This window comes from Bufo gargarizans, chromosome 11 (genome assembly GCF_014858855.1).
Source record: "Bufo gargarizans isolate SCDJY-AF-19 chromosome 11, ASM1485885v1, whole genome shotgun sequence".
NCBI lineage: Eukaryota > Metazoa > Chordata > Amphibia > Anura > Bufonidae > Bufo > Bufo gargarizans.
The window spans coordinates 34,989,847-35,061,935 of NC_058090.1; the positions used below are offsets into that span (position 1 = coordinate 34,989,847).

General features: G+C 45.6%; 1 protein-coding gene across 2 annotated transcripts; it reads right to left on the reverse strand.

Moving 5' to 3' along the window:
- Positions 1-2,386: 2,386 nt before the first annotated feature.
- Positions 2,387-41,392, reverse strand: PCNX4 (pecanex 4). Of its 2 annotated transcripts, none has more exons than XM_044272222.1 (12): positions 41,279-41,392; positions 38,184-38,239; positions 35,541-36,287; positions 32,239-32,418; positions 31,340-31,833; positions 29,000-29,100; positions 28,581-28,703; positions 26,033-26,396; positions 19,709-19,812; positions 10,918-11,960; positions 7,931-8,117; positions 2,387-2,941 (listed from the first exon to the last, which is right to left on the reverse strand). In XM_044272222.1, the coding sequence occupies exons 3-12, from the start codon at positions 36,227-36,229 to the stop codon at positions 2,690-2,692; spliced, it is 3,537 nt and encodes a 1,178-aa protein (XP_044128157.1). In that variant the 5' UTR covers positions 36,230-36,287; positions 38,184-38,239; positions 41,279-41,392; the 3' UTR covers positions 2,387-2,689. The 2 variants fall into 2 exon arrangements, with proteins under 2 accessions (XP_044128157.1, XP_044128158.1); XM_044272223.1 differs by having other exon boundaries at positions 38,184-38,236; positions 41,279-41,380.
- Positions 41,393-72,089: the final 30,697 nt, after the last annotated feature.

The window sequence follows — 72,089 nt, forward strand, 5'->3', positions numbered from 1 at the left end:
AGTCACAAATGTTGGAGCAGATTAGCTATACTTGATGATGGTGTGAACTTAGACGTACATCAGATTTATCACAGTGCCTCATTGTTGCGCATGGCTAGCCACTTTTGTCTAAATTTATACCAACTATTGCCTAGCTTAGTTAGAAGCAGGAATTTATATCGGAATTGTGGGTTTTGGCGCTCAATGTCCCATATTAAGCCATGCCCCCTCATCGGGCTAGCTGCAGATAATTTCTCTAAAACTCAGCGACAAATTGTGCCACATTTTGGTGCATCTTACACCAGAATCTAGATGTGCAAACATTTAGTAAATGTGGGCCATTGATGTTTGAGTTGGGGCTTATGCAAACTAACGTCGTCTTTGTCCGCATCCGATCCGCCTTTTTTGCAGGTCGGACGTGAACCCATTCACTTCAGTAGGGCTGTAAAAGATGCATACCTATGTCCAATCAACAATATTTTAAGCTGTGGGCACTTAGAAGCCATCACAGCCATGCCTAGTAATGGCATGGCTGTGATTTGGCCGGTGCATCATGTGACTCAGCAAGCTGGATCATGTGTAGCACCGCCCAGCAGCTCTGCGTAGTGCAGGGACAGGAAGCAGGCAGCTGAAGCGAGGGAGAGTGTTAGGAATCATTTTTTTTTTTGTTTTCTGGGTGGCCTAAAAATGAGGGGTAGGGGGTAATCGCAGACGAGCGCAGCTGCCTGTCCACAGCCACAGGACTTGTCCGTACCTTGTGCTGAGCAGGCAAGTATACTGGCTGGACCCAGCCATTGTTATAGTCCAGCGCACTTTCTCTTTGCACTCTTTTCTATTTCCCAATGTTTTGGAGTCTTCCCAAAGTTATAAAAAAAAATAAAACAAAATCAGTGTTTGCTACCTCCTCCTCTTCCACCTACGTGTCCATCGCCGGCTCCACTTTGACCTCCGCCTCCTAGTTCAAGATTATAATTTTTTTCTATGTTATTTTAAGTCCTTTCCCTATACACATTTGTTTGCAGGGCAACTGTCCTGCTCTTACCCCCATTTTGCTTCCTTTTGCAGCCCTCACTACGAGTATTTTACAGCCATTTTAGTGTACCAAAGTTCAGGTCCCCATTGACTTTAATGGGGTTTGGGTCAAGTTCAGGTCCTGAACCCGAACATCTACGGGCCTAGATTTAGTTATAATGACGTTTAAAAAGTCACAAACACAAGGTTTGCGAAATTAGATATATTTTCTATACATCAGAAAACCAGCATGGGGTGGGGGAATTATAAGTATCAGGTTTTAGTAGTATATAGAATAGCAGCATGATTATACTGTGTGTACTCATTACTCTGGGAATGTCACTGCAGTGTTGGCATCATTGCTTCCAGTACTTATGTATTCAGGAATGCTGTCAGTGTTGTTTAATACATGCCAGAACTCTAAGGGTTACATAGCATCATAAATCAATATAATGCTATGCAATCCTTTCAGTGCTACATAGGTCAGGACGGGAGCTCTCGCAGACACGCTGCGAGTTTAGCACATTGAACTCACTTGTGTGAAACCAGCCTTAACCCTTTGACAAAACTGCAGCAAATGTTTAATAATGACAAATTGAAAAAAATTATAATTTTTTTGCCCAAAATGAATTCATAAAATTTCTGTTATATATAATATTTTTTTTACCTGCTACACTGCAGTTTGACCGAGTTGGCCAAGTTCACACTTCAGTTATTTTGAACCAACACCAGGTGCAGGTCTTTCCATACCTGATCTCTGAGAAGGGTTCACTACTGGTTTTGGCTCACAGTAAGGCCCCATGCACACGGCCGTTGTTCACAGCCGTGTGCGGGCCGTGGAACCGGGGCCTGGATCCCTCCTGAGAGCAGGAGCGCACGGCGTCACTGGTTGCTATGACGCCGTGCGCCCCCTGCTGCCGGCACAGTACAGTAATACACTGGTATAGATCGTACCAGTGTATTACTGTACTGTGCCGGCAGCAGGGAGCGCACGGCGTCATAGCAACCAGTGACGCCGTGCGCTCCTGCTCTCAGGAGGGATCCAGGCCGCGGTTCCACGGCCCGCACACGGCTGTGAACAACGGCCGTGTGCATGGGGCCTAACTGATGGAAATAACTGAAGTGTGAACTTGGCCTAACATAGAGGTGGCTGGTACCAATCACCAGAACTCAGGATATGGTAATGGTTTTTGTGGGGGCTTACAGATATGAGCACAAGTGAATTAGTGTAGGACATCTTGATTTAATTTTTTATTTTTTTTTATGCTGGCATTATATTAAATAATAAATGGCTTTAAATTTCCTTGTCCTGTTTTTCAGCATATTTGGGGGGGGGGGGGGTCAATTTGGTGTCATTGAAAGAACAAAGCAATGAAGTAAACAAACTCTAGTTTGCTACAATCAAAATGAACAATTTATAAAAGAAATATCATACATTATACACATTTTGGTCAGACATTGTTTTTTTTAAAGTGTACATGTATTTACAGAGGAGGCAATGATCTATTTCAGGTCACCTGTCAAATCAGACATATAAAAGAAAGTGAATGTAATTGTGGAGGGGACAACATCTGTACGTGCAGTTTACTAAAGATAAAATATGACCAACGCCAAAAAAAAACAGCAGCATCTAGAGTTGTGTTACTAGGTCATACACTAGTGTTTTCCACTGAACATGCAGAAACACAGTACAAATGGATTAATACAAAGGCACATGGAGAGGTACAGAGGAATAAATAGGGTATCCAAGAGGTGGGTCTACTGCCTGCACTGTTAGGTTACGTAGTAGCACGGGGTGGGCTTGTATACTGTAGCGTTCTTCGTCATCGTTGGTGGCGTACAACAATTCCCAGGACAGATTTGCCCACTGCCCTCGAACAGCTTCTGCATTTAGTTTTCCAATCTGCACCAGCTGTTCTTGTAAGGTGAGCACTCTGCCAGTGTATACGCCCTGCAAGAAGCAACAAAAAAAAATTATATATCTCTAGCAGATATTTATATTCTCGGTCCACTTTGGGGGGCGGCGAACACTTTGACTAGGAACGGATGTGTTTTTTTTCTTAGGCTACTTTCAGTGTTTCCCTTTCCGGTATTGAGATCAGTCAAACTGAACAGAATGGAGTGAACCAGAATGCGCTCCCAAAAGCAGCATTTTTGTGTACGTCATGGGATACTGATCAAGACTGATCCGGCGTGAACCACAATGTAAGTCAACAGTGTCGGATCCGTTTTCTCGGACAAGAAAGAAAATGGATCCGGCGCCCATTGATTTACAATGGTTTTAGTGCTGGATTGGTCATGGCCATTTCAGAGATAATACAATGGATCCGTTCAGAACTGATACAGATGGTTGTATTATCCTAACGAAAGCATTTTGCTGATTCTCAGGCCACATGTTCTTGGTTCAGCAGTGCAGATCATGCCCATGCACAAACAGGTGCAGCCTCTTGCCACAGGATTTTAATCATCTGCAATCAGACCATTGTGTAGTTGGTGCTAATGACTGTACTGGATGATACATGTCAGGACTGAAACCTCTATAGTCCAACTACAATTGAATTCATTTAAATCCAGTGTTCCTTTAACCTTTTCAAGCATTTAAAAAATTTACACCAGAATTGGCGTATTCTTGTGAAACATACTAGAGCCCCACTGGAGTCTGTTTGGGTTAGCAAGCGCTGGCATAGCTGTCATGGCTCTGCCCTGTGCATGAGGCCTTCGCTGGGTTCACACCGGTCCTACTCATTTCCGTTGGCTGCTCCGTTACAGCAGCCCGAGCAAAGGAAATAACAGTGCTGGATTGGGCACATACCTCAACCAAACAGACTGCAATGGAATATCATATAATTTTTTGCAGGACTTTTTCACAGAAACCTGTGAAGGAGGCTTTGAATGACCATAACCTTAGTCTACTGGTGTTTTGGCTTTCAGTTTGTGAGATCCGTTCAGGGCTCTCACAAGCGGTCCAAAACTGATCAGTTTGCATTCTAATGCATTCTGAATGGAAAAGGATCCACTCAGAATGTATCAGTTTGGTGTCTATTCCGCTTTGGAGACGGACATCAAAACGCTGCTTGCCTGATGAAACTGAGCTAAACGATCCGTCCTGGCACACAATGTAAGTCAATGGGGACGGATCCGTTTTCACTGACATAATAGAAAATGGATCCGTCCTCCATTGACTTTCAATGATGTTCAAGATGGATCAGTCATGGCTATGTTAACCGCCTCCGGACCGTCTAACGCAGGATCACGGACTGGAGACGGCAGCGCTGCGCACAGTCACGCATATACGCGTCATCTCGCGAGATTTCCTGTGAATGCGCGCACGTTCACAGGATCGGAAGGTAAGCGAGTGGATCTCCAGCCTGCCAGCGACGATCGTTCGCTGGCAGGCTGGAGATGCAATTTTCTTTTAACCCTTAAAAGGTATATTAGACGCTGTTTTGATAACAGCGTCTAATATACCTGCTACCTGGTCCTCTGGTGGTCCCTTTTGTTTGGATCAACCACCAGAGGACACAGGTAGCTGTGTAAAGTAGCACCAAACACTACTACACTAAACCCCCCGGGTCACTTATTAACTCCTGATCACCCCATATAGACTCCCTGATCACCCCCCTGTCATTGATCACCCCCCCCTGTAAGGCTCCATTCAGACGTCCGTATGATTTTTACGGATACATGGATCGGATCCGCAAAACACATACGGACGTCTGAATGGAGCCTTACAGGGGGGGTGAGCAATGACAGGGGGGTGATCAGGGAGTCTATATGGGTGATCACCCCCCTGTCATTGATCACCCCCTGTAAAGGCTCCATTCAGACATTTTTTTTGGCCCAAGTTAGCGGAAATTTTTTATTTATTTTTTCTTACAAAGTCTCATATTCCACTAACTTGTGTCAAAAAATAAAATCTCACATGAACTCACCATACCCCTCACTGAATCCAAATGCGTAACATTTTTTAGACATTTATATTCCAGACTTCTTCTCACGCTTTAGGGCCCCTAAAATGCCAGGGCAGTATAAATACCCCACATGTGACCCCATTTCGGAAAGAAGACACCCCAAGGTATTCCGTGAGGGGCATATTGAGTCCATGAAAGATGGGACAAAAATTTCAAAGTTAGCGGAAAGGGAGACTTTGTGAGAAAATACAAAAAAAAATCAATTTCAGCTAACTTGTGGCAAAAAAAAAATATTTCTATGAACTCGCCATGCCCCTCATTGAATACCTTGGGGTGTCTTCTTTCCAAAATGGGGTCACATGTGGGGTATTTATACTGCCCTGGCATTTTAGGGGCCCGAAAGCGTGAGAAGAAGTCTGGGATCCAAATGTCTAAAAATGCCCTCCTAAAAGGAATTTGGGCCACTTTGCGCATCTAGGCTGCAAGAAAGTGTCACACATGTGGTATCGCTGTACTCAGGAGAAGTTGGGCAATGTGTTTTGGGGTGTCATTTTACATATACCCATGCTGGGTGAAATAAATATCTTGGTCAAATGCCAACTTTGTATAAAAAAATGGGAAAAGTTGTCTTTTGCAAAGATATTTCTCTCACCCAGCATGGGTATATGTAAAATGACACCCCAAAACACATTCCCCAACTTCCCCTGAGTACGGCGATACCAGATGTGTGGCACTTTTTTGCAGCCTAGGTGGGCAAAGGGGCACACATTCCAAAGAGCACCTTTAGGATTTCACAGGTCATTTTTTACACATTTTAAATTTCAAACTACTTTGCACGCATTTGGGCCCCTAAATTGCCAGGGCAGTATAACTACGCCACAAATGACCCCATTTTGGAAAGAAGACACCCCAAGGTATTCTGTGAGGGGCATGGCGAGTCCCTAGAATTTTTTATCACAAGTTAGCGGAAAATGATGATTTTTTTCTTTATTTTTTTTCTTACAAAGTCTCATATTCCACTAACTTGTGACAAAAAATAAAAAATTCTAGGAACTCGCCATGCCCCTCACGGAATACCTTGGGGTGTCTTCTTTCCAAAATGGGGTCACTTTTGGGGTAGTTATACTGCCCTGGCATTCTAGGGGCCCTAATGTGTGCAAAGTAGTTTGAAATCAAAATCTGTAAAAAATGGCCGGTGAAATCCTAAAGGTGCTCTTTGGAATGTGTGCCCCTTTGCCCACCTAGGCTGCAAAAAAGTGTCACACATCTGGTATCGCCGTACTCAGGAGAAGTTGGGCAATGTGTTTTGGGGTGTCATTTTACATATACCCATGCTGAGTGAGATAAATATCCTGGTCAAATGCCAAATTTGTATAAAAAAAAATGGGAAAAGTTGTCTTCTAAAAGCGGAAATTCACATTTTTGTACCATAGTTTGTAAACGCTTTAACTTTTACCCAAACCATTTTCTTTTTTTACCCAAACATTTTTTTTTAATCAAAGACGTGTAGAACAATAAATTTAGCGAAAAATGTATATATGGATGTCGTTTTTTTTGCAAAATTTTACAACTGAAAGTGAAAAATGTCATTTTTTTTTTTGCAAAAAATTAGTTACATTTCGATTAATAACAAAAAAGTAAAAATGTCAGCAGCAATGAAATACCACCAAATGAAAGCTCTATTAGTGAGAAGAAAAGGAGGTAAAATTTATTTGGGTGGTAAGTTGCATGACCGAGCGATAAACGGTGAAAGTAGTGTAGTGCAGAAGTGTAAAAAGTGGCCTGGTCATTAAGGGTGTTTCAGCTAGGGGGGTTGAAGTGGTTAAAGATAATACAAACTGTTCTGAATGGATGCAGAAGGTCGTATTATCTTAACGCAAGTGTGAAAGTAGCCTTAGTTACAAGAGGCAAGACTGGAACATAATAAATGATGTCGCAATCTTGTAGTTACTCATTTTGTAAATGTGTCAACTCAGCAATAACCTCTCTGCTTATCTAGGGCAATAAAAGGAGGCGATAAAATATAAATCTAGTTTGTAACTGGATGAAAGAGCCATTGTGCAATATGGGTCAGAGGCTGTGAATTCTGGAGCATCTCGTATTATAACCCCATTTGAACTGGGATTTATGGTCACTGCCAAGCTGATAGGGGTTTCATCATCAGCACATCTGTAGATAAGCATATTCAATAAAAGATTAAACGGGACATAGACTGCCAGTATTCACCAACACCTTTTTTTTGCAATTCAAGTCTACCTCTCACTTCAGACAAAATGTAGGCAGATCTTATTGTAAGGCCTGAGGCACACGACCGTATCAGTTTTGCGGTTTGCAAACTGCAGATCTACAAGATATGAATACTGCCCATGTGCCTTCTACAGTTTTCTCACTCCCATCAGTGTCCTGCTAAATGGACAAGAATAGGACTTGGGTCTACAATTTGCAAAACTGCCACAGGGATGACATTCATGTGCTGTCTGCATTTTTGTGGACCCACAGAAATCAATGGGTTAAGACATTGCTAGAAGATCCCAATTTTCACAGAACATCCTCTTTGTCAATCCCTGCTCATGACATCAGTGGCATATCCCAGCCATATGCCACAAATGTCCATCTGGAGACATTATCTTTAAGGGTCCATTTACACGTCCGTAGTGGCTTGCGGATCCGCAATACACCCGGCCGGCCCCGTAGAAAGATCGGTGGCGCGCTCCGAAAATGCGGACAGCACACTGTGTGCTATCCGCATCCATTCTGTCCCTATAGAGAATGAATGGGTCCGCACCCGTTCTGCACAATTGCGAAACGGATGCGGATGTGTGAATGGACCCTTAAAGTAAATTACTTCTGTAGTGCCAAAAAAGGAATTCTTTAATGAAGACAAGTTCTGTCCATATGTCTTGTTAGGGCATCTGGACCCCAGTCTGTGAGCAGCTCCTGTTCTGGCAGATTGGACACCATAACGGATGACACTACAGGTTACATTCATATCGATTCTGATTTAGCTAAATACTGCAATGGTATCTTACCATGTTTGGATCATGACCCAAGGAGAAAAGATATGGTTTCTCTTGCAGAACTGCTTGCTGCCACTCTGAGTCTGACACCAGACCAATGTACCAGTCGTTATCATACTCTTCAAGATAATTGAGCAGTTCTTTGAAATCTTCAACAGGTCCCAAACTTGCTTTATCAACCATGAGCTTGAAGGTATATCTACAAGATAAAAGTCAAAGACTGAGCAAAGGTAACAGATTATGAGCACATGCAATCGAATTGGAAAAAATTGGAATCTGTGGAAAGCAACGTTAACAACTAAGGCTACTTTCACACACGCGTTTGGTGCGGATCCGTCCTTTATCTGCACAGATGGATCCGCACCAATAATGCAAACGCTTGTATCTGTTAATAACGGATCCGTTTATATTATTCATAAAAAAAAGTTACGTCCAAACAAATCCGTCTTGACTTACATTGAAAGTCAATGGGGACGGATCCGTTTTCAATTGCACCATTGACTTGCATTGTAAGCCAGGACGGATCCGTTTGGCTCCGCATAGTCAGACGGTCACCAAAAAGCTGCAAGCTACGTTTTAGTGACCGTCTAAAAAATGCAACGGAGACCAAACGCAGCCAAGCGGATCCTTATCCATTCAGAATGCATTGGGGCTGAACTGATCCGTTTTGGGCCGCTTGTGAGAGCCCTGAACAGATCTCACAAGCGGACCCAGAAACGCCAGTGTGAAAGTAGCCCAATATGATATTCACCCAGACTCCTGACTAGCAAATCTACAAATGAAGAATCATTGAATAAGGCATAGGTGCTATTAAAGGAACACCAAATATAGAAAATGGACAAAAATTAAAAAATATCCCAGTATCCTTTTTTTTTTTCCTTAAAGGGCTTTCCCATCTCAACAGTTGTGGACAGGAACAGGATAGGCCACAACTGTCAGATACTCCATTACTTCCAGCAGTCCCATAGAAGTTAATCATGCATGCACATCTGTTCTCTTTTCACTTCTCGGGGGGGGGGGGGGGGGGGGGGAGAGAGACAGGAGCGGGTTCCAGAGGTTGACATTTCGGCCTATCCTAATGATATTCTACGAATGTCAAGATGGGAAAACCCCTTTAATCTTCTCCTTTCCTTTAATCCTGTTTTGCCTCATATTACAATTTAAAACTGAAAAATATATAAAGAAATCTTCTCTGTGTGTCCCAGGAGATCAGCCATGTCTCCTCTCCTCCTCCTCACTGTGCTATGTTTGGCTGTAAGACAACTGGCTGTAGCAGGAGCCACCCTCTCTGCCCTGGCTGCCGTAGGACAAAAAAGAGATTGATAAGCCCCCACCCATCAGCCAGTCTCCAGACAAAAATGGAACAGGTCAGCAGATGATTAACCCATGTTGGTGTCAAATATTGGTCTAAAGTCAACCAACAGGTGGCACAAGGAAGAGAAAAGTGGCTGATATGTCTAGCAGGATGCACCAGATCTATCACACATTTGATGCATCTTAGGCCAGACTGGTCTAGTGTTAAGCCATTTCAATATAAAGGGGTTTGTCCAATAAGACAACTTATCCCCTACTCACTACTGCCCATTCAGCTCTATGGGGCTGCCAGAGATGAGTACAAGCACTCTGCTATCTCCGGAAGCACCACAGAGTTGAATGGAGCAGCTGACATGCATGCGTGTCTCACTCCATTCAAATAAGGAACGCAAACCCCCCATTCCCATGATCGCCAGGGGCTCCAGCAGTGGGATTCCGCTAATCAGACACTTCCCTGTAGACAACCCCTTTAAGATAGTAATAATAGATCAACCCAATTGTATATGGCAGGGGTCAGCATCCTCCAGCTGTTAGGCCCCTTTCACACGAGCGTGATCGATTGGCGCTGTATGCGTTCATTGGAACTCGCACCATTTTGCAAGCAAGTTCTCCGTTTTGTCTGTGATTGCGTTGCATTGCATTGCATGATAAAAAAAACCTGAAGATTTACAAACAACATCTCTTGGCAACCATCAGTGAAAAACGCATTGCATCCACACTTGCTTGCAAATGCGATGCGTTTTTCACTGAAGCCCCATTCCCTTCTATGAGGCCAGGGCTGCGTGAAAAACGCAGCATATAGAACATGCTGCGTTTTTCACGCAACGCAGAACTGATATGTAAAAACAAATGCTCATGTACACAGACCCATTGAAATGAGTGGGTCAGGATTCAGTGTGGGGGCTATGCATTCAAGTCACGCATTGCACCCACGCTGAAAAACTCGCTCGTGTGAAAGGGGCCTTAAACTACAACTCCTCCATTCACTTTTTTGGGAGTTCAGAGAACAGCTGAGCAGGTGTGCATGCTAGGAGTTGTAGTTTCAGAACAGCTTGAGTTTCAGAGGTTGCAGACGTCTGGTCTTTGGCATTATACCTACATATAGGCCAATGAGTGAACAGTACAGAGCTAGACATGTCCTACTAACATCTACAGAGGCAGACTGGCCATGGACCCTACAGAGAAATTTCCCGGTGATTGATACCCAGGGAGCTGGCCAAGCCCTCCTCTCTACTGCTGGACGGGTAAATAATGCTGTGAAAATCAGGTACGCATGGCAGCTATTGATGGCCACCACAGAGGGACAGCTTTTTGGGACAGTATACTGTGCTGCACTGTGGTATTTGGTATTACTAGGATGGTATTTTACACTATGATATTGCTGACCATGCCTACCTGTATTGCCCCCTCTACAACATGGGATTACCAAGTTTTTAGTTTTTTTTCCCCCCAAGGCCCCTTTAAGTTCCCAGTCCACCCCTGAACATCTATGCAAATTTCCTCTCTACCTCTCCTGGGCACTGACAATTTAGAAGCATTTTTTGGTACACTACCAAGGAGAGCAGAGACTGAAATGTTGATGCGAGTACTTCCCGATCACCACTTGAGAATGTACTAGCTGTATAAGGTTTTGTTGTATTTGCCCATAGTTAACCATACAAATAGCATTGTAATGTATCCCTTACCTAAATGCCTTGAGTGCAAGTTGAAACAGTTCTGGATTTCCAGTTAGCCAGTCTAACGAAACTGACCAAGGTATTCCACCCAAATAAGCTCTGAAGAGCCAAGCGGAACTGGGAGAAGAGTTTTCCATACCAAAGAACGCAAAATAAATAGAGGTCAGTCCTTTAATATATTGTTCCTTTAGCGACCGGTCTCTTAGTCCTTCTTCAAGCAAAACGGAAGGTTTTTCACTGACATGGTGGAAATCTAACTGCGTCAAAACAAATTCATACCAGTCTGTTGGAAACATCTGCTTCATCTCGCTCATTTTCACACCCATTAAGGAACCGAAAATCCAGTCCTGAGGTAAGGTGAGAAACTTAGAGTACGAGGAATTAAATTCCACCATTTTGAAACGTTCGACATGAGTCGTGTTTCCTTTGTTAGTGGCGGGAAGACCAAAACCCACCACCGAGTAAAGTTTATCCACTGCTACATCTTGCTCTACGTAGGAGTCAACATGTACTGTCTGCACACTGCCCGGGATGGAGAATCCTTCACCAGTAGCAGCCATTGCTGGGTTATCTCTGGTTTTCTTTGGATGGGGAAGAATTTCAAATATGTCGTCGTCAGACCACTCATCAGCTACATCATCATTATAACTTTCTACATCCTTTGAGGATTCATTATGCTCTGCTGGGCCCAGAGATCCATGGTGTTTTTCGGGCAGGACCGTAACATCAGATTCCTTTTGTTCTGCATCAATGTTTGCTTGTGCTCCGGACTTTTTATAGCAGGTCTGCATCAGCACCCATAGCAGCACTTTAACAAAATCCTCTTTGAATTGTTTCAAGTTGTCATGCGAGTCGATTATCCCGGACAAGACGTTCCTGGCGTCGGAATACACTCTGACCGGAACAACAGTACACGGGGTTAAGACGTTCCCAAAATGATTATTCAGGACCAGTCGACCAGAATTTTCTGCTTGTTCAAATGCCATTTCAAATACTTCATCTACTCTCCGAGCTTCGGCTGTATGGCAGGAGGTCTCCTGTAACTCCAGTCCCTAGGGCAGAAAAATGAATGGAAATATTAATTACTAGAAATGCATGTTTTTAAAATGTTTCCCTTTTGTGTGTGGGGAGTCCAGTTGGCAGGGTGATAATGCATGGGGTTATATGCCTGCCTACTCTTATCTATCCTTAAAGGCTATGAACACATCTGGGGGCAATTTTTATAATTGCATTTTACTCATTTTGGACTGAAAATAATTTTTTCAATTGGTCTTTATTAAAATATTTGCCTAGCTGTGAGCATCTTACTTTTTTCACTTTCAGCCATTATTTGCTGGCTATGTATATCCCTTATCTTTGAACTACTAACAGCTCATAATAAATAATGATTATGTAAGCCATACTTTTCTCAGCAAGATACGAATTCAGCTATAGAGCGTTTATGAGGTCAGGAAATTAGAGATAAGGAGCTGTCAGCTGAGATACCTGATGGGAAACAGTAGAGAATCTCAAGGCTGTACAGAGAAAGGGGCTGAACATTTTTAAAAAGGACCAATTGAACAAATGATTTTCACCTCAAAATGAAATGAAAAGATTATCCCAAAGGTGTCCATAGCCTTTAAATCACATACATCTGGTTTTTAGGATGTTAGCTATCTAAAAAATAGGGCAGTAAAACAAAAATGTAGTATTGATTACCATTGGGGTTTATATAGTGGCAATATCACACCACATAAAGGGGGACTTGGGTTCCCAAAAGTCTCTTTATCCGAGAGTCAATATTCAACCCCTGCCCTATTAGAACAAATGGATATAATACTAGGGGAATGGAGTTAACCTCTTCGCTTGGGACCCACCATCTATAAGCCAAAATGGAGAGCTTCATGAGCGGCTCCTTATCTGGCAGACTTGGGCTATCCATGTATTACAAAGGACAGCCTTTCAATGTTGGCCATGTAATACTAAATAACCAGCAGGCTGCAGCTCACCCAGCCAAAGTAGCTGTTTGCCAGAGGTGCCAAAAGTGTGACCCCGAGCGATCAGCTGATAAATCTTGGGGAGGCAAAATCTGAAAGGGTTTCTTACTGATGAGACAACGCCTTTAAGGGGTTTTGCAGGATCATGGCCTCTTAGGATCAGCAGAACGGTTGAGTGTTAAGGCCTCATTCACACAACAGTAGTTTTGGTCTGTGTCCAATCCACATTTTTTGCAGATCGCACGTAGACCCATTCATTTCTATAGGTCCACAGAAATTGTCATCTTTGTGCCCGTTCTGCAAATTACAGAACATGCCCTATTCTTGTCCGTGTGCAATACAAGCAGGAGGAGCTGAGCATCCCGATTATATACTTTTGTGGGAAAGATTAAGTGAAACCTGTAATTTACAGCAGGGTCCTAACACACATGAATTTGGCACATGTGGTATTTTTTCCATACATTATTTCTTACCACTAGTTTTCTTCAAGATGTTTTTCCCCTATAGAGACAGTGTTGTCAGAACACCTGAAAAAAACGTCAGTGCAATGTAGCAAAAAGACCTTTACCTGCTGTGCTCATGATCACCAGAAACCCAATCTGGAAATTACATGGTAACGAACAGAGTACAGAATTTCAAAGGTTAATAGAAAAAAATAAGAAGCTGTTTTAATCAAATGGGTACATCCATCAAGAAAAATGCTAATGTTTTGGCAGTGTATGGTGCCTTTTTCAAACATACAACATCATCAAGTAAAGTGTGTACATATATACATCCGCAGTGGCATGCCGGTAATCCCACCTCAGTGTACTCTTCCCTGTGTCCTGTCCCATGGGGTCTCCTGGGTTAGTTCCCTCTTTTGGCCGGGGGGTGGGATTCACTTTATTCGGGGGGCCTGGGGACTAGGCCACATATTTTCTGGCCCATCATCGGGTCCCAGGTGCTCCTTTGGCCCCGTTTTTCTACTCCCTTGGGCGTCGCTTCCTCTCAGGAGCTCCCCCCACCAGTTTTTTCTCTCCCAGAGGGCCCCCTGTTTTCCTCCAGATGGCGCACCTTCTTCAGCCGCTTTATTAATCGAATCCCCGGCTTTTATCTTCCCTAGGCTGCATCCTTCCCGACCCCCCTCTTTTGCTTCCTGGGCTTTTTTCTTGGCCCCTCCCTGCTTCTCTTGGCTCTTGGGAGGGATCTTCTCCCCTTCTATCCCAGTCAAGCGCAAGCTTTTGTCCTAGGGGCAGAGTTTACATTTCTTCTGCTTTCGGGCCTCCATCTTGCCAGCACTTGTGGAGATCTCCCTGCTCTCTTCAGGGACACAGCACCTGGGGGCCACTTTTCTATTTTTTTCAGGCTCCAGTCAGCCCTCATGTCCTCCTGAAGTTGCCATGCAGTCAGCCTGACCCTGTTTGTGCGCAGTGCCTTGCCCCCAGGCCCTCTCAGGACGCCCTGTCCACCCCCTCTGTGTCTGTCCCTCTTCCCTGTCCCAAGCCATAAGGAACCTCCTGTCCCAAGCCATAGGGAACCTTACCCGACCCTCCCAATCCATAGTGGAGTTGCTGGACCACTTGCCTGCCCAACTTGCAGCCACCTCGGGCCCCCCTTCCCCCTGGGACCCTCCGTGGAAAGGGCACGCCCACATTCAGACACCAGGTCCCACAAACGGCCTTTGGTTGTCTCAACTATGTCCTGCTCCTCCTCGGGTTACTCCCAGGACAAGTCTGAGGCTGGCGACGAATCCTCCCCTGTCACACCTTCCGCCACCTCGTGGGACACCTCTGACTCAGATTCTGAATCAGAGCAGAGTACAGCCCTGTCTGCGGCCATGCAGGATCTCATCAGGGCTGTTTGGGACACTCTCCACTTGCAGGAAGACCCCTCGTCCTTGGCTTTGGTTTTCTCTAACCATGCGGATCTCGACGCACTCCTGGCCAAGGAGTGGCATCACCTGGATAGGCGTCTTTAGCCTGCCAAGAGTTCGGATGTCTTTTTTCCCTTTCCAGAGGAGTCCATTAATTACTATGTGGTCTGTCTCTCCTCAGGTAGATCTACAGGTGGCCCGTCTTGCTAAGGCCACCACCCTTCTTTTGGCCGACGCAGCTTCCCTGTCTGATCCGCTAGATAAGAAGATAGACTCCTTGTCCAAGTCTGCGTTCATGGCAGCGGGTTCTGCGTCATGGCTGGCAAAGGACTGTGTGGTCTGGGCCAAACAGCTTGTTCGGTTCTTGCCCCCGGATTTTACTCTGGGGGAGCTTCATCTCCTTGCCTCTCATCTACTCCAGGCATCCTGGTATCTTTGTTATGTTTCCCTGGAATCGACACGCTGCGCTAACAGGGCGGCCCCTAACTCTGTGGCCATTCGCCGCCCGGTCTGGCTTCGTTGCTGGAGCTTGTTTCTCTCCCCTTCCTGGGTGGTAGGCTTTTTGGGAAGTGCTTGGAGGAGCTTATTTCTGAGGCCAAGGGTAGGAAAAGTTCTCTCCTGCCCCAGAACCGTCCCCGCCGTCCTATGCCTACCTCATGATCACAGAGTTTTCGCTCCTTTCGGGACTCCTCCTGTTCGTCCTTCCTTCAAGGCCAAGCCCTCCTGGCACACCCTCCCTAAGCCTTTCAAACCCCAGTCTGCAAAGCCATCATCTGCATGACGGTTTTCTCCCGCTCGAGTTGTCTCCTTCAGTGGGCGGTCATTTGCTATCCTTTCAGGATCACTGGAGCGCAAGCGTGGACGACGCATGGGTTCTGGAGGTAGTTTCCTCCGGATACAAAATAGAATTTTCTGCCCTTCCCACAGGCCATATCTTCCAATCGTCGCCGCCCAGGTCCCCCTCCCAGACGGCCGCTTTTTTTCAGGCCATTCATTCCCTTCACGCACATGGAGTGATTGTTCCTGTCCCTACCTTGGAACGTTTTCAGGGGTTTTACTCCAATCTCTTCACTGTTCCCAGGAAGGACGGTTCTCTTTGCCCCATTTTGGATCTGAAGGCGCTCAATTATTTAGTCTGAGTGTGTCACTTTCGCATGGAGTCCCTCAGGTCGGTGATTGCTTCCCTCGAGGTGGGCGAGTTTCTGTCGTCCATCGACATCCGGGATGCTTATCTGCATGTCCCCATAGCTCTGTCTCATCAAAAAGGTACCTTCGCTCGCGGTAGGTTCTCTGCATTTTCAATTTGTGGCATTGCCCTTCGGCCTGGCGTCTGCCCCGAGGGTCTTTACAAAGGTGTTGGCTCCCCTCATCGCACTTCTCCGTGCCAGAGGAGTTGCAGTAATACCCTACATGGACGATCTTCTGGTGAAGGCTTCGTCCTGGGAGAACAACCTATCCAGCCGCCACATCACCCTGTCCATGCTATCCCAGTTCGGCTGGCTGGTGAACCACTCCAAGTCCTCCCTTGTTCCCAGCAAGAGGATGGATTTCCTGGGCATAGTCCTCGACACTCGCCTTGGATGAGTGTTCCTTCCCCAGGACAAGTTAGTGGCTCTCCAGTCATGGGTGGCTCGGCTTCGCGAGCAGTCTCCTCTGTCCATCAAGGCGTGCATGCGCGTTCTGGGACAGATGGTTGCTGCCTTCGTGGCAGTTCCTTATGCCCAATTCTACACCTGGTCCCTTCAGCTCTCAATTCTTGCCCGGTGGAACAAGTCTCCGCTAGGCCTCGATCGCCCGATTCGCCTTTCCCCTCAGGTCCGCCAGAACTTACATTGGTGGCTGAATCCCCGAACCATCTCCCTTGACAGATACTTCCTTCCCCCCTGTTGGCAGGTGATCTCCACCGGGGGGGCTGCCTTCGTGTCTCTCACAGCCCAGGGTCAGTGGGCGATACAAGAGAGCTCCCTGCAGATCAATATTCTGGAGCTCAGGGCCATTTACCTAGCTCTCTTCTGTTGGACTCCCCTCCTCCGCAGTCATCCTGTCCGGATTCAGACTGACAACTCCACTGCGGTGGCTTATTTGAACCACCAGGGGGGCACCAGAAGCGTGCCGGTCCTGAAGGAAGCCTCTTGCATCCTGCGGTGGGCAGAGGGACATGTTCCCGCTCTCTCCACTGCCCACATCCCCGGAGTCGACAATTGGGCAACTGACTTTCTAAGCCGCCAATGCCTCGACCCAGGCGAGTGGTCTCTCCATTCAGAGGTTTTTCAACAGCTCTGTCAGCATTGGGGAATCCCAGGCGTGGAACTTTTCGCCTCCCAACTAAATCACAAACTTCTGCTTTTCGTCGCCAGGTCTCAGGATCCTCAGGCTCTTGTGGTAGACGCCTTGGTGCTCCCGTGGTCCCAATTCAGTCTCCTGTATCTCTTCCCTCCGCTTCCGCTTATTCCTCGGGTACTCAAACGCCTCAAATCGGCTCGGGTCCTGGCCATATTGGTGGCTCCGGACTGGCCCCTTGTCTTCCTGCTTCCCCAACGCTCCTTGGCGGCTACCACTGCGTCCCGACCCCCTTTCGCAAGGTCCGCTGTTCCACCCGAGTTTACCTGGGCTTCATTTAACGGCATGGCTGTTGAAACCGCGGTCCTGAGGTTCCGCGGCCTCTCTGAGTCAGTCATCCAAATTATGCTTCATGCACGTAAACCCCAGTCGGCCAGGATTTACCATCGTACCTGGAAGGCTTATTTTGCCTGGTGTGAATCTGGCGAGGTTCACCCTCTCCTTTTTTCCATCCCTAGGATCCTTGCCTTTCTTCAGGCAGGCCTTGAGAAAGGTCTCCGCCTGTCCTCCCTCAAAGACCAGATCTCGGCCTTGTCTGTTCTTTTCCAAAGGCCCTTGGCTTCTCGTTACCAAGTGAAAACCTTCCATCAGGGGGTGGCTCATTGCGTCCCTCCATTCCGTTCTCCAGTGAAACCATGGGATTTGAATCTGGTCTTAGATGCCCTTCAGTCCTCTCCCTTCAAGCCCTTGATGGAGATCTCCCTTTCTTACGTCTCATTTAAGGTTGCCTTTCTAGTCGCGATTACCTCCATTCGCAGAGTCTTTGAGCTGGCGGCACTCTCTTGCCGGTCTCCCTTTTTGGTTTTGCACCAAGACAAGGTTGTCCTTCGCCCAGTCCCCTCCTTTCTTTCCAAGGTGGTTTCCGCCTTCCATATTTTTGAGAAAATTGTCCTGCCTTCATTCTGTCCCAACCCCTCTCATCCCAGAGAGCGATCTCTCCACCATGTGGATGTGGTTCAGGCGCTCCGTCTGTATCTCCAGTTAATGGAGTCCTTCTGTCGTTCTGACTCTCTCTTTGTCATCCCTGAGGGCTTACGTAAGGGTTTACAAGCCTCCCGTTGGATTCAGTCAGCTGTCAAGGAAGCCCTATGTGGCAAAGGGCCGTGATCCCCCTTTCCGGTTGACCGCTCACTCCACTAGGGCGCTCCGGCATCTGGCCTCTGCCTCCCAGAGCCACCTGGGTCTCAGTTCACACCATCTCCAGGTTTTACCACATCCATTCCTTGGCCTCTGCTGATGCTAGTTTGGATCGCAAGGTTCTGCAAGCGGCTGTGCGCTAGGTTTTTCGCATGACTGTTTCTTCCCACCCTCAGGGACTGCTTATGGGACGTCCCAAAGTGCCATTCACGAGAAAAATGGATTTTTGCACTTACCGTAAAATCCTTTTCTCGTTGGATGCATTGGGGGACACAGATCCCTTGTTTTTTCTCTTTGTTAGGTTTCCCGGGACTTTGCGATATTGGTCCTCTTTCTGGTTTAGGACATGTTGGCTTCACTTATCGCTCTAGATTTTGGTGCTTCTACTGCTTTAGTACCAACTGGTTAGTTTAGTGTCTGTGCAGAGGGTATAGCCCATCTGGGTGGAGCCAACACTTTTCCCTTCTAGTGTCAGCCTCCTAGTGGCAGCTGGGCATATACCCATGGTGCTGTGTCCCCCAATGCATCTAATGAGAAAAGGATTTTATGGCAAGTACAAAAATACATTTTTCACGGAGAACAGAGAATCTTTTCCCACAATGCTAGTCACAGGCACCTGCTAATCTGGGTCAGCCAGTCAAGTATATTCATTGTGACCGACGTCTGTCTTCTATGAGGAAGGAGGGACTTTGTAGCCCTCTTAGACATTAAATTGTCTGGAGCAACTATTACCGCTTTTTTTTTTATCCCCTTCCCGTCATTTTATTCATTACTGCCCGCCTTTCAAATGGGATTTATACTACGGGTCAGTACAATGACATTGATACCAAATTAATGTTAAAAAAAATATAAAAGTTACGGAAAAAAATTACTGAAACTACTTTGTTCCTACTACCTTTTGGCAGGACTCCCCTGAAGCAAACAGAGTGGCCAGTTGGGCGTGCATGCGGCTGCTCCATTCATTTCTATGGGAATTCTGGAGAAAGCTGAGCACTGTACCGGCCTCTCCATTTCAGGGGTTACGGGGCCTTGGTTCTTGTGATCAACGGGGTCCCAGCAGTAGAATCCCCTCCGATCTAATAGTTATCCCCTATCCTGTGGATAGGAGGTAACGTCAAACAACTGGAATACCTCTTTAAGAGGTTACAACCATTATTTTGTAGCGTGATTATGTTGTGCATACGGTGCTGCCACTGACTTTCCAGGACAGAACCATTGTGAAGGTTCTACAACATCTCCTTGCATCTCAGCCAACCCCCGACAGCCCCATAGTCATTGGAGTGGCAGGACGCAAGCTGGACTCACGCTCCACTCAAAACCTTCCTCAGTGCGGAGAAACCAGTACTCCAGTAGTACCCCACCGATCAGACATTTATCATCATCTATCCTGCGGATTGGTGAGAAGTGTCCATTGTGGGACTACCCCTTTAATTGCCATATCCTATGGAATTCCTCTTAAGTCGCACATACCCTTTAAATGCATGAAAAAATTTACCTTTATGTTTATGCAGCAATAACTGTAGCCTCTTTCAAGTATTAGCAGCCATATTAGTCGGTCCTGAAAACGGCAAAGGAAATGTGATCCCGGAGTAACAAGACCTGGAATAGTAAATAAAAAAAATAAAAATAAAAAAAACATGGGTTGAGTGTCACATACAAAGCTTTCCACCTGTTAAAGGGCATCTGTCAGCAGATTTGTACCTATGACACTGGCTGACCTGTTACATGTGCACTTGGCAGCTAAAGGCATCTGTGTTGGTCCCATGTTCATATGTGCCCGCACTGCTGAGAAAAATGAGGTTTTAATATATGCAAATGAGCCTCTAGGAGCAACGGGGGAGTTGCCATTACACCTAGAAGCTCTGCTCTCTCTGCAACTGCCACATCCTCAACAATTCGATTGACAGGGCCAGGCATGATGATGCTTTCACTGCCCGGCCCTGTCAATCAAAACAGAATTTCTAGGTGTAATGGCAACGCCCCCGTTGCTCCTAGAGGCTCATTTGCATATATTAAAACTTTTTTTTTCAGCAGCAATGCGGGCACATATGAACATGGGACCAACAGAGATGCCTCTAGCTGCCAAGTGCACATGTAACCGGTCAGCCAGTGTCATAGGGACAAACCTGCTGACAGATGCCCTTTAAACGGTCCAATCCATAGACCGATTATCAACATTTCCAATTACAGGACAGGACTGCTACTTATGTCCATCTGACAACTCTCTATGTATGCATGCTGGGAGAAAACAAATGAACCTATATTGAAGGGAATCTGTCATACTGAACATGCAGTGCAATCCGCAGGCAGCATATTATACAGCAGGAGGAGCTGAGCATAGGGTATTACTGTATATTTACAGCGAGTACTGCTGAGTCAATAAATGTAGAAACAACTAATAGAGCAAAAGAAACCAAAAAGAACCAGCACAGACATAGTTAAAAACAATTAAAAGGTACACCGCACACCCCCAACAGACATTTGTATAATACAGTACTAATATCCCTGGGTTATGATGATGATTATTATTATTATTATTGTGACACTTATTCCAGGGCTCTGTACATATGAAAAGGGTGTCTATACACAATACGCAAACATCTACACAAATAGGCAACACCGTCTATACAAACAAGGAAAGGTAATGAAGTCGCAAGCAATAAAAGTTACCACAGGTCAAACAAATTTAATGCTGTAACAGAATACTAAGAAAACAAACCAAACGTTTAAACACCTCAGGATAAAAGGTGGGGGATTTGGAACAAACAAAAAGATTCAGTATAAATAGCATTTTTTTTTTTTTTTAGGACCTGTCACCTCTCCTGACACATTTGTCTAAGTAACTACTTGTATTCCCCATCTAATAACCATTCTGGACCCTTTTTTTTTTTTATCTAACTGTGTTGTGGCGATCCTCTACTATTCCTACAAGAAGCTTATGAATAAAGGTACAACTGGGTGCTACAAGTTGGAAAAGGGGGGGGGGGGGGTGCCCCTACACATTCCAACACTATCCAATCAATGATGCCTGTGGTGGACTGTGCAGGGGCACACCCCAAACTGGGAACACCTGATTGTACTTTTATCAATACACTTCTAGTAGGAATGCTAGAGGAACGGCGCAACTTAATGTATGAAAAGATGCTCCAGAATGCTTAATGCTTGGCGAATGAAAGTAGTTATTAAAACAGACATGAGAGGTCCTCTTCAATCTCTGCTCATTCTGGGCTTTGGGGTGCTGTGGGTGGTTTTATCAGCCTCACACACACAACTGCAAATTGCGGATCCACAAAATACCTTTCGTGTTGCATCCGCATTTTTGCAGACCCATTGCAACCAAATAAAATTTGCAGAACGGACGTTTCTGCAAATGGACAGAATATATCCGTAAAGTCAATTGGTCTGCAAAAAAAAAACATAAAAAAAAGCGGACGGGAGAAGGACCACATCTGAATTTTGCGGATCCGCAATTTGTAGACTGCAAAATGGATTCGGCCATGTGCGTGAGGGCTAAGGCTGACAGTCACTTACAGAACCACCTATTGGACTCCTAGGCATAGAAAGGATTAAAATGGATAAATTATACTGCTCAGCTCGTCCTGCTCTATAACATGCTGCCTGCTGATCGGACTTCATGTTCAGCGTGACGGGTTCCCATTAAATAAGCAGTGAGACTTTATGGACAGCGCAGCAGGTCCTCTGTGTAATGTGCAGGTTTGCTATGAAGGTCAGTTCATAGCAACAGACCTAAACTACAAGACGTCTAGAAGAAAATCCACCATCCAGCTTTGTAACGTTGCTCGCTGTGTGAGCGGAGTCCTCTGGGTGTAATACAATCTGTGCGGCTGCCATTCCTAGCATCGAGGACATGACTGGAAACACGAGAGCAGTGTCCCTGCCTGATTGTCATACTTCCCTCGTGTGCTGTGGCAACCCTCCATGGAGACGCCAGTAAACCATTCAGAAAACAAAGGACATAAAAGTCGACCTCTTTCATCAAACGCCAGGGCGTAGGCCGGCGTCCATTTTTATTTTTTGCAACTATAGCTTTAAAAATGTTCAAACGTAATTTGCTATGGATCTTAACTTAACAACATAATGACATGTCGGTGAGTCGTCCAGGGCGTTAGAAAGTCAGTTTTCACATGTATTAGGCTAAACCTGCCTAGCCCCTGACTAAGGACCTCTATTACAGCTCCCACAGAGGTTTTCATCCATTTGCCCTTGTGGAGTCTGGGAAAACAGGAGAACAATCACTATGGGATGGCATCATTAAATCGGCACTCTGCTTTGGCCAGTCCGCTTTTATATGTCCTATTGGAGGGGAGTCCTCCAGTTGGGACCCCGATCTCTTAACTGTAGCGGAGAATTGTTGTAAATGAGAACATCTAGAAGACCTCTGGCCTCCATATATTACACGGACATGCACTGGATAAGGGAGGGCGACCACTGCCCTAGGTATAAGCAGTGATCCCTCGGGGGCTCGAAATTGCTGGCAGAATTACTAAAAGGGAACCTGTCATGTGGATATTTGATTATAATCTAACTAATTATATACAATCGTTAACTACTAAAAAGTGCTTTAGATGTATTCACTTACTGGTGTGACAGATGGTTACCTCATAATATACACACAAAGATGCCGCATGCTAATGAGCCGATTTGAGTCCAGCGTGATGTCATTGAGTCCAGCGTATATTTAATTCAGAGCTATAGCCACTCCCCTGCCCACCTACTGCTGATTCATATGGAAAATAACTTTCAGTCAGCAGCAAGTGGGCGGGGAGTGTCAGGAGCTCATAAATATTCATGACTCATCATTATCAGCTGGAGCTTTTCAATACAAGATGTTGGCAGATTGACTGGGTCAATTAAAGAAAGTGACCCAGCATTTTGCTAAGACAATCAGTCACTTATTTATGTTGCCCTTAGTTAGGACACCATAAAACTGGTGACAGGTTCCCTTTAAAGAGGATCTTTCACTAGAATAAAAAATCTAAACTAAGCATACAGACATGTAGAGCGGTGCCCAGGGATCTCCCTGCACTTACTATTATCCCTGGGCGCCGCTCCGTTCTCCCGGTATAGGCTCCGGTATCTTCATATGTTCGGCTCAACTGGGTGGAGCCTGCCGTGGTCTCCTCCCAGGCTGGAGTGCTGGCCAATCGCAGCGCTCAGCTCATAGCCTGAGAGGTTTTTTTTTCTCACAGGCCATGAACTGAGCGCTGTGATTGGCCAGCACTCCAGCCTGGGAGGAGACCACGGCAGGCTCCACCCAGTTGAGCCGAACATATGAAGATACCGGAGGCTATACCGGGAGAACGGAGCGGCGCCCAGGGATAATAGTAAGTGCAGGGAGATCCCTGGGCGCCGCTCTCCATGTCTGTATGCTTAGTTTAGATTTTTTATTCTAAAGATGCTCTTTAATGAAGAGAGGTAATGAAAGTGAACAAGATTTTCACGGAATACTAAACACAGAAAAGTCAATTCCTTGCTTCATCTTCTCTTTTCGCCCTATTTTCCCCTCACACTACAATTAAAAGGGTTTTCTGAGATTTTAATACTGATGACCTGTCCTCTGGAGAGGTCATCAGAATCTGATAGGTAGGGGTCCGACACCCAGAACCCCCTCTGTTCAGCTGTTTGAGAAGGCACTGGCGCTCACACTAGCAACGCTGCCTTCTCTAAGCTTTTTCTAGGTCAAGTGACATCACTGCACATCAGTCACATGGCCTAGGAGCAGCTCAGCCCCATTGAAGTGAATCGGGGTGAGCTGCGATACCAAGCACAGCCGTTATACAGTGCTTGGTGAGCTGAGAGAAGGCCATGGCGCTTCTGAGCGTGCCATCGTTGTCTCAAACAGCTGATTGGCAGGGGTGCCGGAACCCCACCAATCAGATACTGATGACCTATCCAGAGGAAAACCCCTTTAAAACTGATAACTATATTTAAGAAAATCCCAAGCGATCAGCCATGTCTGCTTCCTCCTCACCGACCTGTGTCTATGACAACTGGCTGCAGCAGGAGCCCCCCCCCCCCTTAACTTATCAAAACTGGTGCAAAGGAAAATTTGCTTAGTTGCCCATAGCAACCAATCAGATTCCACCTTTCATTTTTCAGAGCTCCTTTGGATAACGAAAGGTGGGATCTGATTGGTTGCTATGGGCAACTAAGCCAGTTTTCCTTGACACCAGTTTTTTTTTTTTTTTTTTTTTATATATATTCTTTATTAGCTTTTGTCATTTTTCATTCCAATAACATGACACAACAGTATGACAAACTGACAGGGCTTGACACATGAGATACAGTACATCTGAGATATGTTGAAAAATCTCATACATGCGTAAAGCTGTTTTCCAGCTGTTATTACTTACATAGTATTACATTGACTGATCGCTCGATTTCCTGATCTTCAAAGCTATTCTACTAGCCCCTAACTAACAGAGGTTAACCCCTTACACCCCCCCCCCCCTCCCTCCCAGAACGCTTCCCTCCAGTATACCAGGTCCTAATACTTACTATACTTTAATCAGACAGTAATCTCCCCAGGGTCCCTGCAATTTTACGTTTTAAATACCACTCCGAGGATAGAAAGGGCGCCATTAATTTCTTCAATTCCAGATCTGAGTATACTACTATCATAAAATCCTCCCATCTTTTGAAGAAAATTTCGATACGTTTCCCTCTAAAGGAGTTCGCCTCTACTCTCTCCAAATCAAAGCATTTTTTGACATGCTCCAGTACCTCATTCATTGAAGGTACATGTTGACACCAGTTTTAATAAATTGTCTATGTTTTTTTTTTAAATGTGATAAAATCTAATGTGATGTAAAAAAAAGTTCCAATAAAACCAGCCCATAAAAAACAAGTAGTCACAAAACTCCATCGACAGAAAAATAAAGTGACCAGGAAAATTAGCTTTTTTTAAAAGAAGGTATTTAAAGGGGTTCTCCCATGAGTAATGTAAAAAATGAAGATCAGACATCATATAGTACATGCCAGTCTCAAAGATAGAAGATAGAACCAGCCCCGTACCTCACATGGATCCAGAGATCTCTCCATTCACTGCTCTGCTAGATTTATATCAAGCTGACAGCTCAAGGGGAGTGTCTTTTCTGCTGAAGCTAAGGGGGTGTGTCCGTGCTCTCCCTATCACAGCTCAGGGGGCGTGTCCATGCTCTCCCTATCACAGCTCAGGGGGCGTGTCCATGCTCTTCCTATCACAGCTCAGGAGGCAGTTGAAGGATGAAACTGAGCATGTGCGGCCATCTCAGTGAGGTCAAAGAAATAAGAAAAAAAAAAAAAAGAATAGCAGGTGGCGCTATACAGCTACATGTTATTGAATAACTCAGTGGCTATGCTAAATTTTTTATCACATGCAATTACAAAAGTATTCAAATCCAGGTGCTGGTTTGTAAACTGTAGAATATTTTTTGAGGGACAACCCCTTTAAGTAGTAAAACATAAACTAAAAACTCTAAAATATCGCCTTGATTGTAATGCTACTGATCCTGGGAATAAAAAGAACACATCGTTTTCCTCACAGAGCAAACCCAAAAAAGAAAGGTGGAGATTGAATTTTTCGGGCATTAGACACCACCATTTTTTCTCACGTTTTTCAATACATTATACAGTACATTACATGGTTCCATTAAAGAATACAACCAGCCCCGTTAAAAAAAAAAAAAAAAACGTCCTCATAGTTATGGCTCTTGGAACCCAACAACCTACCCTTTATATTGACCAAAATATTTTTTAGGATATACAAGAACTATTGCAGGTAAATTCCATTGTTTAGCACCCATATGATGATACCTACCGAGACTACCTGAAGCAAACGCAGATTGCAGTGCGGCAGCAAAGCCTGGAACCATTTGCTGGTAATAGACTGTATCGGCACAGACACAAGCTGCAGCGCCTACAGCTCCCGGCCAACTGCGGATAGGTCGAGGGAATCCAACCAGGAAGACGGGCAAAGTGAAAAGTGCCAGTAAAGGTGAGGAGAGCAGAGCAGAGAGGATAATGAAGGTCAGCACCACGGGGAAGAAGATGATGTTCACTGTGATCAGACTGCTCGTCGATTTCCGCCTTTGTTTCTTCTCCGTCCAGGACGTCAGCAGAACGGTCAATGCAAACTGCAGCTTGGAGACGAGCTGACATAGTCGGTCACGTATTATAGCAACCTGAGGAAGATGGCCATAGGTTAAGTTACGACAATTCAGGATAACAATGAAAACTGGAAGTAGTATCAATAATCATCAATCAGTATGGAATAGTATGAGAAAAATATATATACATATTGTAACATGGTGGCTGGCAAAGTACTGGAGGGGGAGTATATCTCACCCAGAATGCTCAGATGGGGGAGGTAAAAGAATTCAGGAAGCTGCTGTTTTGTTTCAGCAAAGTGTAGTTTGCTGAGGCATTTTTGTTTAAAGTATTTCATGTGCCTGGAATTTTATGGAATAGTAGGTAGATTGGTAGAGGGACCTGCAATTTCCTCCCACTCCAGTTCACCATTATGCCCTAGCCTGAAATGAACCCAGGTGCAGTTACTGGGTTCATTACTGTGGACATAAACACAGGGCTGATAGCCTTATTCAGGGTCAGGGTCATTCAGGGTCCCCTTGTGTTTGGATTTTAAAGTACATAGCTCAGGTAACCTTATGTAAAGTTAGTGCCTAGAAGGGCAAAGTGTTTTTATCTGGTGTCTATGTTCCTGTGAACTTGTTCCAAAGTGATTGCATAACTTTGGCTGCTGTTTAGATTGTTTTGGACTAAATAACCCTGTGAGTCTGTCATTGCCGACCCCACCACAAGCACACAGACCCATGACTAATATATATATATATATTTGTAGGAAGGCGCAAGGGTCCGTCATTGACTGAAGGTACGTGTCACCGAGGTTCCTGGCCTCGGCGAGATAAGAACCGGTAATTTTGTGTGTCAGCGGTAGCTAGTCCTCGCTGACACTGTTTTACTTAGTGTGGCTGTAAAGCCGATCTGGGCCGGTTCTTATTGGGAGCAGCCATAGAGCAGGGTGGGTGGCTGTTCCCCACGTCCAGGCCAGGTTTTGGGCTGGGTGTGGTATGTTCCTCCAAGTGAGAGTGGAGCTCTGTGTTTTGGGAGCTGAGGAGTTCTGCCATACTGCAAGGCTGAGAGTCGCATGAGAGCTGCCAGCTGGAAGCCAGGCGCCCTAAAGCCTGCTGTGGACTGCCAGGTGACGTGTTTTTTTAGTTCTGTGGAATTTTGCTGTGTGAATTAACACGAGGATTCCTGCAGTGTGAACACCAGGGACCTGCCAAGTATTGTGTTTCTTTTCTGCCTTTTTGTGTGAATAAAGCCTCTATATATATATATATATATATATATATATATATATTACACACACACACACACATACATACATATACACACTCCAGGTCTGGGTGATCAGCTAGAGCAGTGTTTCCCAACGAGGGTTCTTTGGGCCTGTACCAAAAACACCTCTTTCAGCTAACCTGTAGAGACACGCTATGCAGTACATACCCATCCGTCACTCCACCAATTCTGCGATGGTGTGTGGAATCACGGGACCCCATAACTGGATGTGCTCCTGTGTCTTCCTGTTCAGCTGCATAATGAGATGAACAGGAAGAAAGAGGAGCACATCCGGTTGCACTGTCAGAGGAACCGCCGATGGCTATTAAAGCTGTTATGTGATCCGAGGTGCAATCGGCGCAGAGACAGGAGGGTAAATACTGCTCAAACTGTCTTCTCTCCATAGGTTAGCTGAAAGAGATGTCTTAGGTACAGACCTGGATAATCTCTTTAAGGCTGGGTGCACATACATCAGTTGTGTCCAGTTTTTTTTTTAGACTGGAACTAGAAGCCGGACAGTTGACGTTCATAGCCTGAAAGCGCCAGAGAGAAAAAACACTGCAAGCTAGGTTTTTCTGTCTGGTGCTACAAGACATCTGGCATCTAAAGTGATGCGCTGGATGCCACGAACGTCATGCTTACTCCACCGAGATGGCATGCTGAATATCACCCAGCTGGACCTTCACTGCAAACTGCTAGTAATTTATTTATAGCTTCTAGCAGGAATAATAGCGGTAAGGCACAATATAGAGTCATAAGAATAGATGCCCCAGAATTGTTACTACATGGGAATGTAAGTAAATACCAAAACACACATGTCAGGAGAGGTGACAGGTCCACTTTAAGACCCATGCACAAGACTAATCTGTTTGCCATACAGTTTCCTTGGCACCTGTACCACTCCCGGTTGTATCAGCATACCTCCATGCCCTATGTAGGATCAGACAGGAGAGCGAAGTGTTACAATGTGTTTTACCCCACATACCAGCTGTGGCTTGCAAACTCACCAAAATTAGTCGTATGCCAGTATCCAGCCCCACGTTCCACCACACATTTGTGTTAAACACCAACAGTTGTACAATAGACACAACGACCATCTCAAGCATGGCATTCTCTGTATTCTGCCAGATCTGAAAGAAAGCAGGACGAGGATAACTGTCAGCAGGAGCAACCAGCACCATCTTCTGCACTTACAAAATCCAAAGCCTGCAGCTCAATCCATTCATTCAGGGGCAACAAAAACATCTTTGATGGCCAGATAATTTGCTACAGTGTGTCAGTGCAGGTAAAATGTATCAAGACAGGTCCTCTTTAAAGTGACAATATCATGAGACTTTTAAATGGTCACAGAGCGGCCAGGACCAGGTACTATCAGCAGCTCATCAAACCCACCAGTCAACATGGTTGAATCAAAATGATACATTACCATCCTGTAAGCCCTTGTGAAGCCAATGCAGACTGACACCGAGTGCAGGTTATACAGTGATGTGTCCAAAGACAGGTAAGCTACCATTGCAAAAGGGGAGACTGAAATAAAGTAAAAAAAAAATAATGCAATTAATACATTGGACATAAATTTCAATACAAAGCAATGTTTTAGGAAACTGCTAGACAACAAGAGCGATCATATTCTGCTTTTAACTTAATTAGAAATAATGACGATCTGCACACCCCCAAAGCTTTATTTATGGCAGATTTAGGGTACTTTCACACTAGCGTTATTCTTTTCCGGCACTGAGTTCCGTCCTAGGGGCTCAATACCGGAAAACAACTGATCAGGCATATCCCCATGCATTCTGAATGGAGAGCAATCTGTTCAGGATGTATCAGGATGTCTTCAGTTCAGTCAATCTTACGGGATGCTGCGGTATTTTCTCCGTCCAAAATTCCAGAACACTTGCCGGAATGCCGATTCCGGCACCAAGTGTTTCGGCAAAACAGATCCGGTTTTCCAGTCTGCGCACGCACAGACCTTTAAATATGCAAAAAAAAGATAGATACCGGATCAGTTTTTCCGGATGATACCGGAGAGACGATTCCGGTGTTTCAATGCATTTGTTAGACGGATCCGGATCCGTCTACAAATGCTATCTGTTTGGCTTTGCACACAGATTTCCGGTTAAGGCAGGCAGTTCCAGCAACGAAACTGTCTGCCGGATCTTCACAACGCAAGTGTGAAAGTACCCTTACACTGAAGTAGCATTATCTGTTTGTCATAAGTGGCAAGAAAGTACCCAGCGCATATATCATCTATAGGCCCCTATTCAACAGAGGCCAAAATAGTGGCCTTTTTGTCCCCATTGCTATATCGTTTATTCTGTATAGGACAGAGCAATCCGTTGAGCTATTCCACATAAAAGTATCCAGGGAAAAACCTATGCTGGGCGGCACACATTTTGGGGGTCATATATCAACCAATATACGCCACTTACCTACATTAGGCGCAGATTTTGTTTCAAAGATGTCTAGCAACTTTTCCCTTTTTTTACGCCAGTGCCGAAAAAAGGGGGCGTGATGTGGGTGTGTAAGAGGGCAGGCCAGTCTCATTTATCCTTTTCTATACCAATATTTGGCATAGAAAATGGCTTAAATCAGGGATGCCCAACCTGTGGCCCTCCAGCTGTTGTAAAACCACAACTCCAAGGGGGCTGGCGTACGTTTAAGCATGTTGTACGCTGCCAGAACGTGCGCCTAAGTTATGCAGAGGTTGGTGCCTCTACATAACTTAGGCGCATTCACCGCCAGAGCAGGGGTATTAAGACCAGCGTATGAATCGCCGGTCTTGATAAATAACCCCATTTATTTTTAACATGGCAGCCCAGGGGTGATGGCTGGCACTGTATGCCTATACACTGGTATCCATAGGAGGCATCTCCTATAATTGCCAGTATATCCTGGGACATTTAAACCGGGCCCCCGATACAGCACAACCCTGCCGTCATGACCACCTCAAAAAGCCTAAAAATCACAGCAATTCAATTATGAGGATTCAATTATCGTGGACGCGTGGATTGGGTGTAGGCTTATTTTGGACCTTATTCAGACTGGTGTTAAATGCACATGACCATATCTATTTTACGTACTTGCAAAACACGGATACCAGCTCAGTGGATGCCACCATTTCTTTTTTTTAACTCTTGCAGAAATGTGCTGTCCTTGTCCGCAAAACAGACAAGAATAGGACATGTTCTATCCTTTTTTGCGGGGCAGCGGAACGAACATACACATTGAAACGAATGGGTCTGCATCAGATCCGTAAAAAATGCGTATCGAATACAGACCTAAGAAATGGTTGTGTGCATGAGCCCTTACTCCCATAAATCGCCCATTTTGGGTACATTTGCCCAAAGCTCACTGCCTTCCATGCATACTTTGTGGGCAACTCTCCGGTCTATTGCCAATCATGCATTCCTCCTCCGAGGTGTACATCAGCAAATCCTCCCAATGTACACCTCCAGCACAAACTAAAAATGCAGTCTAAAAGCCCCCTACTTCCAAGAAATCCGCTGCAAACCTTTTCCAGGCTGCTGTAAGCGCTAGGCATGATAGCATGGCAGCCCAGGAACAATGCCCAGAGCCACCCAGGAGTTGTGTAGGAAAAAACCTGGCAACCACTACAGTTGGCGCATTGCTTTGAAGAAGACATCAGAGGCTCTCCAATATGGCACCATGCAAGAATTTTTGGGGACACGTAGATCACCTAGAACAATGGCTAAAAAAAAAAAGCAAATCCTGCCACCAATGCGATTTTCTTTCTTCCACTTACCCAGCATGAGCAAAATTCTCCTCACAAGAGCTGCTTTTTGTAATCGGCTTTGTTTTTTCATGAAGACGTTTAGCATCCGGGTGTCATTTTGGAAAAAGGGATTCCTGACAATCCCCAATATATAAGCACCTTGAATTTCTTTGAGAATCCATAAAAAAGCTAAAAGTATAATGAGACAATATCCGACAATGGCCTGAGGACTCTGTAAGGAGAAGTTAGAATAACAGTAGTGATGTAACAAGCTGGACTCCAGCAGAACCAATAGAAGAATGACGCAGTACATCACGGGTTCCTTCCAGGTCATCCTCCAGAAGAAGGGATCACAGTTATTTGTGGATTTCCTCACATGATGTTTGAGAACAAGTCCAATCTCGGTTAAATTGAGACTGAGAATAAAACCAAGTCCAGCAATGAACAGAACCAGGCCGATGGAGTTTGGAATGAAATACGCCGATACGGTTGTCCCAACTGATATCACAAACATGACCAGCAACCTGCAAAAATACAGAAAATATCTAAACTGGAAACTGCAAAACAAGGGAGTAAAAAATCCAATATATACAGCAGAGATCTGAGGTGCAATACAGGAGATCATGCTGTTGCTCAAAGCGACCTGCTACCGGTAAAGTGTGACATTCACCATGGGACAGTGTCCTGCCACACATTAAAGTGCTTCTGATGAATGAAGGTTTTTGTGTTATGGGCACAGGTTAGGACCCCAGGAGATGTCAGCTCCAAGGCCAGACAACACCTTTCATCTTTTTTGTCAGTTATCATTCATGACAGCCCAAAAGAGGCTCATCCCAAAAAATAAAATAAAATTGTCTACGATTAATTATTGTATAGAAAACAAAAATAAAGATCATGAAGCACAATTTTGATTCCTGAATATTACATACCTTAAGTTACTGGACATTGGTGACCCTCCCAATATAAATTCCAGTATCTGCTCCATTCCCCAAAGAACAAGGGCATCAAGAGGTGGTAGGATACCCAGAGCCCAAAGAAAGGGCAGAAACAAAAAGACGACGTGTAGGACTTTGTTGGCCAAAACTAAAGCTGGATTGGTTGTGATAAATCTGCAAAGAGACAAAGTATTGCACAAGTCATCATCTCGGAGGTGCAAGATCAGAACCACAAAACGTCAAATGTATGACGAGGTTCACAGGGGGGGAAGTAACCAGTTGGGGGTGTACCTGCCAAGTCTGACTCTATCCAATCAGTGCTGCCATTTTCAGACTGTGAAGGTACACCCCCCCAACTGGTTACCACCCCTTTTTACCCTTACTGCAGACTGCTAGCAATTCATCCATAACTTCTAAGCAGGAATAATACAGGACTGGTACAACATACAGACATAAGAATAGATGCTCCAGAATTGTTATTACATGGGGAATGCATGAAGCTATTAAAACAGACATGTCAGGAGAGGTGACAGCTCCTCTTTACCCTGCTATGGTAGACAAGGAAAGTTTCCAGCATCAGATACAAAGATAAAATCCACTTGTTTTGAATGGACACTTAATAAACTTGGATTTTATCTTTATATCTGATGCTGGAAACCTTTCCCGTTTATCCTGGGACCCGGCACCAGCATCCACACTACTAAGTGACACGCGCACTGAACATTCATTCATGTCGGTGAGCTGATACTATTTTTCTTTTTATTATTTAATAGGGTTGTGCACAGCTTTAATGTTGATGACCTATCCTAAGGACAGGTCATTAGTATCAGATCGGCAAGGGTCCAACCCGCGGCACCCCCACCAATCAGCTGTTTGAAGAGATGCGAGCGCTACTTCCTCTTCTAAATTACTTGCTCGTCATCTCGCTTGTTGAGGTGGCACAGTGACCCGCAGTTGTCCTGGAAATAGGTTATCAATATTATACCGGAGACAACCCCTTTAACTCTGATACATTAGCTTTGCTTCACCAGCAGGGGTGTGGAATTCCTATCGCCCGACGCCCGGGACATGCAGTTCCAGGCGCCGGGCAGGTAGTTTGTGCAGGCAGCTTAGCCCTGCGGGTAAGTAGCAGGGCTAGGGTTGCGCCGTGTTTTCCTCTAATACACAGCCCGGTGCAGCAAGTCCGGGCTGCTTACCGCAGTGTTATCAGCGCTCCTGTGCAGGCCGGAAGTCGGGCGCCACGGGCCGGAAGTCAGCTCCCAGCAGAGGCACACGTTAGTCAGCGGCTGTAGTAGGAGCTCCTGACATGGTGGCAGCCCGTGCCGTGATAGATAGCCCAGCAGGTAGTGTGTGTGGTGACTGCTCTGGGTCAGCTATGCTCTGCTGTCAGGCTGCCGCTCTGCTTCTTCTCCCTGGCATTGAAGTGTCAATAGGAGTGCTGCCATGTTCCAACTTCCAGCCACTCACCCTCCATGAATAGGGGGGGGGACGGGGACTTCCCCATACTGGTATGTACATCAAGGGGATTCACTGCCCCAGTATGGCATGTACATTAAAGGGATTCACTGCCCCAGTATGGCATGTACATTAAAGGGATTCACTGCCCCAGTATGGCATGTATATTAAAAGGATTCACTGCCCCAGTATGGCATGTATATTAAAGGGATTCACTGGCCCAGTATGGCATGTACATTAAAGGGATTCACTGGCCCAGTATGGCATGTACATTAAAGGGATTCACTTAAATATGGTTTTGATTTAAAATTACTTTTTGTATCAGGACAAGTAGATTGTCATGAGGGACAAGTAGATTGTCATGAGGGACAAGTAGATTGAGACCCCGCTTTAGTCCTTCGACAAGTAGTTTTTTTTTTAAATTTCCACACCCCTGACCAGTCTTCAGTTTTACTCTGCAACATCAACACTGCTACACCGTTCTGCAGTTTAACCCTGCTACATCAGTTCCACACAGCTACATTGGTCTTCAGTTTACTCGGCAACATCAACTCTGCTACATTTCAACTAAGCTGAATTTAACCTGCAGCTCTGCTGCCTCGTGCATACAGCTCCGCTACACCCGGCTGTCTGCTCTTCCACAATGCCTCTCCAGCTCTGCTACACCAGTACCACCTATCCGTACTGCTCAAGATCTGCTCTACAAGCTGATATGGCATCTCTTTATGAGACGGGGATGTCAATGTCATCAGACAGTGATGCCTTTCATAGTGGTATAAGGTTAATAAAAGCTTTCTTGCCATCACTGACTGGAGGAGATGTGACAACTGTCAGACAACATCAGTTTCTTCTCCCAATGTGCCACTTACTCAGCATTTTCCGAAGGAGCTTAAAGGGGTATACCGGTGGGGGTCCCAAACAATCATGAGAACAGGGGCCCCGTACCCCCCTGCAATGAACGGAGCGGAGGGTTGCACATGTGCGTGGCTGTCCCATTCACTTCTATGGGACTTCCAGAGATAGCCGAGTACAGTGCTCGACAGTCTCTGGAATTCCCATAGAAATGAATGGAGCAGTCACACGCATGTGCGACCGACCGCCCCGTTCATTTCAAGGGGGCTGCACGGGGAACTGGGCCTCCTTCCTTGTACAGAAACTGCTCCACCTGCACACTGGTTTAACCCCTATTAAAAGGGAACCTGTCACCAGTTTTATGCTCCCCAAACTAAGGCCAGCACAAAACAGTGACAGATCCCCTTAGCAAATTGCAGTCACTTTCTTTAACTGCCTCGGCTGTTTTGCTAAAATCTTGTACTGAACAGCCCCAGCGCATATTCATGAGCTCCCGAAAATAGCAGGAGGGCTGGGAGATCATGCATATGAGGCTTGTTAGCATGCGCTGGAGCTATTAAAACTTAGGATACTGATGACAGATTTCCCCTAAAGGGGTATTCCCATCTTGGCCTTTCAAAGTAGGTGCCAGCTGGAGTTATGGAAACATATAAGCTGGCCACTTCGCAGTCACAACAACTCTCATAGCAGTGAATGGGGGCCACACTGTTTGTGGTGCTACACTATCTGCATAGCTCACATTCACTGCAGAAGGATTTACGGAAACAGCATAGCGCAGGCTGCTGAGCCGTTTCCGTAACTCGGCCTGGCCGGTGCATACTGTGGTTCTTCCCATATCGGCCATGAAAGGCAGAGATGGGAATAAACCTTCAATAATGTCACCATTTCCTGGCAGTTGTGCTTCCACAGTCTTTCTTCTCATACAGAAATCTGTCTTTTCAAGGACTGTCTAATGCAGGAAAGGGACACACATTGACAGTAAAATTTACCTGTATGCAAGATCAACAGCAATAAAAGCAAATATATAGACCGGTCTCAGAAGGGGGGTGATTTCATAAGTGTCTTGTGCATGAAAAGTAGCCGTCTCGGTGGCTGAATTGATGATTAAAGAATATTCTCCTATGCAAACCGTTACCCAGCCGAAAATAAAGATCATGACTGTTGCTCCCGTGTTTCCATACAGCAAACCGATCCTATACGGCATCAAGTACCATGTCCCCAGTCCACACAGAAGTCCAGCAAGGATGGAATGAAATATCAGGTTTGCTATATACTTCTTGCCCGGTATTATGAATTTCACAGTCTCTGTGCCAAGGCAGCTGGAAAAGTCAAAGTCATCTTCATCTGTGAGGGCGTTTTGGTTCTGAAGTCTTTCTACGGTGGAAGTCTTCCTGCGGGCGTATCGATTCAAAAGCTGAACGACAAAGGAGGCGATGAGAATCAGTCCTGCCGAGAGCGTGGCGGCATAGTAATCCTCTAAGATGTTGACTTCGTACAGCACAGTGCCCACACTGCCCAGGACCCATGGTGTCAGAAACAAGATTACTTGGTTGATGTATATGTAAGGAGGGGCACTGTAACCCAACTTAAATCGAGGACCGCCAAGGACCGTTTGGGGAAAACGTTTCCAGAAGAATTCCTGCTTGTAATCATTTAGTAAAGGAACATCAGGACCCATTCTTCTTAATCACAGCTTTGGGTTTGGTTTCATTTTTTAGGTGGTGAAATGGTAATATCTAAAAGACAACAAACACAGTGAAATATCCACTGGGCAATAAGTGGCAAACATCGCACTTATCATATTGCTTTAACCACACAATTAAAAGGACTGTCCAGGTAAAGAAAATAATGATTTATCCCCAGTATAGGTCATCATTATCACATCAGCGGGGGTCCAAGTCCTGGCACCCCTGCCAATCAGCTGTTACAGGGAGCCACAGGGCGCACGCCCTGGCACTTCTCCAAGTACAGCACCGTATATTGTATAGAGGCTGTGCTTGGCATTACAGCTCAGCCCCATTCACTTCAATAGGGCTAAGCTACAACTAGGCCACGTGATAGATGTGCGGTGATGTCACATGGCCTAGGAAGAGGCCGCAGCGCTCCCAGAGCAGGGGTCATCGATATAATTTACCAGATAACCCCTTTAAAGTGTACCTCTTAAGAAAACTAGAAAACTGGAAGGGGGAGACGGGCAGGCTTCTGGTGAGATCCCCACTGATTGCTGAAATGAAGGGAGAGAGGCACTGGGTTGCGTGTTGCGCCCCTCCGGCTGTATTTAGCTCCGCTCAAAGATGCAAGCAGAGTATTGTATGCAGTGGCCGCAGCATTGACATTTGTGACTGGGCCCTCCGGGGAGGACTGAGAACTTAAAGTGGCCCTGGAAAAAATAAAATACTAAAAGTGGCCCCATGTTGTAGGCAGGTCCAACTTGACAGAAGACAGGCCAACAAAAGTAGATAGGGCCAGCAGCAATAACACAGTGCAGCACAAAATACCGCCCAGCAGAACCAAATATCACAGTGCAGAACAAAATACTGCAGCCCTCACCACATTATCCAACTGTATCCTGTTCTGAGGACGGTGATACTGTTGAGCTCAGGAGGGCACCTCCAAGCATTAGATCATTATGTACCCGACCGGCAGCCATGAGGAGGGCTTGGGAGGCCCCCTGTGCATCAGTGCACCGGGAAATTTCCCAATTTCCCTTTAGGTTTTGTGGCCAGTCCACCCCTGGGGTTCACATCATCCATGTGAGTGCAGTACAATATACCCGCAATCACATAGGAACTGACTGTATCATAAATCACTATGATTCGGTCATTTCTGGATAGGGGACCGGTGTTTCCCGAATCAAGAACAGTCTTGTGACTCTAACTCTACCATTCACACCGCGCTATATAGAAAATGCATATATGCAATTGCGGACAAGAATAGGAAATGCTCTATATTTGTGGCGGGGCCGCGGAACAGAACAACGGATGCAGACAGCACACGGTGTGTGCTGTCCAAATCTTTTGCAGCCCCATAGAAATGAATAGGTTCAGTAATTCTGGGTCCACATCCGTTCCGCAATTTTGCGGAACGGGTGTGGACCTATTTATTTAATCGTGCCACAAAAGATACGGACAGCACACCGTGTTCTGTTTGCATCCGTATGTCCACTCCCCGCAAAAAATATAGAGCATGTCCTATTCTTGTCCGCAATAGCGGACAAGAATAGGACATGCTCTATATAGTGCTGACCGCAAAACACTTACGGTCATGTGAATGCACCCTTAGGGGAAATCATCTCCTTTATCAGATACCATATGAGGCCCCCTATTAAATGTCATCAATAAAACTGTGCACCCACCCTGTGATACTCCTTTCTCCTTATCCATGCCTTACCTAGCCCCTATGCTATATTAAAAAAACATATATTATTTTTTTTACTCCAAATCATCGCAGAAGTAAAATATACAAAACGCTCTTTTCATTGCTTGGATTATTTCCAAGCAGCCATAACAAGTTATCATGGCAAATCTACAGTCAGATGCAGGAGGTAAGGAAATCCCCAGCCGGGGGAGCGCCAGATCCCACGGGGAGATCTCAGACTTATAAACACAAAACTGACTTGGTCGTCACTGTACCTGCCAAACAAATGGATTTGCTTCCCTCGTTTGCATCACAAGGTTTGGATTTCCTGCTATTAGAGGAAAGATTACAAAGTATCAGTAAATCAATCACATTAAATAACAAAAAAGACAAAGAGAAATAAACATCAGCGAAGAATAAACAAGGATTAGATACATGTAGATAGCGGACGCTCACCCTCTCCTCACTATTAGGTGTCATTATCTACACACTTTTTCTTTTCTCCACATGGGCACATTTTCAAGATGAAACATTTGTCTCTTGTTGTGTTCCCTTAGTAATGTAAACTCAACACCTAGCAACCCCAAACACTGTCACGGCACACCAGCCCATTCAGGTGACTGGTCTGGATAAACCTCCGGACAAGGTTAACCAACCCCTTAAAGGGGTTGTCTTACTTCAGCAGGTTAATACAAGGCACTTACTAATGTATTGTGATTGTCCATATTGCTTCCTTTGCTGGCTGGATTCATTTTTCCATCACATTATACACTGCTCGTATCCAGGGGTTATGACCAGTGATGGGCAGTTCGCATTGTTCGCCCGCGAACACATGCGGGCTGCCATCTTTTCTCACAACGGAAAACGTGTCTTAGCTTGTCACTGTGGAGTGATCAAGCTGGTAGACGATCATAAGGCGCATTACCGCGACCCGGTACAGGATACAACAAAGTTTATTTTGAGACCATCCTATAATCCAGCAACGGTGGTCATGCTACCACACTACAGGAAAAGGCGCCAGCCTCTCCAGCACTTTTTCCTATAGTGTATAAGCAGGACCACCACTAATGGAATGCAGGGTGGTCTGTAACCATGGAAACAAGCAGTGTATAATGTGATGGAAAAATGAATCCAGCCAGCAAAGGAGGTAATATGAACAATCACAGTACATTAGTAAGTGCCTTGTATTAACTTTCTCTACATGATAAAGGCTACTAAGGCTACTTTTACACTGGCGTTTCTGGGTCCGCTTGTGAGATCCGTTTCAGGGCTCTCACAAGTGGCCCAAAACTGATCAGTTTAGCCCCAATGCATTCTGAATGGATAAGGATCCGTTCAGAATGCATCAGTTTGCCTCCGCTCAGCCTCCATTCCGCTCTAGAGGCGGACACCAAAACTGTGTGCTGTGCTCTCCGATTCCGCATTTGCGGAGCGCAGCCCCGAACTTACGGGTTTCGGCCCCGAACTTCCGGTCCGCAGCTCCGCAAAAGACAGAACATGTCCTATTCTTGTCCGCAGCTGCGGACAAGAATAGGCATTTCTATAGGGGTTGCCGGCTGGTTGTGTTGCAGATCCGCAATTTGCGGGTCCGCAACACACCACGGACGTGTGAATGGACCCTTAAACCACGAGCGAGTCTGCGGTGTTCAAAGTAAAAAAAAAAAAAAGCTGTGTTTTCTGCAGAGGAGTATGCGGCAGATTTTGCAGAGGCAAAATCTGTGTTAACATACCCCTGCTTCTCATAACTTTTATGCCAGTAGCCAAACACCATAAGGGCTCATGCACACGACCTTATGTTTGGTGCGCATCCGATCTGCATTTTTTACGTACGGGTTCAGATGCGGACCCGCTCATTTCAATGGGGCTGCAAAAGATGCGGACAGCAAACCGTGTGCTATCCGCATCCATATGTCTATTCTGCTGCCCCACAAGAATAGGCATTTAAAACATTCTGAGAGACCTGCAGAAGGGAAAATGCGGGATACCCACGGTCGGTGTCCGTGTTTTGCAGATCCGTGATTTGTGGACCACAAAAACGGATATGGCCGTGTGCATGAGGCCTAAATATGTTGTTTAAGGCGTATTAATTTATGCAATATCTTAAAGATAGGTGATAAGTGACGGATTAGCACAGATTCCACCGCTGGGTTGCGTTCCGTTGTTCAGTTTTTATCGCGCGGGTGCAATGTGTTTAGCACACGCGTGATAAAACAGAATGTGGTGCCCAGACCCGAACTTCTTCACAGAAGTTCAGGTTTGGGTTCAAGGTTGTGTAGATTGTATTATTTTCCCTTATATATTTATAATGGAAAATAATAATAATGATCGGGTCCCCATTCCGATCGTCTCCTAGCAACCGTGCGTGAAAATCACACTTGCTTGCGGAATCTTGCGACTTTCACGCAACCCCATTCATTTCTATGGGGCTTGCGTTACGTGAAAAACACACAAAGAGGAGCATAAGTGATGCGTGAAAATCACCGCTCATGTGCACAGCCCCATTGAAATGAATGGGTCCGGATTCAGTGCGGGTGCAATGCGTTCACCTCACGCATCGCACCCGCGCGGAAATCTCGCCCGTGTGAAAGGGGCCTTAGGGCTCGGTTACATGGCGATGTGACGCGTGACTCCAAGTTGCAGAAAAGACTATTTTAGAGGAGCGATTTAGCTGTGAAAACACAGGTGAGCTGCATGACACTCGCAACTTCCATTAAAGTCAATGGGTTAAAAGTCGCACAACACATGTAGCTGAACGTCTACACGTGTGTCTCGCGACTTCTCTGCAACTTGCTGTCTCGCGACTATTTTAGAGCTGTGAAAACGCAGACGCGTTGCGACAAAATCCATCACGTCTGGACTTTTTGCGACACGGCGGAATATCATTACATGAAGTGTCCTGCGACACGAGACGTAAACTTACAGGCGCCACTTTCCCTATGTACTAGCTATAATGGCCTCATACAGCACCTAGCGCTGACACTGCCCATAGCAACCAGAGTGCAGCTTTCATATTTTTTAGGGCGGGTTAGCCAATGTAAGAAGCGATCTGATTGGTTGCTATGGGTAACCGCTCCGCACCACTGTCACATATGAGGCCCATACAATTATACCGCACACTGCCAGTGATCTCCCCGGGCATCTCTGTAAACCGCACGGTCTGCATTGCATCCACATACACTGAACAAAGCGGACTGTTTATTTACTGCAGAAAAATGCACTATAGGATCGCACATTCCTGCAGCGGCGACGGGGTTAAACCAGGCTAGTGATGGCGGCCTGACCATAATAACAACAGCCCGGGGCCGCCCGCTCCGCCGGTACAGGTGCCATTAACGGTCCCCCGTCCTTCCCACCGTTCTGCTGCACTCACCCGCCCCCCCTCAGCTAGCGGGCCGCGGCGCTCATCAGGCGGCTCCCGGTGCCGTGGACTCAGCCTCCATTTGCTCTTCGCCTCCCTCCTCCCCCTGCTGAGGCGGAGGGGGCGCGCAATGTGACGGGAGCCCGCAGAGACGTGCACGTTATCGGCCTGGCCGTGAGGAGAGCTTAATGGCGGCTCTATACGTTTCCAGCTGTAATTTTCCATTGTATGAGCGAGGTTGTCTCTCTGAAAACTGGTTTAGTTTTTACATAGCAACCAATCAGATTGATCATTTCAGTTTCCAACTGAGAGCTGAATAATGAAAGGTGAAACCTGATTGGTTGCTAGGGGGCAACTAAGCCAGTTTCCCTTTGCATCAGTTTTTATAAGGCTGGGGCTCAGGTCCCCTCACTTTTTGTCTTCCACCATGGCCTTCCCTCAGCAGAAAGGAGAGCAGGCCGTTAGAATACATTACACTCTATGACCGGTGTCACTTACCCCCTCAAAGCTGGAACGCATTGACAACGCAGGGGTCCATTTATTATTGAGAATGAACCTTCGTCCCCAATAATCGGCCCTCGTCAGTGTGCCACTGCTGCCAGTCACCCCACAAACAAGCAAACCCTCAGTTGACCGGGATCTGCTGCCGACAGTCAATGAATGTGTATAGGGGTGAGCGATCTGTACATACCAGTACAGAGGCCATTATCTAAGGCATGTAAATGCACGATCGGGAACAAACGGTTCTTTGGGCCTCAGAAGCATCTGATGAAAATCAGGGCTCCCCGTTTCCCAATGTGGACGGAGCTGCTTCGAGAAAGAGCTGAGTGCTAATCTTCGACATCTCCACAGAAGTGAATGGAGCAGTGGTCACGCGTGCAACCTCTCCGTTCACATCAGGATTTGGAGACCTCCGTTCTTGTGATTTCTAGGGGGCCACTTTCTTTGTGGGATATCCTCTATAGGTGCTTAACCATCTAGGGGGTGCAATGGTAGCAGACACTACCGGGCCCAGGAGCCTGATGGGGCCCAAAGACCCTTGTGCCGCATAACAAGACACCAGTATTAGGCTACATGCACACGACCGTGACGTTTTTTGCGGTCCACAAACCGCGGATCCGCAAAAAACGGAAGCTGCCCGTGTGCCTTCCGCAATGTACGTAGAAATGCCTATTCTTGTCCGCAAAACCGACAAGAATAGGACAGGTTATATTTTTTTTGCGGGTCCTCGGAACATTGCAATGGATGCGGACAGCACACGGAGTGCTGTCCGCATCTTTTGTGGCCCCATTGAAGTGAATGGGTCCGCAACCGAGCCGCAAAAACTGCGGCTCGGATGCAGACCCGAACAACGGTCGTGTACATGAGGCCTTATAGAAAGTGCATGCTGGTCACGTTACATCTCTGGCTGGAGGGAAGGGGTTAGGTCAAGAATTTGGCATGAGGAGGAGGAGGGGTGCCGTTTCAATTTTTGCTTCAGGCAGATGAAGGCTATGTGCTTCCCCGCCCCTGGCCGCAAAGCACTGAGGGAGGGGGGCCCAAGGTGAACTCTTGCTACAGCCCTGTGCATAACAAGACCAAAAAGAAGTATAATAAACTGAGTGACAAACTGGTACGCCTGCCTAAGAGGGCTTACAATCTAGGGGGGAAGTAGACAGTAGGTGAGGGTAGAAGCTGCTCATATGGCAGTGTAGAGGCAGGAGGGTTATTGTAGATGGTAGGCTTTCCAGAAGAGGGGAGTTTTCAGATTGCTTTGATGGTGGGGGGAGAGTTTGATGTGTTGAGGTATCAAGTTCATCAGAGTATGGGGGGGATGCACGGAAGAAATCTTGGAGACAATGATGTCAGGACCTGAGACGGAGGTCTTGGGAGAATCAGAGATTAGGTATTGGGAGGTTTGATCACAGTTGTATGGAAGGGAGACATAATGGACATTGTTAGTTTGCTGGGCAAAGGGGAACCAGTGAGGGGATTGGCATAAGGGAGAGATGGAACAAGGAGAGAGGTTCCCTGATATTCACCCTTTAACCGCTATACAGGGATCAGGACTTTGCTGCAGGGAACCCCCAGGTCACAAGCACAGGAGTAATGTCCTTTGGCATGAACTGATGTGAATAGAAAACAGGACGCAGTACAGAATCAGGAGGCACAAGTCGTACCCAGGCAAGTGGAGGGCAGGCAGAGTACCTGCACAATGCTGACTAAACCAGAGTTGGAGCAGGTGGAGAACCGGCAACATAGGAGACTAGTGCAAGGTCAGGGCAGGCATCAGAAAAGTAGATCAAGCCGTTATAGTTAGGGTGAGTTCACACATCACATATTTGTTCTGGAATTTAATTTCCGCACTGAAATTCCATAATAAAGTACAGTACAACATTTGGGAATGGGGTTCTGCAAACCCTATTAGTTCACAGACTGATCTGATTCAGATTTGAGGCATGCTGTGGATTTCCCCATCTGCAGCATGTCCTATCTGTTCTGGAAATGTTTTTCTCACGGATTTCATTGATTTCCAGGTAAGTTAAATCTGCAGCTCAGTCCGCACCAAAATCGCCAATGAAATCCACGTGTAACACAAGTGGCTTTCTTTGCAGATATTTGGTGTGAGTTTTTAGGGCTCATGCACACGAACGTATTTTGTTCACGTGTCCATTCATTTTTTTTATTTTTTGCAGCCCCTATGCAGAACCATTTACTTCAAAGGGTCAGCAAAAAAATGGAAATGACTCTGTGTGCATTCCGTTTCCGTATGTCCGCATGGCCGTACAGCAAAAAGATAGAACATGTCCTATTCTTGTCCGTTTTTCAACTTAAGGGCCTGTTTACACAGACCGTTTGAGTGCTGATTTTGTCGCAATTACGCCTCAGAATCAGCTCCAAATAAAAACCTGAAAAGAGCCCCCCCATTCATTTTAATGGGAAGCAGCATTCTCGGGGTGGGATCCACATGGTGCGCAAGTGTTCACGCATTTTTTTAAAAAAAAATTTGCGTGTTTTCTTTCTCTCTTAAACTGAAAATGAAGTTTTGTATTAAAGCAAACACCAAAAACAATGCAAACATTTTGTAGGCAGATTTTCTAAATGCGACTTGTGAACACGGGTGCAGGTTTCCCAACAGAAAATCCAAACAGATTTCCATACAAATGCGTACTAAAAACCAAATGTGTTACACTTTTTGGTGTGGATTTGATGCGGTTTTGAAGCAGATCTTACCTATGCATTGAAAAGGGTGAAATTCCGCACAAAAAATTGAAATGCTGCGGGTTTCAAAATACACACAGCAGGTCAATTTCCGCATGGAAAAAAAGGCAAAGCGCCCATATTATATAACACCGCGGCTTTTCCACATGAGAATACACACGGAAAAAAACATGCATGATCCGTAACGTGTGCGGGTAGCCTAAAGGAGAAGTAATACGATAATGTGTGCTGACTCTTTAAGAAAGACAAAGGCAGCGCATGGAGGGCAGGAAAGAGGGCAGCCGGGTGACTGGCATGACAAGGGAGTAAGACATTTTATACCGACTTAGGCTACTTTCACATCAGCGTTTTTACTGGATCCGGCAGGGTTCAGCATAAACTCTTCCGTAACGGATAATACAACCATCTGCTTCCGTTATGAACGGATCCAGTTGTATTATCTGTAATACTGCCAAGACGGATCCATCATGAACTCCATTGATAGTCAATGGGGGACGGATCCGTTTTCTATTGTGTCAGAGAAAACTGTTCCGTTCCCATTGACTTGCATTGTGGGTCATGACGGATCCGTCTTGCTCCGCATCCCAGGACGGAACGAAAACTGCAGCGGTTTGCTCTCCGGTATGAGAGCAGAACGGAATGCATTTTGGAGCGCTCCGTTTTGTTAAGTTACGTTTTGTCCCCATTGACAAGGAATGGGGACAAAACGGAAGCGTTTTTTCCAGGTATTAAGACCCTATGGCGGATATCAATACCGGAAAATATTAATGCTAGTGTGAAAGTAGCCTAAATAATAATAATAATCATACAGACAATCCCTTTAATACCACCGTGTAACAGCATTTCCATAATATTAGCTCTAATTAATACTTAAATATATTCTTTCAGGTTTACTAAATATGAAATATTGTCAGATTTATCTCAACTGCAAATTTAACATGTTTTTCATACTTCTTCACGCAAAGTATGCACATAAATGGTTTCTGCATCTCAAAGACCTCTTTCTTCTGCCTCCAGAGCTCTCTCTCCTTGGCATTTCATCCTTGTCTTCCTTTGTCCGATTTAATGGATTCTCCATTTCATCTGTATTTTTCTTCTCCGCCGTTGCCATACATTGTGAACATCATCTACTCTCTCTGCTAGAAATCCCGATATCTACTGTCTTTGGCACTACACAGCGTATCCCTTTCAGTGCCTCGATTCAATGCTGTATACAATATCAGGACTATAGACATTGAGGCAACCACATCGTATGCATCTATTGAATGTAGTAAGTGCCAAGGACAAACTTGTCCAAAAGCAAAGCCGTCAGATCTGTCTTGTTTCTTTGTAGATCAGAACATAATGGCGAAGATACAGCATATCTTCAGCTATCACAAATGGTGCGCCACGATCAGATGAGACTGGCAAAAGTGAGGCCATCGCCTCATGAGATCACCATGGCCCTGACGACCACGAAGAAGGATAAAAAGCTTTCTATCAGCAGCTTTAGATAATATAGTTCTACATCGATGATAGGGAAGATGCACGGACAAAGTGGTTATGTTGGAAAAGATAAATATGAGCCTCATTTTACTTCTGGCCATGTGCATTAGATAAATGTCAGCCGAATCTGCTGATTTCAGCAGACCAGCTGACCATCTAATGTGTATGGGGGGCGGCCTTCCCTAGCATCTGCTAGGATGAAGCATTTGGATTTCAGTTCCCCAATCCTTATGATCGCGGGGAGATAAGCTGCTGGCTTAGGTGCCTGGCACTGGATTTCCCCTCTCTCTGCATTCATGACAGTAGCATGCTCTGCCAAGCCGTATATTCACATGTATGGAGGAGTCAGGATAGATAGCCTCCAACTATCTAATGTGTATGGCCAGCCTTAGGGCTCATGCACACGACCGTAGTTCTGGTCCGCATCCGATACGCGTTTTTTGAGGATTGGATGCGGACCCATTCTTCTCAATAGGGCCGCAAAAGATGCAGACAACACACCCATGTGCTATCCACGTCCACAAGTTCGTTCCTCGGCGCCGCAAAAAATAGAACACGTCCGATTCTTGTCCGTTTTGCATAGGACATTTCTGCAGAAAAAATGGCGGCATGCACTTGGCTGGTATCCATGTTTTGCAAATCTGTGATTTGCGGACTGCAGAACACGACTGTGTGCTTCAGCCCTTTGGCCCCTTTCACACGGGCGTTGCGGATTGGGGCTGGATGCGTTCAGCGAAAATGGTGCGATTTTGACACTAAAACAAGTCAGTTTTCACTGCGATTGCGTTCCATTTTTTTTTGCGCTGGTGCAAAACATTGTAATGCGTTTTGCACGCGCGTGAGAAAAATCTGCATATTTGGTACCCAGACCCGAACCCGGACTTTTTCACAGAAGTTTGGGTTTGGGTTAGGTGTTGTGTAGATTTAAATATTTTCCCTTATAACATGGTTATAAGGGAAAATAATAGCATTCTTAATACAGAATGCAAAGTATAATAGCGCTGGAGGGGTTAAAAAAAATAAAAAAATAATATAAATCACCTTAATCCACTTGATCGCGCAGCGTGGCTTCACTTTTGTCTTCTTCTTTACTGTGTACCGGAATAGGACCTTTCATGATGTCACTGCGCTCATCACATGGTCCACCACATGATCTTTTACCATGGTGATGGATCATGTGACGGACCATGTGATGAGCACAGCGACGTCATCAAAGGTCCTTTTCCTGTGCACAGCAAAGAAGAATACAGAAGAGAAGCCGGGCTGCGTGATCAAGTGGATTAAGGTGAGTTATATTATTTTTTTTAACCCCCCCAGCCCTATTGTACTATGCATTCTGTATTAAGAATGCTATTATTTTCCCTTATAACCATGTTATAAGGGAAAATAATAATGATCGGGTCCCCATCCCGATCATCTCCTAGCAACCATGCGTGAAAATCGCACCGCATCCGCACTTGCTTTTCACGCAGCCCCATTCCCTTCTTTGGGGCCTGCGTTGAGTGAAAAACGCAGAATATAGAACATGCTGTGATTTTCACGCAACGCACAAGTGATGTGTAAAAATCACCGCTCATGTGCACAGCCCCATAGAATTGAATGGGTCCGGATTCAGTGCGGGTGCAATGCGTTCACCTCACGCATTGCACCCGCGCGGAAAACCCGCCCGTGTGAAAGGGGCCTTAGTCTTAGGTGTCCAAATGCATATCCCCATGTCCATTCTATTGTTGAGTTGATTTACAAAACCCATTCAAGAAATTCCCAGACAGTGCATGGAGAAGTTATGTTCTTTCAACAACCCCTCTTGTTTTCACAAGTTCCCTGATTTTGAGCTTGTTGCTGCCAAGACCCATTGTTGTTAAAGGGATTTTCTAGCTTTCTGATATTTATGTCCTATCCTCACCATAGATTATCAATACCAGTTTGGTTGGGATCTGACTCCCAGCCCCCTGGCGATCAGTTGTTTGAAGGGGCAGCAGCTGTCATGGCAGCATTGCATCCTCTGCAATGTTTACCTGCACAGTGTCGACTTTGTCATGGCAGTTCAGTGAAATGACAGTTCTTTCAATGGCTTGCAGGCTTGCGTGAGCTGTTCCTTTAGGCCTCATGCACACGACAGTTTATTTTCACGGTCCGCAAAAACGGGGTCCGTAGGTCCGTGATCCGTGACCGTTTTTTTCGTCCGTGGGTCTTCCTTGATTTTTGGAGGATCCACGGACATGAAAAAAAAGTCGTTTTGGCGTCCGCCTGGCCGTGCGGAGCCAAACGGATCCGTCCTGAATTACAATGCAAGTCAATGGGGACGGATCCGTTTGATGTTGACACAATATGGTGCCATTTCAAACGGATCCGTCCCCATTGACTTTCAATGTAAAGTCTGGAGTTCTTTTATACCATCGGATTGGAGTTTTCTCCAATCCGATGGTATATTTTAACTTGAAGCGTCCCCATCACCATGGGAACGGCTCTCTGTTAGAATATACTGTCGGATATGAGCTACTTCGTGAAACTCAGATCCGACAGTATATTCTAACACAGAGGCGTTCCCATGGTGATGGGGACGCTTCTAGTTAGAATACACTACAAACTTTGTACAAGACTGCCCCCTGCTGCCTGGCAGCACCCGATCTCTTACAGGGGGATATGATAGCACAATTAACCCCTTCAGGTGCGGCACCTAAAGGGGTTAATTGTACTATCATATTCCCCTGTAAGAGATCAGGGCTGCCAGGCAGCAGGGGGCAGACCCCCCCCTCCCCAGTTTGAATATCGTTGGTGGCACAGTGTGCACCCCCCATCGGGCCTCCCCTTCCTCCCTCTAATGTTAGAAATCGTTGGTGGCACAGTGTGCGCCCACCATCGCCCCCCCTCCCTCCCTCTATTGTAATAAATCGTTGGTGGCACAGTGTGCGCCCACCATCGGCCCCCCCTCCCTCTATAGCAGTAACAACATTGGTGGCAGTGTGCGGCCTCCCATTCCCCCCCCCCCCCATCATTGGTGGCAGCGGAGTTCCGATCGGAGTCCCAGTTTAATCGCTGGGGCTCCGATCGGTAACCATGGCAACCAGGACGCTACTGCAGTCCTGGTTGCCATGGTTACTTAGCAATAGTACAATAGTAGAAGACTCATAGTTACCTGCTTGCTGCTGCGATGTCTGTGTCCGGCCGGGAGCTCCACCTACTGGTAAGTGAAAGGTCTGTGCGGCGCATTGCTAAAGAACTGTCACTTACCAGTAGGAGGAGCTCCCGGCCGTTCACAGACATCGCAGCAGCAAGCAGGTAAGTATGAATCTTCTACTGTTGTACTATTGCTAAGTAACCATGGCAACCAGGGCTGCAGTAGCTTCCTGGTTGCCATGGTTACCGATCGGAGCCCCAGCGATTAAACTGGGACTCCGATCGGAACTCCGCTGCCACCAATGATGGGGGGGGGGAATGGGAGGCCGCACACTGCCACCAATGTTGTTACTGCTATAGAGGGAGGGGGGGCCAATGGTGGGCGCACACTGTGCCACCAACGATTTATTACAATAGAGGGAGGGAGGGGGGGCGATGGTGGGCGCACACTGTGCCACCAACGATTTATTACAACAGAGGGAGGGAGGGGTGGGGGCGATGGTGGGCGCACACTGTGCCACCAACGATATTCAAACTGGGGAGGGGGGGTCTGCCCCCTGCTGCCTGGCAGCCCTGATCTCTTACAGGGGAATATGATAGTACAATTAACCCCTTTAGGTGCCGCACCTGAAGGGGTTAATTGTGCTATCATATCCCCCTGTAAGAGATCGGGTGCTGCCAGGCAGCAGGGGGCAGTCTTGTACAAAGTTTGTAGTGTATTCTAACTAGAAGCATCCCCATCACCATGGGAACGCTTCTGTGTTAGAATATACTGTCGGATATGAGTTTTCACGAAGTGAAAACTTAGATCAGAAAAAGCTTTTATGCAGACGGATCTTCGGATCCGTCTGTATGAAAGCAACCTACGGCCACGGATCACGGACACGGATGCCAATCTTGTGTGCATCCGTGTTCTTTCACGGACCCATTGACTTGAATGGGTCCGTGAACCGTTGTCCGTCAAAAAAATAGGACAGGTCATAAAAAATAGGACAGGTCATATTTTTTTGACGGACAGGATACACGGATCACGGCCTCGGCTGCAAAACGGTGCATTTTCCGATTTTTCCACGGACCCATTGAAAGTCAATGGGTCCGCGAAAAAAAACGGAAAACGGCACAACGGCCACGGATGCACACAACGGTCGTGTGCATGAGGCCTTAAACTGATAACCGGGGTGCCGGGAGTTGACTACTGCTAATCTGATATTGATCATCTATCCTAAGGATAGGACATTAATATTAGGAAACCGGAGAACCCATTTAAAGAGGTTTTCTGAGATTTAGTTTTTTAAAATGATACAGTCTAAAATAATCAAAAAAACTGTATTCACCTTTTAAAGGGGTTGTCCAGGTTCAGAGCTGAAACCGGACATACCCACATTTTTACCTAGGCAGCCCCCTAAATACAAAATACTCCAATGCTCTCCTTTGCCCTGCGCTGAATTGCTCAGGGCAAAGACTTTTTATGGAGACCCGGTGATGTACCAGACTCGTATCACACCCATGGTTGAAAAAAGCACCCCTTTACGCTGGGTTCACACCTGAGCGTTTTACAGCGCGTTCCTACGCGCTGTAAAACGCACAACAGGCAAGAACCAATGATTCCCTATGGGAAGGGTTCACACCTGGGCGTTTTACAGCATGTACGATCGCGCTGTAAAAGGCCCGACGCTCAAACAAGTACAGGAGCTTTTTTTGGCGCGTTTGACGCGCGTTTGGGCCATAGACTCTTTGGACAACACTGCTGTCAATCACCCAAACGCGCGTCAAACGCGCGTTCACTATTAAAAAAAACGCGCGACAAAAACGCGCATAGAAACGCGCGTTTGAGAAACGCCTAGGTGTGAACCCAGCGTTAAATGTCCTTCCACTCCAGCACCGCTCAAGTGCTAGTTGTTCTGGTCCCTGCTTCTCCTGCAGCAATGATGCCACATCCACTGTTCACGCCTTGCTCCTCCTGCTTCTTCAGACTCTCTGTCTTCTTCTTAAATGACAGGGCCAGGTGAGATGACAATGCAGGAGCCTGTCAATCAAGGAGACGGAGGGGCTGGAAGAAAAAGCAGGAGGAGGAAGGAGGCACAGAGTGGCTTAGGTCTGCCCTCAATGCACTCAACTGCTCATTTGCATATGGATTTAAAGTAAGTTTTCTCCAGAATGAAGCAACCAACCTGCATAACGAGGGTATGCTTTAAATCAGAGGGGTCAACCCTGTTAGGTATTATGCCTTGTTTAATAGGGTTGATCCTGCCTTTTTAAGGCAGTTTTTACCATGCACTATGTAGGGGCTGGGGAGAGCAGGACAAACATTCCTTTTGTGGAGTATTTCTCATCAGGAGTAGTGTGAAGATGAAGTTTTATTCTGCCAGATATTGCTCTCGAAGTGCACGGGAGACAGAGCTTCAATGTTTTGTGCTTTCTGCTCTCTGCATTGAGCCGCTTCACAGCCCCGACCCTCTGCTCTGAGTGTTTGCTGTAGCGTTCAACCAGGAGACCACTACAGCTGTCACTCAGAGCAGAAGGGCTGTGAAGCGGTGCTCGCTGCTCCTGGACTCCCACAATGCAGTGCTGTCTGGTAATAGAAACCCTTCAGAAGTGTGAATTCAATGGTAAATTTTTATCACAGAATAAAACATAATTAAAGCAGTATAAGAGATGTAAAACAAAGTATTTGCAAAGATATTCAATATTTTGTATAGATTTAAAGGGATATTTTGAGGATAACATGTATGCCCTCTTCTCCTCCCTTTGCAAAAAGAAAAAAAAACTAGTATTTTCAACAATCAATTTTCAAATTGTCCGAGTTATTTTTTAATTCTTTCTGTTTTTAACTAGGCAAATGTAACAGCTTTCCAAATAACTCCCTTTATCTCCAGTGGCTGGTTTCTCAGATTTCACTAAGGCTGGGTTCACACGGGCATGTCCGGATTAGGTCTGGATGCGTCCCGGTGTATTGCGGCAAACCCGCGCGATTAGGTACGCAATTGCAGTCAGTTTTGACTGCGATTGCGTTCCGATGTTCAATTTTTATCGCGCGGGTGCAATGTGTTTTGCACGTGCGTGATAAAAAAACGACTGTGGTACCCAGACCCGAACTTCTTCACAGAAGTTCAGGTTTGGGTTTGGTGTTGTGTAGATGTTATTATTTTCCCTTATAACATGGTCAGATTACCATGGTCAGATGGTCAGATTACCACCGTGGTGATGGACCATGTGATTGGAGCATGTGATCTGACGTCACCACAGGTCCTAGCCGGTAATTCATCATTAAAGAAGTAAAGAAGAGACCGGGAACTACGCGATCAAGAGGAGAAGGTGAGTTATTTTTTTTTATTTTTTTTTAACCCTCAATTGATAACCTACTAAGCATTCTGTATTCAGAATGCTATTATTTTCCCTTATAACCATGTTATAAGGGAAAATAATACAGTGAATAGACTGTCACTTAGCAACCATGCGTGAAAATCGCACCGCATCCGCACTTGCTTGCGGATGCTTGCGATTTTCACTCAGCCCTATTCACTTCTATAGGGCCTGTCCTGCGTTAAAAACGCAGAATATAGAGCATGCTGCGATTTTCAAGCATTGCAGAAGTGATGCGTGAAAAAAAACGCTCATGTACACAGCCCCATTGAAATGAATGGTGCCGGATTCAGTGCGGGTGCAATGCGTTCACCTCCCGCATTGCACCCGCGTGGAAATCTCGCCCGTGTGAACTCAGCCTAAGGGTCACGTGACCTGTGATGTCAGCTTCTCTCCCTGCTCTGATAAAGTTCCTGCACAAGCCTGAGAGATCTGTACAGGAGACGTCACTGTGCTGGCCACGCCCCCCTGCACTGCCTGCTGCTGCTTATTGCTCTCTCCCAGAATTCTTAACCCCTTCAGCTTCTGCACAGACTCATGGCTGAAGTTTTTAATGTGTAGCTGCAGGCAGTGAGGAGACAAATTCTGGGCACAGGAGCTGAAAGAGAAGTTCTGCAGAGCATTGCAGGTAGGGGGAAGATCCTGTGTGTATTAGCAGTGTCATTGTATAGCTAAGACTTGTAGTTCTATACATACAACATGCTGCAGAGTCTCCCAGCAGGCAGACATGTCACTCAGGGCAGTACTTGTATTCACTTCCTTAGCAGTGTCATTATATAGCTGGGACTTGTAGTTCTACACATACAACATGCTGCTGAGTCTCCCAGCAGGCAGACATGTCACTCAGGGCAGCACTTGTATTCACTTCCTTAGCAGTGTCATTATATAGCTGGGACTTGTAGTCCTACACATACAACATGCTGCAGAGTCTCCCAGCAGGCAGACATGTCACTCAGGGCAGCACTTGTGTTCACTTCCTTAGCAGTGTCATTATATAGCTGGGACTTGTAGTCCTACACATACAACATGCTGCTGAGTCTCCCAGCAGGCAGACATGTCACTCAGGGCAGTACTTGTATTCACTTCCTTAGCAGTGTCATTATATAGCTGGGACTTGTAGTTCTACACATACAACATGCTGCTGAGTCTCCCAGCAGGCAGACATGTCACTCAGGGCAGTACTTGTATTCACTTCCTTAGCAGTGTCATTATATAGCTGGGACTTGTAGTTCTACACATACAACATGCTGCTGAGTCTCCTAGCAGGCAGACATGTCACTCAGGGCAGCATTTTTTTTTTTTTTTTTTTTTATTATTTTTTTTGACTTTGAATTTCCCTCATGATAATCTCCCTCCTGTATCTTTTTTATTTTTTATTTTTTATATTTCTTTATTGTTATACAAAACACATTAAATATACAGTATCAGACCGTCCAACGGGTCATTACAATAATCTTTCAAATTAAACCCAGATGTTCGGTTGCCCCCAGAATACACGTCATCGGATCCTCTGATATTTGAACCTTCAAAATTCGATATATAGTATCTGTTATTTCTGTCCAATATCTAAACAATCTGGGACATCTCCAGAAGCAATGCATTAAGTCAGCTCTCTCTCCCCCACATTTTACACAATCATCCGAGGATCTAACGCCCATTTTTTTTAATATCCATGGGGATCTATGCAACCTATGAACCACAAAAAATTGTGAAATCTTATGTGAACCCCTGTTTGAGACTCGAGAATAATTCTTTAATGCATCGTTCCATTTTTCTTCCGTAAAAAATTCCAGTTCATTCTCCCATTTTTTCCTAGCTAATATTGTAACCCGTTTCTTTTTTCCCCCCATTAGTATCTTATATCTTTTTGCCGTTATTCCTCTTCTTTCACCCAGATTAGTAAATTTGTGTAATATCTCAGATCTTTCCATCTTATATTTATCCTCTTGCATAACTGACCTCAATGCATTCCTAAGCTGAAAGTATTTATCAGTGGCGTAACTACCGGGGAAGCAGCTGCTTCGGGGCCCGGGCTGCCAAGGGGGCCCGGCGCCCCGGCTTAAATATCGTGTTCATTTTCATGTTAGTTAAATATCGTGTTCAGGGCCCCTTCACAGCAGCCGCTAGTGTGATCTAATTTTACTGTCTGCTAAAGTCTCCTGGTCTGGGATTCGAACCCACAACCTCCAATCTATTAGTGAATCAGTGGCAAAGCATTTACCCTCACAGCCATAAAGGCTGCATTACAACTGACTGTAAAAAAAAAAAAAAATACATCTATACACATGACAGCTGCCAAAACACACCTAGCACTTCTATATCTGTATATGACAGCTGTCCCTGCACACTCAGCTCTGCTATATCTCTATATATGACAGCTGCCCCAGCAAACCCAGCTCTACTACATCTATACACATGACAGCTGCCAAAACACAGCCAGCTCTGCTACATCTATACACATGACAGCTGCCCCCAACATACCAGGCACTGCTATATCTCTATATGACAGCTGTCCCAGCACACTCAGCTCTGCTATATCTCTATATATGACAGCTGCCCCAGCAAACCCAGCTCTACTACATCTATACACATGACAGCTGCCGAAACACAGCCAGCTCTGCTACATCTATACACATGACAGCTGCCCCCAACACACCAGCACTGCTATATATCTATATGACAGCTGTCCCAGCACACTCAGCTCTGCTATATCTCTATATATGACAGCTGCCCCAGCAAACCCAGCTCTACTACATCTATACACATGACAGATGCCTAAACACACCCAGCTCTGCTACATCTATACACATGACAGCTGCACCAGCACACTCAGCTCTGCTATATCTCTATATATGACAGCTGCCCCAGCAAACCCAGCTCTACTACATCTATACATGACAGATGCCCAAACACACCCAGCTCTACTACATCTATACACATGACAGCTGCCGAAACACAGCCAGCTCTGCTACATCTATACACATGACAGCTGCCCCCAACACACCAGCACTGCTATATATCTATATGACAGCTGTCCCAGCACGCTCAGCTCTGCTATATCTCTATATATGACAGTTGCCCCAGCAAACCCAGCTCTACTACATCTATACACATGACAGATGCCTAAACACACCCAGCTCTGCTACATCTATACACATGACAGCTATCATATATAGAGATATAGCAGAGCTGAATGTGCTGGAACAGCTGTCATATAGAGATATATCTGAGATACTGCTATATCTGTATATGACAGCTGTCTCAGCACATTCAGCTCTGCTACATCTCTATATATGGGCAGCTGCCATGTGTATAGATGTACACTTAGCCAGCTATAACAGTAGAAGTCTCATATTTTTTCAGTCAGCATCAAGGCAGCTCCTATGGTCTAGTGGTTAGCTGTTCTGCCTCTGAAGCAGAAGGTCGTGGGTTCGAATCCCAGCAGACTCTTTTCTGAAATACAAGCACTGAGTCCATATAAGGACATACAAGGCGGGACACAGGAAGAGGCTGCATCGCATCGCTGACATGGAGGTAAGTAGAAGTGTTTATTATTTTTTTTTAATACCCGACTGTTACTGCCATGGGGGGAGCGGAAGGCACCTGATACTGGCACATGGGGGGGAGTGGGGTTGGCACCTGATACTGGCATGGGGGGGGAGAGAGGCACCTGATACTGGCATGGGGGGGGGAGGGAGAGAGGCACTTGATACTGGCACTTTTTTTGTGGTGGTGGGGGGGGGGGGGAAGATGGCACTATGATACTGGGACATGGGGGGGGGGGAGGCACCTGATACTGGCACCTGGAGGGGAGAGGGGGGGTTGGCACCTGATACTGGCACATGGGGAGGGGGGGAGGGAGAGAGGCACTTGATATTGGCACTTTTTAGTGGGGGGGGGGAGATGGCACTATGATACTGGGACATGGGGGGGAGGAGAGAGGCACTTGATACTGGCATGTGGGGGGGGGTTGGCACTATGATACTGGCACATGGGGGGAGAGGCACTTAATACTGGCACTTTTTTGCGGGGGAGATGGCACTATGATACTGGCACATGGGGGGAAGAGAGAGGCACTTGATACTGGCACATGGGGGGTGGGAAGGAGAGAGGCACTTGATACTGGCACATGGGGGGAGATGGCACTATGATACTGGGACATGTGGGGGGGGGGAGAGGCACTTGATACTGGCACATTATTGGGGGGCATTATGGGGGACACTAGGCTGGCAGCCTATCAGAGGCCGGACACTGAGGGGCATCTACTGGGGCACTATATATGGGGCATTTTATACTGGTACATTTTGGGGGGCACTAGCAGGAAGGGGGGAGAGGAGCACTATGGGGGAATTTACTGGGGGCACTATATAGGGGTATTTTATACTGGCACATTATGGGGGCACTATGGGGACATTAGCTCAACTGGGGGCATTACAAGGGTGTATTTTTTGCACTGTCACATTATAAGGAGAATTATTACTACTGGGGGGGGGGGCATTATGGTGGGTTTTATTACTGCCCCATGGTATGACCCCCTAGTAGCAGCACCGGCCTCTCCCTGCTTTGCTATCCCACTGCCCCTTCTCCAAATCCTTATTATAAAATCTTTCTCATTAGGATAAAACACAACATCAGCTCCGCCGAGCCCCCGGCCAAGTGTGGAAGTGGCGTCCGAGATCCCCAAGGGCCGAGCCAAGTAACTGTAAGTGTTCATGTGGAGTATGTTTATGTTATGCACATATAGCCTACACTGTGCCCCACAATATACAGTATACCGCTACACTGTGCCCCACAATGTACAGTATACCTCTATACTGTGCCCCACAATGTACAGTATACCTCTATACTGTGCCCCACAATGTACAGTATACTGCTACACTGTGCCCCACAATATACAGTATACCGCTACACTGTGCCCCACAATGTACAGTATACCTCTATACTGTGCCCCACAATATACAGTATACCTCTACACTGTGCCTCACAATATACAGTATACTGCTACTGTGCCACACAATATACAGTATACCTCTACACTGTGCCACACAATATACAGTATACCGCTACACTGTGCCACACAATATACAGTATACCTCTACACTGTGCCTCACAATATACCGCTACACTGTGCCACACAATATACAGTATACCGCTACACTGTGCCTCACAATATACCTCAACACTGTGCCACACAATATACAGTATACCGCTACACTGTGCCTCACAATATACCTCTACACTGTGCCACACAATATACAGTATACCGCTACACTGTGCCACACAATATACAGTATACCTCTATACTGTGCCACACAATATACAGTATACCGCTACACTGTGCCAAAGGAGTGGGGTTTACACAGGAGGAGGGAGGTGCGAAGCGCGCTGAGGGGGGCCCTTACAAATATTTGCTGTGGGGCCCAGTCACTTCTAGTTACGCCCCTGACTGGTTCGGCAGTCTCAGGCGATGAGGGAGAGCCAGGAACATCTTCCCCGAGGGTTGCTCTTGGCGACGGCACACATCACCTTTTCGACAGTTTTTTCAGCCGCATCACTGACACTTTGGGACTTTTACAAATTGTCCACTCAGCTTTGCAGGTTTTTTCTCCAGGGCCCACTGCAATGGCATCCTTAAAGCATCAGCACAGCTGTTACCCTGGGAAACACTTTGGGTTAGGAGTTCTCTTTGTCTTTCATACTCCTCCATGAGTTTTTCATGCTCCTGCTGCCACTTCAGGTGCCTTTGGTTAGCCTCCAGATTGGCTTATCTCAGCTGCTCGGTGAGATCCTCCATCCACCCCATAGCAACAGACAGCCCAGGCACCAGAAAAATGTTCAGCAACGAGTCCGCTAACAGAGACCCGCCCTCCAGGTGTCTCACTCTCAAGAGACAATTTCAGCATTCACAGTCTTTTTGCATCGCAGACATTACAGTTTCTTTCCCAGGGCTGCTGGCCCTTTATATCCACACAGCAATTTCCTTTGCAACATGGCAGAATTCAGCAGCACCTGTTCTTGCCGTTGCCCCTAGCAACCAGTTGTCTCCTTTCAGCAGGGACGCTTGCCCGCATCCTCCACCAATTGTGGGGGGTTAGCTCTTCTCCGGGGGTCATTCACACAAGTATCGCCGCCAGACACCAAGTTTTAGGTCCAAACATCGCTTTATTTGGCACCTCAGCAAACCAAACATAAATGATACAAAATAAACACCTGCCCGGCTGGGCTCTAACTAAACATATAATAACCTGACTCGCCTAAAGGACCGTTCACACATGGTCATAACATGCGGCTTTCTTAGCCCAATAGTCAAGCAGCCTCCAGGCTGTAGCAAATGCAAGTCTCTTCGGAGGATTGTGGTCCAGCAGTCCTCCCGACTCTGACCTCGTGGCCCTTGTGCCGGAGGCGTCACTGCATCCCCCAAATTCCAGGCTGTCACTTAGCCTCATGGTCCCTCAGCCTAGCCCGGCTGAGACCACACACACACACAGAGGATCAACATGCCTCTGTTTCTGGAAAACACACTCTCCTTCCCCAGACTGGGAGCCACATCCAAGTCCAGCAACAGGATTAAATACCATCCCTGGACATGGGCATATTCCAAAATCTCGGACTGGAGCATGGGGAACAGGCACCCACCCAACACATTGCCTGTTCCCAGTAAAAGCCCGCCCCTGGACTAGCTGGAGCCAGCTAAGCTAAGTAGCTTGGTATCCATCCACTAGCTTAGTGGCCACCTATATCTAGGGCCTTTACTCCACCAAGGCCGGGCCCCTTGGTGACAAGCTCCTGGTGCAAACACCTCTTTTTCATGCTTCCCCGGGATTTTACTGCACCCATCACTTTTCACATTGCCACAGCACCTAACGCAGATGTGAAAGTAGCCTATCTCGAATAATACAGCAACAAAAAGTTGCCTCACTTGCGCAAATGGCATTTATCATGTAGATAAGTTAAAGAAAATCTGTCACCCCATTTTGGACCTACAGTAAAACATGTGTCGAACTCCAAATATGGAGTCTAGATCACAATTTTTTATTGTCCTACTGCCCCCTGTTTTCAACGCTCAGAGGAGTGTTGAAATACATTGTCAGGACTGCGGTGCACACGAGTCCTCTCCATTATGTTACAACGGCACAGCAGTCTGGAATGTGTTTTTCAGTGCATCTTTGAGTACCGACAGCGGGGGGAATAGGGGCAGTAGAAAATAAAAACCGCTGGGCCCCCCATGGATGTCCATATGCCCTAACTGGACTCCATCAGAAGAGTCCATTTAAACTGCACTCCATTTATGTCTTGCCCTTAATATAGCAAGCTAACCACATAACTATAGACCAACAATGAAGCTAGCTACACACATTAGATCTATGGTACGACAAATCTTGCTCTATTCAGAGCACTTGGTTATCCACAAAGGGGAACTACAAATGTGGTCATTCCATTTGTATTTGTTGCAAATACATGAAAATCAGCCAGAATTTTGAATCTACTGTTAATGGCCAGACTTTTAAGATTCACTCCTTTCTCAATTGTAACACCACCTTTGCCATTTATTGCATAACATGCACCAAATGCAAGCTGCAATATGTAGGATGTACAACAAATGCCATAAAAACGCGCATTAGAAAACATATATCAGACATACCGCACCATGCAAACCATAATGTATCTGCGGCAAGTTTTCATTTTGCCACAGTGCATGGTGGGGATGTCTCATATATGTCAGCACAAGGTATCGAAAAAGTCAAAAAACCTTTAAGAGGTGGTGACAGAAAACGTAAACTTCTGAATAGAGAATCCTACTGGATTTTCCAGTTAGAAAGTCGCCAACCCCATGGTCTGAATAAAAAACTTGACCTCATCCTACAATATTGATTTTCAAACTATTGACCATATAGTATTCCTCCTTTCTCATCATTTTTTTCACCCAGATCCGTCATTATTACTATATAATTTTTTTCTGAATATGTCATTGCTATTTCTTTTTATGTTTTTATAAATCACATAAATTTATGGTATGCTTTTAACTGAGTGTTGGTTTGTGGATGGGATGTGAGGGGTTGAACCTCAGCCTGATTACCTCAGGTGAGAAAGTCAGTCCCTCCCTCCTCTCTATAAAAACTTTCTGCAGTGTACTGGAAAATGTCATGAGTAAGGGCTAGGATTTTATTGAGCCTGAAACATGTAGACCTGCATTCCTGTACCTGGATTTTACTGAATATTGAATAAAGCTTTGGATTACCACGAATACAAGCTGGACCAATCAATCCTTTTTTTCTTGACAACAGGGGTCAGCATCATTCGGCACGCCAGCTGTTGTGAAACTACGATTCCCAGCATGCTTTATTTTCTATGGAAGTTATGAGAAGAGCGGAGCAAGTGTGCAAGCTGGGAGTTGTAGTTTCACAACAGCTGGAGTGCCGGAGGTTACCGACCCCTGATCTAATATGTGTGTGGGGGGGGGGGGGGGTGCCCTTGGTGGCAGATTTTGTTGGGAAAGAATAAGCAGGTAGTTGGACTTTAATCAACATGACCGATTTATGTGGTGGCTCACTCCCCTCTGCCTATGGCATATGCACTCTTGCAGGGGCGGACTGGAAACTTATAGTTGCTTTGGAAAAGAAAAACCCCAAAGTGGCCCCAAATTGACAGAAGGCAGGGAAACACAAGTAGCCGGGTCAGCAACAGTGATGGCCAGTTCGCCGTGTTCGCCCGCGATCACATGCGAGCTGCCATCTTAACTGACAAGTCCGGCGAGGCATAGGTAAGTCCTTACCTGTGCCTGTGCGCGAGTCGGTCTGAAATGAAATGCGGTTACCGGGAGCAGGCAGTTCCGAGAACAGCCTCCAGGTGCCTTCATCGGGCTGTTCTCGGAACTGCCTGCTCCCGGAGACCGCATTTCATGTCAGACCGGTTCACGCACAGGGTAAGGACTTACCTGTGCCTCGCCGGACTTGTCAGTTAGGATGGCAGCTCGCATGTGTTCGTGGACGAACACGGCGAACTGGCCATCACTGGTCAGCAATACCAAAGCGCAAATACTATCCTATCTCAACCATATACCATAGTGCAGCACAATATATTGCCCCAAAAGCTGTCCCTCTGTGGTGGCCATCAATAGCTGCCATTTTCTGTCCAGGTGTCTCTGAATAAGATAGAGCAGGGGGCCTCTTCAGGAGGAGATGTGCGGTCACTGGCTCATTATGTGCCAGCGGCAGAGAAGAGCGTCTAGGCATTGGCCTCTAAGGTCTATAACCAATCCGTCACTACACTCTTAGGAGGGGAGTGGAAATGCATGCTCGACTTGTGTCTAATACTGTACGGTGCAGGGGCTCCGTACAGTATTAGAATTTATTGGCTTTGATGAGCCGAAGTTATTGCTTGGAACCAAACCCAAGTTCGGGAAATGTTTTTTACAGCACAAATTAATTTATTAAGTTATTGCGCAAAATCTCGCAAGACTTCGCATAGCAATAACTTCAGCTCATTGGAGCCAATACATTCTAATACTGTACCTCCTGCTCCGTACAGTATTAGAACTAAGTTTTATCTCTCATCCCTAGTCAGCGGTATTGGCTGACAGAGACAGACAGCTGTCTATTAAGCATGTCCAACCTTAGATGGCACTCATGATAACTATTTGTTAATGCTTTCAGCAGACTAAAATGTAGGCTTTGCCTTGTAGTTCTTGTTCTGCACTCTGTAGCTCAATGCATGCCACAAGAAAAAGCACTGGGGTTGCCTTTCTGGCAGCAATATACCTAGACATGCTCAGAGTTGGACTAGAGTTCCCCACATATCATCAATAAAGTCTAATACTGTCATGGACGTACTGAGACATACGGACATCCCTGCGACAGTGGGTGACAGAAAATCTGTGAGACTGGCAACACGTACTTTAATCGGACAGGTTTCCTTGTGGATCAATAGGCATCTGTGTTGCTTCTGATACTGGCCACATCTCTAACCTCCAGGTGTTGCTATTGTGGTCATTTAACTTTCCTTATTTATAGTTGCTTCTCCCACAATGTTATGCGGTTTACAGCTTCAGTGGTATCTGTGGTCTGCGGTGTTTGGTTCTTGGCTGAGTTCTTGTTGCTGCCATAACTACTGGAAAGTTAAGTGTTTCCTTTCCCTTTTGCATTTTGTTTTTGCTTATCACTCGGTAACACTGACATGGAAAAGGATCTAGGAATTTGAATAAACAGCAAACTAAGCTGCAAAAACCAGTGTCAGGCAGCTGCTGCCAAGGCCAACAAGATAATGGGTTGCATCAGAAGGGGCATAGATGCCCGTGATAAGAACATAGTCCTACCACTTTACAAATCGCTAGTCAGACCACACATGGAGTACTGTGCACAGTTCTGGGCTCCTGTAAACAAGGCAGACATAGCAGAGCTGGAGAGGGTCCAGAGGAGGGCAACTAAAGTAATAACTGGAATGGGGCAACTACAGTACCCTGAAAGATTATCAAAATTAGGGTTATTCACTTTAGAAAAAAGACGACTGAGGGGAGATCTAATTAATATGTATAAATATATCAGGGGTCAGTACAGAGATCTCTCCCATCATCTATTTATCCCCAGGACTGTGACTGTGACGAGGGGACATCCTATGCGTCTGGAGGAAAGGAGGTTTGTACACAAACATAGAAAATGATTCTTTACGGTAAGAGCAGTGAGACTATGGAACTCTCTGCCTGAGGAGGTGGTGATGGTGAGTACAATAAAGGAGTTCAAGAGGGGCCTGGATGTATTTCTGGAGCGTAATAATATTACAGGCTATAGCTACTAGAGAGGGGTCGTTGATCCAGGGAGTTATTCTGATTCGAGTCGGGGGGGAATTTTTTATTCCCCTAAAGTGGGGAAAATTTGCTTCTACCTCAGTTTTTTTTTGCCTTCCTCTGGATCAACTTGCAGGGTGGCAGGCCTTATGTACCATGTTACTATGTTGTTTTCCCCCTGCCCTTTGTTGTAGGCCTGAGGGAGACTCCTGTTCGTCCTTCCTTTCTGGAGGAACAGGTAGTCTCAGTCCTGTCACTATCGCCAGGGTGTTATAGGGCGAGTTAGGACTCTAGGTACTCCTGCGTATGAACTCACCTACCTTTGGGGTCTGTTTATACTGATAGCCAGTCAGGACTGTGACTAGGGATTTGACTAGTAGGTGTCCTTCTTTCTTCCCTAGCTTTCAGGTCTAGTTCTTTGTTCCCTCTCCTTCTTCGTCTAGTGTGGTGTCTCCCTCCCACACACGAGCGTGACAAATACATTTTGCTTTAAAGAAATAGACCATAGTTACAAGTTATTGGCCCCAAAGACAGCTCCAAATAAATTATACTCCTGGACCTATGGGGTCCACTATGGAATCAGACCCTCTGGTACTCTGGTGGGCCAGTCCGATGCTGGACATACATCCCTCCTATGCGCGTGCTACACACAGGAGGTTGTGTACAATTCTGCATCTGATCCTACTGCAGACTGTATGTTCACACTAGTGTTGAGCAAATTTCAGGATACATTTGTTTCACTGCAAAGCCGAATTTCCTCGTCTGATTTAACCTGAAATAGTGCAAAAAACTAAAAAAATACGAAACAGGGCGGCCGCTGCCATCTTGCTTGAAAAAACTTGCCCAAAACCCTGCACGCAGTGACGTATAATGTCACCATGATGACGTCATCTTGGGACTCGCGAGATTTCGCGCCAGCTCTTCAAGCAATGATGGGGGGGACACAAGCGCTGCTCCCTTTCACTGTACCTACTACTTACCAAGAAATGCGCTTCGTGATGAAGTAATTCGTCACGAAGCAAATGTTTTTTTTTTAATTCGTCGAGGCAACCGAATTAAATTTTCAAATACTGTGCTCATCTCTAGTCCACACAATTTCAACACTGACTTCAAGCTGTAGAATGGGCTGCAATAACCTCGAGATGTCTTTTGCTGAGGACCAACCTGGGCAGGAGTCGCCATCTAGCCCAAGGACATATTAGGACATGCAGCGACTAGCCCCATGTGACACACGTGTTAGCCATTTGAGGAGAGCAGGCTGTCAATACATTTTCCAGGACCACATAACAAGAGGTGCACTGCGGAAAGGAGCAGGCTGGCCAGAGATCACGGATAAACCACGGCTTCCAATTTCCATTCAGACAGAAACAAACAAGCACAATATGCTAAAACGGTAACAGCGCTCCGCACACAATAGGGGCGCCTTCTAAACTGCCCCTTAATGTGAAAAAAAAACAAAAAAAACATGAAGATTAAAAATCCCGAACAATGCCACTCACTCAGCCATGGAAGAATTTAGCCTGCATAACAATACCTACTGTCCTTTTGTCACCCTACAAACCAGAACGGTGTCATCATGTCAGTCAATAGGGTAATATTTCAAGCAGCAAGATGTATCTCTTCTCGCACATGTTATTGTCAACTGATTCATTTGTGCTTTGGAGTGCCAACATAAAAGAAAGATCATTCAAGAAAGTATACCTGAAAGGTGCCATAGACAAAGCAGAGCTAGGCACTAAGGCCAAAGCGCCGTCCTTGAATTGTTGTGTGCGTCAGACAAGTAGAAAGGTGTAGGGCTTCCGTCTAATTATTTTCCTTCCTTTACTCCTACAGTAGATACACCTGCATCATCGCTATATTCTTCTTCTTTGGCCCATTGTAATAAAGATATTCTATTAATATTAATAGTCTTACTGGCACCTTTAGTCCTTAACCCATATTGTTCATTGAGATCAACCTTGTTCTCATATGTAAGGCTTAGTACATAGGGGCACCAGGACCCTCATGGAATGTTAAGTGGAATCCATCACATTAGTGTATCTATGAATCTCTTATGATGGAAGTCCATTTAGATTTCATGTATAACAGCAATGTTAGAAGTATGCAATTAGTTTTTTTTGCTAGCATTAATGTACTTTACGTTCCAGCTAGGTAGACCGATTTTTAGAATTAGATAGAAAGGGATGTTTTTTGACAACTAGTCTGGAGTCAGAGGCTGCGTGTCTGTATAGTGTCTGAATGGATAGACTTGAATGCTGTTTAGTTCCTTACAAATGAATATGATATTTTCCTTTTTGGAAATAACATCTGATAATGTGAATTATCCATGCCAGCATACTTCTGAAATACAGCGGAAATGTGTTACTATTAGCACTATTGTAGGACAGAAGGAATGTGTCGTTTAGAGTAAAACGTGAAGACAATTCTCAGTATGAAAACTATATAAATATAAATATTTTTTATATGTCTATAAAATGCAAAAAGCAAGGTTAGACCAGCACCTCCAAACAATAGGAAAAAGGGGGTTCAGGTGAGCGCTACCATGGTTGCAATGTAAAAGTAGCAGCTTACATTGCAGCCATGGTAGCGTGTACCTGAACCGCTTTTTTAATATTTTTCTCATTGTACATTTGGGGGAGTGGCTGCCCCATTTTGAACTGTGTGCTCCCCCCCCCCCATCTGCCTAGGGCTTTTAATCAGAGTGTGATACAGCTAGATTCTACATTGCCCCAAACTTTTGTAGGCCAAAAGCCCAGGAGAGGCAAGTCTGTTAGTGTAGGTCCTGTCTGTTAGAAGCCACCTTGTCACTGGTAGATGGGCCCAACACTTTCGTATAGCAGTAATGCAGTTTAAAGGAGTTCTGCAGTTTTTCTTTCTGATGATCTATGCTTTTTGCATAGATCATCAGCATCTGATCGGTGGGGGTCCAACACCCGAGACCTCCGCCGGCTAGTGCTCCGGCCTTCTCAGTAAACAGCAGGCCCAGTGACATCATGACTAGTATCACTGTCATGGGCGTGGCTAAGCTCCGTCGCTCAAATGCTGATGATCTATCCAGAGGATAGATAATCAGAAAGAAAAACTGCACACAAGACAGGGGGTTTTAAGGTAAGTAAAATTTTGGGGGGCTTGGACAGGATCTTAAAAGGGATTCCCGAAGCTACAGTATTATTGGGTTTGTCCAGTTTCAGGATATTGATGACCTATGCTCAGGACAGGTCGTCAATATCAGATCAGTGAAGTTCTGACTCCCAGTACCCCTGCCGATCAGCTTTTTGAAGAGGCCACTGCGCCCAGGCAAACGTTGCGTCCTGTTCCTTGTTTACCTGCACGTCGTCTATAACTTGTAGCGACGGTGCAGTGCAATTACAGCTTTTTGTCCCCTTTGCTTGAATGGGAGAGGGAGCAGTAATTACCCTGCACCGCTGCTCCAATTCATTACCAGTCTGATACCCTCTCTTAGGCTACTTTCACACTAGCGTTTTAGTTTTCCGGTATTGAGATCCGTCATAGGGGCTCAATACCAGAAAAAAACGCTTCAGTTTTGTCCCCATTCATTGTCAATAGGGACAAAACTGAACAGAACGGAGTGCTCCAAAATGCATTCCCTTCCGTTTAGTTGCGTTCCCATACCGGAGAGCAAACCGCAACATGTTGTAGTTTGCTTTCTGTCCTGGGATGCGGAGCAAGACGGATCCGTCATGACCCCCAATGCAAGTCAATGGGAACGGATCAGTTTTTTCTGACACAATCGAAAACGGATCTGTCCCTCATTGACTTTCAATTGAGTTCATGACGGATCCGTCTTGGCAATGTTAAAGATAATACAACCGGATCCATTCATAACGGATGCAGACGGTTGTATTATCAGTAATCAAAGCATTTTTGCTGAACCCTGCCGGATCCAGAAAAAACGCTGGTGTGAAAGTGGCCTTAACGGCCCATTTACGCAGCAAGATAATCTGCCGATGACAATAACTGATCAATTATATTAGAAAATCGATCAGCGCTTGTTTAGTTACATTTATATACTACAATTATTGTGGGGTTTGTGTAAGAATAATCAATTGTACGATTGTTCGGTCTCCACTGTTCGCATACTTAGGTAAAAATATTTCATTATTATATACAGTATGTGACATAGCAATAGCTGTACTTATAATACAAAGATGCTTACCAGCATATGAATGGGCGCCTGTTATGCAGCGAAGAATGGACACCAGCTATAGTATTACTGCCATCTGCTGGTACTGTAGTGCCTAATCTGATAGAAATCCAAATCAGCAGGATTAAAGTGTTATTCCGATCTCAGCCAGTGGTGCCCATTATTAATACCCATCTTATTCGGCAACCAAAGGTGGCCAGGGTTATGGAAGGAGCCTGGGCTGTCCCATAGAAGTCACTCCCATATCTCATTGTCTTGGGTTATGACACAGATCAGTTGTGTGGTCTGTATATGACATATATACAGTACAGACCAAAAGTTTGGACACACCTTCTCATTCAAAGAGTTTTCTTTATTTTTATGACTATGAAAGTTGTAGATTCACACTGAAGGCATCAAAACTATGAATTAACCACATGTGGAATTATATACATAACAAAAAAGTGTGAAACAACTGAAAATATGTCATATTCTAGGTTCTTCAAAGTAGCAACCTTTTGCTTTGATTACTGCTTTGCACACTCTTGGCATTCTCTTGATGTGCTTCAAGAGGTAGTCACCTGAAATGGTTTTCACTTCACAGGTGTGCCCTGTCAGGTTTAATAAGTGGGATTTCTTGCCTTATAAATGGGGTTGGGACCATCAGTTGCGTTGTGGAGAAGTCAGGTGGATACACAGCTGATAGTCCTACTGAATAGACTGTTAGAATTTGTATTATGGCAAGAAAAAAAGCAGCTAAGCAAAGAAAAACGAGTGGCCATCATTACTTTAAAGGGCTCGTCTCCTCAGAACTCCCTCAGTGCGCCTGCGCCGATGACATCACCGAAATAGAAGACGCCATCGGCGCAGGCGCACTGAGGGAGTTCTGAGGAGACGAGCCTCCTCATCTCAGAGCGCCTGCGCCGAATGAACAGAGGCGCGTGATTTTTGAAATACTGACAGGGCCGGCCGGAGGAGGAGATCGCGGCTGGCCCTGTCAATCAACACGACGAGGGGGCGGTTTTTTGCGGCGGTTACCAGCAAGTAGACGCCCTACTTGCTGGTAGAGACCTGATTTGCATATTATAAAACTTTGTTTTCTTAAGAAACGGCCGAATGAAAGTAAGTGACAACATTATATTCTCATATATCGTGCTATAAGGAATGTAACTAGCCAAAAAAAAAAAAATTATGACTTTAGTGGGGTGACAGAAGCCCTTTAAGAAATGAATGTCAGTCAGTCAGAAAAATTGGGAAAACTTTGAAATTGTCCCCAAGTGCAGTCACAAAAACCATCAAGCGCTACAAAGAAACTGGCTCACATGCGGACTGCCCCAGGAAAGGAAGACCAAGAGTCACCTCTGCTGCGGAGGATAAGTTCATCCGAGTCACCAGCCTCAGAAATCGCAGGTTAACAGCAGCTCAGATTAGACCAGGTCAATGCCACACAGAGTTCTAGCAGCAGACACATCTCTAGAACAACTGTTAAGAGGAGACTGTGTGAATCAGGCCTTCATGGTAGAATATCTGCTAGGAAACCACTGCTAAGGACAGGCAACAAGCAGAAGAGACTTGTTTGGGCTAAAGAACACAAGGAATGGACATTAGACCAGTGGAAATCTGTGCTTTGGTCTGAGGAGTCCAAATTTGAGATCTTTGGTTCCAACCACCGTGTCTTTGTGCGACGCAGAAAAGGTGAACGGATGGACTCTACATGCCTGGTTCCCACCGTGAAGCATGGAGGAGGAGATGTGATGGTGTGGGGGTGCTTTGCTGGTGACACTGTTGGGGATTTATTCAAAATTGAAGGCATACTGAACCAGCATGGCTACCACAGCATCTTGCAGCGGCATGCTATTCCATCCGGTTTGCGTTTAGTTCGACCATCATTTATTTTACAACAGGACAATGACCTTAAACACACCTCCAGGCTGTGCAAGGACTATTTGACCATGAAGGAGAGTGATGGGGTGCTGCGCCAGATGACCTGGCCTCCACAGTTACCGGACCTGAACCCAATCGAGATGGTTTGGGGTGAGCTGGACCGCAGAGTGAAGGCAAAAGGGCCAACAAGTGCTAAGCATCTCTGGGAACTCCTTCAAGACTGTTGGAAGACCATTTCAGGTGACTACCTCTTGAAGCTCATCAAGAGAATGCCAAGAGTGTGCAAAGCAGTAATCAAAGCAAAAGGTGGCTACTTTGAAGAACCTAGAATATGACATATTTTCAGTTGTTTTTACACTTTTTTGTTATGTATATAATTCCACATGTGTTATTTCATAGTTTTGATGCCTTCAGTGTGAATCTACAATTTTCATAGTCATGAAAATAAAGAAAACTCTTTGAATGAGAAGGTGTGTCCAAACTTTTGGTCTGTACTGTATATGCATACATATCAGTAACCACCTTGTAGTTTTCCAGTGTTTTTTGAAAGCCAACTCCTGCAGAGGTCACACAGCTTTCCCGGTGTCCACAATGTCAACTCTGCCTAGTTATTCAGCAATACAGAGACGGGGATCAGCCATATTTATGCATGGTCGTTTTTGCGCTGCAGCTTTCTTAATATATATTTATATTCAAATTAGACTTCAGAAGGTCACAGAATACCACACACTAGAATCCTACTGCATCAAATGATTGCAATTTTAAATTATTTTAAAGTACATCATATTAAGCTATATGATACCCTACTAGGGCAGGTAGGCAATGTAGAGGACTGTATAGCTGGGTGAACCAGGGGCTGTTTGGACAATAAGGCTGGCCATACAAAGGAGATATTTGTTGATAAGATGCTTATTTGACAACCGCACCCCCCCCCCCATACCCGTTTGGCTCGACCAAGCGTGCATATGTTTTCAATGGGGCAATGGGGGCGGGGGAGTTGCAGCCACTTCTGACAGCAGGATATCTCCCCAAGAACAAAAAGGATCAGGAATGTTAAAATACGACAGCCAGAGCTTTGTCTTCTCCAAAATCTGCTATTGGGGGAGAATCAGGAAGCCTCCCATACACATTAGATGGTTGTCGGCAGGTTCAGCCAACACGTATCTAATGGGTACGTCCAGCTTTACTCTGCATGGCTAGACTAGGTCAATGAGCCGCTGAGCTTTCAAAAAGTTGCCCACATTGTCTATGTATTTCATCTGCTGGGCACACTGTGACATTATGGACATTGAACGCCCAGGCTCTACAATGATCATTAGACGGATTATAAAATTGGTAATTACAGAAGCTTATGCTACTTTTAACATGGATAAATGTTTTTTTCCTTTAAAATTAGTAGCTGATACTGAATATGCCCTGCCTTTTTTAAATGTGATAGTGAATTCAAATCAAATTAGTTGTCTGTAATTCCCTCCTGTTAAAGCTTTTTGAGTAACACGTCACAGATCCTCACGTAAAACAAAATGCAACTGCAGATCTATGAGCCTCACCTCCATGAGAAACAGTCTTCTGCCCTGGAACTATATGCCCCCATTATACTGCATGTATTAGAATAGGCCAAAATCGGAGGCGAGCGGAGATACATTAGAGTCTACAGGATTCTGTGGGGTCCACATACTGGACTCATGATTCTTAGTGCAGATATATAGGGGCATTTAGTGTTTTGTATTTGGCAGTATACAGCCGTGGAGACTGTATGGTATAGTATTACATGGGCACAGTGTGCAGTATGTTTCTGTCATATCTGGTACTCATACGTTGGTTTTACAGTATGTAGAGATGGTAATGCATTGTAATTATTTAGGCCATTTTTATCCTAAAAAATATGAACTGGACCCATGGATCTTCTACCTGAATTGCTAAATTTAAAAGTTGCAGGGGTTGAAGCATTATATAATATATACTGCGGTGGCTGTTAACCCTGGGAAATAAGCATTCCATAATGGGTTGGAAAAATAAATTGAAGCAAGGAACGGGGGTCAATATGGATAATAAGCTATTAATAATTGGATGATGTACATTTTTTTAAACATGATAAATGCCATTTGCTGAAGTGAGACAACCCCTTTAAATCCAAAATGAAGTGAGTGGCGGCGATGCTTCTTCTACATGGTTACTGGAATGCTCTATAAAGTCAATTAGATAAACAGGATACAAGGGCTGGTAGAAGCCCCTACCACTTTAATGGCCAAATGATTTGCGGTTTTGAAGTTCTTGATTAAAAACTGAGCAGTCGAAAAGTACCGGAGGCCTTGAAGGTGATTTTGAAGATGGAGGAGTATCTGGGCAGCACAAACAGCAATCAAAGACAATTAGGAGAACTGGGGCAAGTGGCTCATTCTGTTGTGAGTCTGCATGAAAATTGCTCTTCAGATTTCAGGCTTGTTACATTTTATAGCAAGGCCCCCAGCTAAGTCATTTTAAAAGTCCGGCTCCAATCAGAAGATATTGCTTGAAATCTTCCTATTATGGCTGAAGTGAAAGGATTGATTGTCTATGCTGATGAGTCCCGAGATTGGTATATAAAAAATGGTAATTTTGTCTTCAAGCTCCATTATGATGTTGTTTCAATTGCTAACAAAAAAAAAATACTGGGGACAAGTCCGAAAACTAGATTCAGGATTGGAAATGATGAATTTCTCTAGGTTTTTTTTTTATGACTTACAAAACAGGTTGGATAAGGGGAAACAGGACAAGAATATAGTGTACATTTATATCATCATTCTGTTGTAGGAGCTATAGGGTAAAGTGAAGGATATATGTGATGTTTGTAGAAATGCTTTCATTTG

What these genes read in the sequence shown, in the direction of transcription:
- PCNX4 (XM_044272222.1), bottom strand. Translation starts at nt 36,229, where the DNA reads ATGGGTCCTGATGTTCCTTTACTAAATGATTACAAGCAGGAATTCTTC. An exon ending in CCAATGTCCAGTAACTTAAG is followed by an intron (nt 31,834 to 32,238) that starts GTATGTAATATT and finishes GTATTTTTGCAG; the next exon opens with GTTGCTGGTCATGTTTGTGA. An exon ending in ATTGCTGCATAAACATAAAG is followed by an intron (nt 11,961 to 19,708) that starts GTAAATTTTTTC and finishes TTTCTGCCCTAG; the next exon opens with GGACTGGAGTTACAGGAGAC.